The following is a 61,684-nucleotide window of genomic DNA, read 5'->3' as shown; positions in this document are numbered from 1 at the left end:
GTTTATTTCACATATTTAGATTTTGTTTACCCCTAGATGTAGAATTAAAAAAAATGGCCTGAATGTTGCAATTATTCAATTTTTGTTTATTGAGAGGTTCGTTGAGGTTTTGCAAGGTAAAATGACTGACCACTTCAATCGCATTAAATTTTTATTAGTCACTAAAGTAAATCATTTTTTTTAAAAAGAATGTTATGATAATCACAATATTTTATTCTTGTAAATTTAAACGGTTCAACAGCTTTAGATACTTGGTGAAGCAAGTGGACAGAACTCTCTGGTTTCATTTACTTTTTTATTTTTTTTTAAAAAAAGGATATTTAAAAATATTGCAATTTTTGTCACTTTAGCTAGATGATAGCATGAAGAAGTGATTTGTTCATCAACATTATTCTTTTACTTGTCGCTGAAGGTAGAATACCTTCTGAAAGAAAACTATTTGAATATTTCATTAGCTCATTTTGCCAATTTAAGACAGCAATGAAAGAGATCTAGAGCACTCATGAATGCAACAAAGCGCTCATCATTCTATGATCTGTGACACTATTCAGGTTGTATGTTTTTCAGTTTGTCTGGAGTTAGAGCAATTTTTCTTTTGTTTTTATATAATATTTGAATATCGAAAAGATACATTTTTTGTTAATTTAGGGATAAGGATTAGAGAGGCTGCAGAAATAGTTTCACCAGAGGTATAGGACTCCACCCATTTTTTTATTTCTTGCTGAAAATAGAAGATATTCTAATTTCTCACAATAGTAATTGTGGGGATTACCATAATCTGGACAATTGGATTTGTAATAAACTGTTTCAACAATTAGATTTTTTGTTTGTTTAATATTATTTTCATGAAAGAGGAACTTTGATACTCCTTCATGTTATTTAGCGCGCTGGTGATGGTGCGTAGTTGTTACATAGATTTGGTCACTTGTGAACAAGTACGATTTTTAAACAATGAAAGAATTTTTAGAGCTCCGAAAGTTACTTATGCTATCCTGGACAAACAAACTCTGTCTATATAAGCAGTAATATTGTAGGTAGATTATTTTAGTTACAAAACCGATAGTAATTCAACTTTTTTCATTTAAACAGTGTTGTCAGCAATTTGAACTAACCATGTCACTGAGTGTAATAGTATTTGTACAAATCGTTCACTTCTTAAATAAAAGATTCATAAGCGAGTTGTAAATTGCTGGCACATCATTCTGGGTCTGGCGCGTTAAAAGTGATGAACCCATTCCGATGTGAATTCCGTTGTTAAAGAAAATAAATAGAACCAAACATTGCGTCATTTGGTTATGTAATTATTATTTTTCGTTAGATCTATATCGATTTGTTATTTAATTGAAGTATTTGCCTACACATTGGCATTTGTATGGTAATCCTATTTCTAATTTTTCTTTTAACACTTGGTAGAACTTCATCGTCAGCTGCTGTTCCAGTCTTGCCTTTTATAAGTTATCAGAAATGTGAAAAATACAGGTTATGTGCTGTAGATGTTTTAATATAAATGTTAAAACATTTTGTTAATTCTAACCCAACGTTTTGTGTGATTATATAGACATGGCGGAGATTAATGAAGAAATTGAAAAGGTTTTTTTTGTCAAAATAGTTCGAGTTTTTAGACAGTACAGGTAAGTTAGTAACTCAAAAAATATCTTTCTGTACGTAAGGCTATTTGTTTGGCAAAATGATTTATTTTTATTGTGTTTATTAATCTCCTCTCTTTCTATAAGAGAAGATTCCATATTTTATTTAAAAAGGCCACAAACCAGTTTCGTTATCAAAGTTTTCTAAATTTGAAAACATTTTTCAGTTTACTGACTCTGGTGTTTCCCATTTTATATAAAGTATTTTAAATTGCATGAATGAAAAAATCCCTTTATTTTAATCCATTATTTTGACTTAAGTTTTGTATTTTTGAGCTAATGAAAATCCTAGTTATGGAATTGGCAGCTTTTAACTGATTAATGTCGCACTTTACCAACTGTAAATGGAGAGTTCAAATTTCATTTTTTGTAATAGAATGTATGAAAAAATGTAGATATATACTTTAAAATGTTGAATCTTTAATGCCCTATGGAAATTGTTTTGGTTCCTTACTATCTTTGTATCTACGAATAATCTTTCTCGATGTATCAGAATTAGTTATTCTTTTCACAGTTTGCATTTCAACCGCAAAAAGTTAAATTTCTAACAGGATTAAGAAATTCAGTGATACCAGTTCAGAAATCTTAGTTTGAATGTATTGTACTATCTAATTTTAATTATGGATCAAAACATAATGTACTTCTTATATTAAAGCTGCTAATTGTGAAATTGCTAATTAAATATTATTCCGGTTAATGATAATAGTGTTTCTGTTGCTCTTAGTATGTAATTTTTAGGAATCTTGTTGGCTAACAAATTTTTATGAACTGATGAAATTGATTTTCTTTCTTGCTGTAATTAATTGATCCTGCAGTAAGATCAAGTATTTCTGTATTTTAATCAATCACTAAGCTTGTTATCATTATTAAATATTTATTATGACTTTGCATACATCTATATAAAATAGAGATTGGTTTTTCCTTGGGACTGTTTACAAGTCAGAATGAATTTTTAGGAAACAAAAATAGAGTGTTGAATATTTAATTAGTACTAGTTCATGTGATTCATGTAGACTGATTTTTTTAACAAATTAAACAAATTTTAGTGTTAAAAAAATAGCCATTTATTCATAGAGGATATACATTTTCAAACAGGCAACTATTTTTGCATTACATATTGTTAAACTATGAGAAGGGACTTTATTATACTTTATTCTATTTTTTTAAATTAATCTAAAAGATCTTTTGATCAATTTAGAATTAAGTTAAAAAAATTATTTTAACATATATTCAAATACATTAATATGTGTATACACATTTAATTTAGGAATTTAACATTTATATGTATTCAAATATTTAACAATACCATTAAAAGATTATGTTTTTTTTTATTTTCATGTGGTTGTATCACTTATTTTATTAAATAACTATTTTTATGTATTAATATGGTGTTTATAATCATTATTTTTTTTAATTTGAAATTATGCACTTGATATTGCTGGTTTGATCAAGGTTTTTTCAATGGTTTCCCAGGTTCATCGCAGGATCATTGGTAGGAAAGTATGGTGGCAATTCCTTTTTGTTGTTTATGCTATAGCAAACCTACAGTACTAATACGATCTGCATGTGACCACATAGTTCCTCTCCATATAAAGAAATAAACATGAATTGTTTGTCAGTAGTTTTTTTAATAGTTTTACTCATGAAACTTACTTTACATTACTTCTGTGTGTGCTCCATTGTTGGTGCCCAGTTTTATCAATCACCTAGTGCATTAAGACATTCTCTTCCTTGTTGAAAGTTGTTGAAATTGTAAAAACAGTTTCTGATGGAGTTTTTAGCTTATCAACTTTTGTTAGATGCAAATAGGAAATGTGAAATTAAATGAATTTATTTTTCAAATGAAAATTAAAATTGTATTTCATTTTATAAAAACTAATTTCTCTTTTCAGTATGGAAAATAAGGAATATATGTGTATGTGTGCATGTATTTTATTTTTACAGTTTTTTTTTCTATTTTTAGCAAGTGAATTTTCAATTCTTGTTTTTCCAACTTTTGTGATCATCCCATTGTCAGATATTTATCACCTTTACAATTTCATTAAGATTTAAATTAACTTTTTTAAAACATGAAAAAAAATTGTTGAATATATGATGTTTATTTCATTATTCACCTTTAAAATTTATTAAAATATAAATGCAGAATAAAGGAGATATATAAAATGAAGGAGTATCTGAAATAAGATGGCCATCAATAAATATTATATTCTCTATTTTAAAACCTATTTTAAAACCACTGAAGTACACATCATGGATTTAAAAAATGCTATTATTTTATTAAGTTATATATTTTATTATTTTTTTATGAAATTCATTGAAGGTGAAGAGTATCTGACAACCCAGAACTGGTGATACCATAATAAATAAGTTAATAATGGAGCAAGATGTTTACGCCAATGCGTAAAGCAGTTTTAAGTTAATTCAACTGGTTTGGTATTTGACTAGTTTTCATCTAAAATTTAACAGTATTTCAATCTAATGAATATTTCAATTATAAATAAGAAATTTTTCATACATTGAAATTTATGCATTCCATTCAACGTACAATAAATATATGCTCAGTTGATTTTTATTTATGGCTTTTGTATTGATTATTTATTAAGATTTAACTCTGTATTATTTCATGTGTATAATGTTTAAAAAAAAAAAATAAAAAAAAACAACAAAACATAAACATGTTACATTCACTCGGCTCCTTTTGGATGCACTCGGCTCCTGACGATTTAGCGGCTCTTCACAGTTCACACAGCTCCTTTCGGATGCACTTGGCTTCTATCGACATCACTCGGCTCTTTACAGTTCACTCGGCTACACCTATACTATATAAGCCGGCTCCCCACTAGAGCAGGCCATTCTTTGGCAGCCTCTCGTGTGTTTTTCTCTCTCGCAATGTCATCTGGCAGTCTCTCTCAGTCTCTCTCTGATCACAGTCTCCGACCATCATTCGAAGAATCATTAGTGCGTCTTACAATTCTAATATTGTTTAGTCAAAGTTTACAGTTCGTGCAGTTAACAAGTAAATTATACATATTCTTCAACAATGAATCTTTTTATTGTATGTAAAGATCCTTTAAACATTATGTTTGTGCTCTTTCTTCTCTATAATTGTATGATAAAATATTAACTTAAAGGAACTTATGTAGACATATATAAAATCCACGATTGTGAGATTATATTTTGTGCAAGTGAATATCAAGATATTAGTGTTTTTCATCCGTTAAACTCTTTGCTATTATAATCCAGATTACATCCTGCGTAAGTGAATATCAATATATTAATGGTTTTTCATTCTACAGTAATCGTCTGTTGAACTTTCTATTATGATAATCCAGATTACATTCTGTGCCAGTCATCAAGATATTGTTTTTCATTAACAAAAAACAGTAATCGTCTACTAAATATTAAGGTAATCCTCTGTTAAACAATAAGATACTATTATTATACTCTGTATTGTTATTATACACTCTGTTTATGTAAAAGAAATATTTAAGGTAATAAGTTTACCTATACTTTACTTAGGATTGTTGTTTATAAATATAGCACAAGGAGATTTTGTGCAAAGCATTTGTCTTAACAAAACAATAATATGTAACAATGCATTTATGCATTTTTTTGTTTTGTTTTTATGAACATGGTTATATAATTCTGATTTTCATTCTGTTAAAAATAAAGTCCAATTTTCTTTTGGCAAAAACGAGCTATTTGTAATTTTATTTTTGTGACTTTCCCCAACACAAGAAGTATTGCAAGCATGCAAATTAATAATTTTAGGATGTTTACAGGACAAACAGCTAAACAGGAGATAACATTATTACTCTTATTTATTGAATTGTACATTTATTAAATTATACTATAGATACAGTGAAACAAAAGTTTACATTAATTCTAAGTTTTCTTCTAGTACATCACATTCAGCAACAGGTTAAAAAGAATGCAGATAATTTTATTTGTAGTAATAGTTATTTATTTATGTCTGTTTTGACCAAGACAGTTCTAATACTATTGTTTTATATTAAAATATATGCAGTTAACTAGGAAATCTATTTATATACAAATCTCCTTTTAGCTTGAACCATATATTTTTTTTAAACATTCAGTACAGGTACAGTAATACTAACAACATAGTGCATATTTTTATCTTGCTAATTTAAATATCATTAGTTGGAAACGCCTCCTCTATGAATCATGAGACCTTGCCGTTGGTGAGGGGGCTTGAGTGCTCAGGGATACAGAGTAGCTGGACCGAAGGTGCAACCATATCGGAGAGGTATCTGTTAAGAGCCAGACTAAGGAATGATTCCTGAAAGAGGGCAGCAGCTCTTTCAGTAGTTGTTAGGGGTGTGAGTCACAATGACTTAAACGGCCATATCAACATCACTCAGTCCTCTGAGTACTGCGCAGCTGAAAGCAATGGAAAACTACAGCTGTTTTTTTCCAAGAAAATGTGGCTCTCTGCATTTTCACATAGAAATAATGGAGGCGCCTTCCTTGGTAAAATATTCCGGAGGTAAAATAGTCCCCTGTTCGGATCTCCGGGTGGGGACTACTAAAGAAGGGGTCACCAGAAAACTAAAAAATAACATTCTACGAGTCGGAGTGTGGAATGTTAGAAGCTTAAATAAGGTTGGTAGGCTAGAAAATTTAAAAAGGGAAATGGATAGGGTGAATGTGGATATAGTAGGAATTAGTGAGGTTCGGTGGGAAGAGGAAGGCGACTTTTGGTCAGGTGATTTTAGAGTAATTAACTCAGCGTCAAATAATGGGCAGGCAGGAGTAGGTTTCGTGATGAACAAGAAGATAGGGAGGAGAGTGGAGTATTTCAAGATGCATAGCGATAGAATCATTGTAATAAGGATAAAATCAAAACCTAAACCGACAACGATTGTTAACGTCTATATGCCTACAAGCGCCCATGATGATGATGAGGTAGAGTGTGTATACGAAGAGATTGATGAAGCAATTAAACACGTAAAAGGAGATGAAAATTTAATAATAGTTGGAGATTGGAATGCAAGCATTTGAAAAGGCAAGGAAGGAAATATAGTGGGTGAATACGGGCTGGGCAAAAGGAATGAAAGAGGGGACCGACTTATAGAGTTTTGCACGAAGTATAATTTAGTAATTGCAAACACCCAATTTAAAAATCATAATAGAAGAATATACACTTGGAAAAAGCCAGGCGATACTGCAAGGTATCAGATCGATTATATCATGGTTAAGCAAAGATTTAGAAATCAACTCGTTGACTGTAAAACTTACCCTGGAGCAGACATTGATAGCGACCATAATTTGGTGATAATGAAATGTAGATTGGGGTTTAAAAACCTGAAGAAAAGGTGTTAGATGAATCGGTGGAATTTAGAGAAGCTTGAGGAAGAGGAGGTAAAGAAGATTTTTGAGGAGGACATCGCAAGAGGTCTGAGTAAAAAAGATAAGGTAGAAAATGTAGAAGAAGAATGGGAGAATGTTAAAAAGGAAATTCTTAAATCAGCAGAAGCAAACTTAGGCGGAATAAAGAGAACTGGTAGAAAACCTTGGGTTTCAGACGATATATTGCAGCTGATGGATGAACGTAGAAAATATAAGAATGATAGTGATGAAGAAAGTAAAAGGAACTATCGGCAATTAAGAAATGCTATAAACAGGAAGTGCAAACTGGTGAAAGAAGAGTGGATTAAAGAAAAGTGTTCAGAAGTGGAAAGAGAAATGAACATTGGTAAAATAGACGGAGCATACAGGAAAGTTAAGGAAAATTTTGGGGTACATAAATTAAAATCTAATAATGTGTTAAAGATGGTACACCAATATATAATATGAAAGGTAAAGTCGATAGATGGGTGGAATATATTGAAGAGTTATACAGAGGAAATGAATTAGAAAATGGTGTTATAGAGGAAGAAGAGGAAGTTGAGGAGGATGAAATGGGAGAAACAATACTGAGATCTGAATTTAAGAGAGCATTAAAAGATGGGCAGAAGGCAGAATGGCTCCTGGAATAGACGGAATACCTGTAGAATTACTGCGCAGTGCAGGTGAGGAAGCGATTGATAGATTATACAAACTGGTGTGTAATATTTATGAAAAAGGGGAATTTCCGTCAGACTTCAAAAAAAGTGTTATAGTAATGATACTAAAGAAAGCAGGGGCAGATAAATGTGAAGAATACAGAACAATTAGTTTAACTAGTCTTGCATCAAAAATCTTAACTAGAATTCTATACAGAAGAATTGAGAGGAGAGTGGAGGAAGTGTTAGGAGAAGACCAATTTGGTTTCAGGAAAAGTATAGGGACAAGGGAAGCAATTTTAGGCTTCAGATTAATAGTAGAAGGAAGATTAAAGAAAAACAAACCAACATACTTGGCATTTATAGACCTAGAAAAGGCATTCGATAACGTAGACTGGAATAAAATGTTCAGCATTTTAAAAAAATTAGGGTTCAAATACAGAGATAGAAGAACAATTGCTAACATGTACAGGAACCAAACAGCAACAGTAACAATTGAAGAACATAAGAAAGAAGCCGTAATAAGAAAGGGAGTCCGACAAGGATGTTCCCTATCTCCGTTACTTTTTAATCTTTACATGGAACTAGCAGTTAATGATGTTAAAGAACAATTTAGATTCGGAGTAACAGTACAAGGTGAAAAGATAAAGATGCTACGATTTGCTGATGATATAGTAATTCTAGCCGAGAGTAAAAAGGATTTAGAAGAAACAATGAACGGCATAGATGAAGTCCTACGCAAGAACTATCGCATGAAAATAAACAAGAACAAAACAAAAGTAAATGTAGTAGAAATAACAAAGATGGACCACTGAATGTGAAAATAGGAGGAGAAAAGATTATGGAGGTAGAAGAATTTTGTTATTTGGGAAGTAGAATTACTAAAGATGGACGAAGCAGGAGCGATATAAAATGCCGAATAGCACAAGCTAAACGAGCCTTCAGTAAGAAATATAATTTGTTTACATCAAAAATTAATTTAAATGTCAGGAAAGATTTTTGAAAGTGTATCTGAGAAGAAAAGATTAGAAGCTTTTGAAATGCGGTGCTATAAGAGAATGTTAAAAATCAGATGGGTGGATAAAGTGACAAATGAAGAGGTATTGCGGCAAATAGATGAAGAAAGAAGCATTTGGAAAAATATAGTTAAAAGAAGAGACAGACTTATAGGCCACATACTAAGGCATCCTGGAATAGTCGCTTTAATATTGGAAGGACAGGTAGAAGGGAAAAATTTTGTAGGCAGGCCACGTTTGGAATATGTAAAACAAATTGTTAGGGATGTAGGATGTAGAGGGTATACTGAAATGAAACGACTAGCACTAGATAGGGAATCTTGGAGAGCTGCATCAAACCAGTCAAATGACTGAAGACAAAAAAAAAAATAGTTGGAAAGTGCGGGAAATGTAGTGGAGAATAACATGTCACCTTTTAATTTTTTTCTGAAGACACTTCTCTAGTGTTCCATAGTTTTGTACAGCAGCTAGTGAAAGAACTGATAGGCCATCTTTCCATTTGAGTTTATGACCATAAATACATTTAAAATCAAAATGTAAATAATTTTTAATTTTGTACTGTATTTAAGAAGGAAATGTAAAAAAGAATTAAAATTACAAAACAAAAAAAAACTTTTTATTTTAATACAAAGTATGCTGTAAAACTAGGGATAAAGAATTTAATATTTTTTAAAATCAGTTAATTTTTTTAAAGTTGTTTAATAATATTTATATTGAATGTACCTAAGACTGAAAACTATCTGATCTTATTTTAGGATGGAAAGATTTCTTTCATTAAAAATAATGGTCATGTGTTATTTAAATGTTACTAAATGACTAACATATAAATACGATAACACTACATAAATTTTATGATAAATTGTGATGATAATAATTTAATTTTCTAATATTATTTTTAAAGCAATGTTTAATTCCTTAAAAATATTAACATTATTATGTAATTATCTTTGACTGAGTTATGAATTTTAAATAAATATGAAAGACATAGAAAAACCAACAGAGAATAATAACCTTTGAAAAAAAGAACATCATTAGTCATGTTAAATAAAATTATTGTATTATATAACAGCTGCTGCATCTGACATTATATTCATCGTGTCACCAGCATCTCTTAATAGGCTTGACAAATGAATATGAAAGAAAAGGTTATACAGGTGTCTCATGAAGAAACAGAAAATTATTTAAGGACATGTTCTGCAAGTAAAAATAAAGAAAAGATTTCATTTAAACACAGGGTTTGGAAGGGTAAAATTTGTTTACTAACAGTATGATAAAGTTATTGTATATCAGTCCTAAAAAAATTGTGTTTTTGACACTAATTTTATTTTTTTTTACAACAATATTCTAAAAAATTATTAGACAGATTGTGCTGAGACCTGTTTTATTCAGTTTTCAGGTCAAAAACAATATGAAACTATCAAATTTACCCTTTAATTTAAGTTTCAAGAATTTCAGTTTGGCTTCATTTTATCCTTGAAGCAGAGATTGGGTGAAATTTTTCACAAGTTATAACTTAAAATTTAAGTGTTTCTGGACCCATGTTTATGTGAAATTTTCTCCTTATTTTCAAATTTTAGGACATGTCCTGAAATGTATTCCATTTCTTTGTGAGGCATCCTTATAATATCAGATTGATTAGCTGTAAAATTTTCAGTGATCTTTATTTGGTACACCAAACTCCAGAATTAAAACAACAAACACACACACCTTTACCTTCAATAGTGAGGAGCTTCTAATAAATTCTCACAAAGACTAAAGAATGATATGTTAACATCCATTTTTCTATACCTTACGAAGAATGGTTCAATGCACAATTATGGAATTTTATATAGTGACTTGTTTAGAGAGGGGAATGAATTGATTCTGTTAAATTTGACAAAAAATAAGCTTAAAAGGGTAGGAAGATAATAAGGAATTCTATGTCATGAAGGGGGTTAATGAGGTCTGTTCAAGAAATACGTAGACTGTTTGAATTGCTCGGGCCCAGTTGGTTCCAGTTTGATTGCAGATATCATTATTGGTTGCTTAGTTACAAGGTTGTTTGTGAAGTGTGTTTTCTTTGTTTGGCGGATTTTAGAATGAGTGACTTGAACGAGCAAAGAGTTGCAGTGAAATTTTGTGTTAAACTCTGAAAATCTGTGAGTGAAACTTTCGATATGCTCAAGACGGTTTACGGCGATGTTGCTGTGAAGTGTGTGACATGTTTTAAGTGGCATGGATGTTTTAAAGATGGTTGTCAGTTGATTGAAGATGATGAGCGTCCTGGACGTTCTTCCACGTCAACTGATGACTCAGACGTAGACAAAATCAACATCCTGGTTCGGGCAAATTGACGTCTGACCATCAGAGAGCTTACTGAAGAGTGTGGGATATCAGTTGGATCATGTTACTAGATTTTGACTGAAAAATTGAAGATGCACTGTGTTGCTGCGAAATTTGTTCCACGCCTGATGACAGACAACCAAAAAGCCCATCGCATCCTGGCTTGTCAAGAATTGCTTGAACGTTCAGAAGAAGATGAAAAGTTCTTGTCGAGGATCATAACAGGTGATGAATCTTGGGTGATTGAAACAAAGGTTCAATCGTCCCAGTGGGTGGGTGAAACTATCTCCCAGGCCAAAAAAAGCTCACCAATTTTGTTCCAATGTGAGGGTGATGTTGACAGTTTTTTGTGATGCTCAGGGCGTAGTCCACCACGAGTACTTCCCCCAAGGGTCCACAGTGAACCAGACTTACTGTGTCTTATGTTCTCAAATGTCTGTGGGATGCTATCTGATGGAAAAGGCCAGAAATATGGAAGAGTGGTGACTGGTTTTTTCATCACAACACTCTAGCGCACTCAGCCCTCAGAGTTTTTGGCCAAACATTCGATCACTTTTCTTCCCCACCCACCCTACTCATCTGACCTTGCTCCTTGTGACTTCTTGTTCCCCAAACTCAAAAGTTCTTTGAAAGGAAGAAGATTTGAGACAATTCCCGAGATTGAGGCAAATGCGATGAAGGAACTGAAGAACATCACAAAAGAAGCGTTCCAGGACTATTTCCAAAAGTGGAAACACCGTTGGGATAAGTGTGTATGTCGGGGAGGAGAGTACTTTGAAGGGGACCCAGACAAGTAACTTCTAAATAAAGTACATTTTGTTTTATGATGTTAGTCTATGTATTTTTTGAACAGACCTCGTATATTCACAAGAAGAGGGAAGTTCATTATAAGAAGTAAACATTGCTTCTTGTATATAATTTTTTTAACGTATAAAATCACAATATCATAAGAAAAAAATACCACTTGAATCTCTTAAAAGTTCAACATTTTTAATGTTTCTAATTTTTTATAGCTTAACTTGTGGAACTAAAATTTAACATGTCAAAAGAGGATTTAACATTTGATCCTAATTTCAAGAATAGAGGGGGTATTAAAATTTGTAAAATATTCTGACTCTTTGCTATTCTAAACTATTGAGAATTTTAAAATTATTTTATCTGAATAACATGTTACTAGGATGGTGATAGTTTTCAACCTAAATAATTTTTAATTACATTAATTAAAGTAAAAGTACAGTACCAGTTGTTTAATAAATATTTGATAGTACAGCCAGATGAGGATATAACCAGAATTTTGATACAAAGGATGTAATGATTGTAAAAACTGGTTTTACCAGTTAGTCAATTATCCTAACTAGGTCTGTTGTGATGTAGATGTCATATATGGCCATTGTGGAATACACACAAAATGTAATACCAATTTAGGTGTTTTTCATAATGAAACTTATAATTATTCTTATTTGTTCATAAAATGCTTTGTAATGTATTGCATTTCAAATTACAATAGTTCTGAAGTTGTATTTTGATATTTTATAATTTTTTTTTTAATTCAGATTAAATTCTTTAATTATTATTATTTTATTTTATTCTTATGTAACTTTGACAATTGTAATTATCATTGTGCCTGTGAATTTTATTATGTGTTTATGTATGTATATATATATATATTTTTTTTTTATTTTGAAAGGTGGGAAAAATATTGTTACAAGTTATATAGTGTGTGCTTTCATTGCATTTAAGGTTAAGAGAAAAATAATAGTTTATCTTATTTCTGGTAAAGTAATTTAAGGTGTATATTATACCAGAAAAGTTAAATAACATTGTTCCCAACCATTTCACAATCAATGATAGATGATTAATTACCTATTTACTATAGTTTTAACATTTTATTTAAGTTAGACTGTCTTAATTGAAATCTTATGTAATGTTTGTTGTTTTGTTTTAGGGCTTTTATATCTAGAAGATTACGAAAGACTGAAAGTTATATCATGTGTCTTCCAATTCAAAAACAAAATCTACTTAATGAGTACAAAAGTAATTTTAAGTATATTAAAGAGTGCTTGGATAAAAATCAAGTTGTGATTGATAACATTGTTCAAGGTGTTCCTTATATGTTTGAAAATGTCAATTCAGATTTTCTTGACGGTGTAGATGAAGTAAGTTGTTTAGGTTGTAAAGTTCTTAAAATTGTGTAATAAACAAAACTTATAAAATTTTATTACCCTTCCCACAATTAAATTAAGAATGTTTGACAGTTGAGAATCTGTGCACCTAGATCAGTGTCATTAGCTCGTTATAAATGGATCAAGGAAGTCTTTTTTATTAACGTGTTTCAAGGCTTTATGTGATTTTTACTGTATCTCTTTAATGTTTTCAAATTTTCGTAGACTTTAAGACTTCAGTTACGTCATCAGAAGTGCGAAGTAGTGATAGTGGTCCAAAATCAATGAATAGGCAAGAGTGGAGGATGAATTTCTTTTTTTGGTGGTCAAAACCTCCACAGTGACTGTATTATAAATCAAACCAGTGCATTGTCAGGGTACCATCCTTCTTACATCATTTGTATTTTTGTTTCACTTAAGCAAAAAAATGTTGACTACAGTACAGCTGTAGTCAACATTTTAATTAATATAACTAAAGTTGTGGAATGTTCTTTGACTGCAAGAATATTTCTTGAATTTTAGCAATATTTTTAGGCACCAAGCAGGTTGAGTGACAATACTAAGATATTATATTTAAATACATGCAACTTAAGATACCTGACTTTGCCTGGTCACTGTCAAATTAATTAATTACTCGAAATCTTTTGCATCATAAAATCTGTGTAAACAATACTCCTGGCTTGAAGTTTAAGGCAGTGAGTATAAAGGCTTGATGGATTTCTTTTCATGATGAAGCAAAAGACACAGTTGTCCATGAAAAAATATTTCTTTCCAAATCTACTTCGACCCTTAAACGGCTTGTCCCTGATATTTATTTATTGTTTTAGCAAATGCTAAAACAATAAATAAATATCAGGGACATGCTTTTCAGATGGAAAAGTTGAAAGGAAAGAGAGGAATTCTTGGCATAATTGATATTTTGCCTTCATTAACATCTGTAACAATATTTTCTTTGATTGTAAATTTTTTTTAAAGATGTGATTTGGAGTCTAGTATAATTATAGAGGTGTGGATGGTCCAGGTTTTTTAATATAATGGGTCATCCAAGTTTGAATTTTAGTATGTGTGGAGGTAACCTACCTGATTTCTGAGAAAATAAAAATTCAATAGAAAAATCATTAGAATTATCTTCATTTAAATTGGTATTAATGGATTTGTAGATAACTTCCTCCTTATAAGTAATTTCCTTCAAAAACCAGGTTATTAATAAAATTTACTGAGTCTTGTCAGTATTGTTTCACAAAACCACTTCTTATTTTAGATTTCATTTCTTGAATGTTTTCATAAATATTCTGAATTAAGTGAATTGCAGTGCTTTGAAATTTGTTTTTTGTTGGCCATATATCTACCAGTGAATGATTTCTTCCTTTTATTAAGTTTTTCATCACTACTTAAATTTTTAATGGATTAACTTATTTCAGTTGGCTTCCAATATTCAGTTTTCACATGAAGAGATGGAAAAAGTTGAAGCTGTGTTAAAGCAATTATTTCGTGAGTGGAGTAAATCTGGCCAAGAAGAAAGAAATGCTTCATTCCAGCCTATTCTTGATGAAATTGCACTTCATTTCCCTAAAGATAAATGGTAATAAGTAGCTTAGAAAAATAGCAGTAGGTTATAATTATTTTGTTAAAATCTATTAATTAGTGTTTTTTGTTTTCATTATCCTTGTTCAATATTTTGTCAGAGATATCTGATTTGTTAGAATGGATCTTTTTTGTATAAAAATAATTAAGAAATGTAGGGATAAATGTTTATTATCTATCTTAGAGAAATGTGTGCTATTCTACTATTACAGTCTGTTGGTGGATAATGAATTTAATATTTTGAAAATGTCTTTGGGTGTATTTTAAAATAATAATTACAGATTCTAGAATGATTTAAACTAATAATTGTTCTTCCCTAAGCCAATCAATAAGTCCAAATTTCACTTTTGCTGTAATTATATTTTAATTGCTTTATTTGTATTCTTTTTTTTTTTTTTAATAAAAACTTGTATCTCTATAGTTTTTAATTTTTTAATTACTTTTATGTATAAAAAAAACATTCTGAACCAGAGGTGTTATGTAACAGCACTAAACAGAGGCAAGAAAAAAATAAGTATTTATAATTAATTTTAATTAAAAAAATGGTAATACGTTCAGTTCTATATTTTACTATTCCTTTACTGTTATCAAATTAATATTGTTTCTAAATATTTTTTATTAAATTAAATTCTTTAATATTATGTTTTATTACTATATGTATTATGCTATTAAAAAATTTTCATTGTTTTGTAAAGAAATGATCAACATTGTTAAATCAGTTTTTTACATTCTGAATTATACAAAATTCTGTGAAGTCTGTTTTAAAAAGTATGAGCCTTTTTATTGTTGTGAAGCAGTTCTGGAGTTAAAAAGACAAGCTGTAGTACAGTGTTGTTATGGTACAGCAGTGTTACACTTACATGATTTTTTCTAGCCTTCTTGTTAAAATAATTAACTGAAGTCTTCATTTATAATCATGTAAAACACTTAAAAGTGGTTGAACTTTGACGAAACATAAACACCATTTAAGTGGTCTGGTAAGAAGCCAGACCATGCAATGTTGATGTATGAAAAGTTCAGAATTAACTCATGTAAAATTGTTGATTGACCATTTGAGAACTTCTGATTTTAGTTTTAGTGAAGGTTCAGTATATGCAGTTTTAACATATGATATAAGCAATCACAGGGTTGCTTGAAAATTTGTATCCAAGGTGTTCTTATGTGACAAAAAGATTATCACACTGTTATTGCTCAGGATATTTTTGATTGCTCAATGAGTGATCCTCTTAAGACTGTTATCACTATAACTGGTGATAAAACTGGGCTTTGCCCAGAAACCAAAAACCAAGTTTCTGTTATCAAAATGGAAATCTTCAAAATTTTGTAGGCCAAAGAAGCAAGATAGGTGAAGAACAGAATGATGCTGCCATTTATTTTTTTTTGATAGCATGGAATTCTAATCTTGGATACGTCGTAGAAGGTCAGAGATAAAAAATTTTATTATCAAGAAGTTGTTTTTTTATGGTGCTGTTCAATGCAAAATACAGACTTGTGGAAATTGCATAACTGGAAACTTCATTATGGCAATGACCAACCAAAGAATAAATGGCTGTGTATGATGTTGATCCATTCCTTACACCTCCTTTCTGATTAAATATTATTCATGTTTGAGTTTGAGGATAATATATCTGTGATAAAATATCAGATTTTTGTGAAGTGTACATAAAATTTAGCCTGTGCAATTACTTATTTTTTAATTATTTATAAATGTAATCTCAAAAATATTATATTAGTTTTTCTGTATCAATTTATAGATTTTTGCTCACTGAATTTGTTTGAGTATTCAAAGATTAAGGCTCATGTTTCCAAATTAAATAAACGAGAGGTTATCTCTAAAATAAAGACCATTTCATTGCAAAAAGATTTTATTTTGAAAACTTTATAAATATTTTCTATTTCTCTTAAACTACATACCTTATACTACTTCTTTATATAATTGCCATATGAATCAAGACATTTATTGTAGCAATATACATTTGTTGTAGCTTCAATATACACTCGTATTCTTCTGCCGCCAGTACATTTAGCCACTGATTAACAGCATTTTTAAGTTTTCGTTACCTGCGAATTACTTACCACTCAAAAAGTCTTTCAATTTCTCAAACAAATGGTAATCAGAAGGAGCTAAGTCCAGACTATATGATGGTGATCGTAAATTTCCCATCCAAATGTTTTCAGTAAATCACATGTCGGACCCACAACATGTGGACGTGCATTATTGTGCAGCCACCCATGTTGCCAATTATGAATGACATGCTGTAACTTACTTAGAGTTTTGCAGTAGGCCTTTGTATTTATAGTTATTCCACATGGCATAAAATCAATCAGCAATATGCCAAATCGATCCCAAAAGACTGTGGCCATCAGTTTGTTTCCAAATGGCTTGACCTTTGTTGGTCTGGTTAGTGATTGAGGATGATGTCCTTCACTTGACTGCCATTTTCTCTCTGGCTTGTAATACAAAATCCATGTTTCATTGCCGGTAGCAGCTGAATTAAGGAACTCATCAGCTTTTTCTGTTTAGTGCAAAAAAATTCTGAAGCAGATCCCATTTGGATTTTTTTATGACGTTCCATTAAGACGTGCGGTGCACAAACCTTTCTGAAGCCTAAATGGTCACGAACAGTGCAACCAATAACAGCTCTTGAAACAACAAGAAAAAGAAGGCCAGGTCAGAAATTGTTGAGCGACAATTTTTTCTGATTTCATTATCGACACGTTTCAACAAGTCCTCAGTGATTATCGAAAACCTCCCCAAATGTTCTTCATCATGCACATTAATTCTGTTATTTCTAAACCTTTCACTCCATATTTAGACATTTCTTTCATTCATTACATTATCACTGTACACAGCAACCAACTGCCTATGAATTTCAGCCAGCTTAACGTTTTGATAGTTTAAAAAAACTATCTGTAAAAACTATGTAAACTGCACGTAGTTTACAGTTGGTGGCAACATCAATTTTCCTATTCATTTTATAACGTAATAACTCGCACATAATCAAAGATACTATTATGCAACAGCTTACAGACAACAATGCAGTGTGTACATTACTAGCGTGGCTATGAATGACACAGGTTTGCCAACCTTAAGGAGAGAAATTTCCCAGCGGTCTGTAATTTGGAGATGTATTTTGTAAATAAGACCTTGTGTAATAGTAATTTTTGAACCCTCAGCCCTCAAATCTCTTATACCTGTCTACTTGTATATAATTTCTAACATTATCATCTATGATATGTCAATATTAATCTTTTTTTAATACAAATTTTTGCAATTTTTTAAAATTAATGTATAACTGATGTTTTAAGTACTTTTTTAGGGTATGATAGTTTTCAAAACTCTCCCTAGGATGAAGTCACTACAGGTTCCTGTTGTGTGAAGGAAGAGATTTAGTAATTTTTAACTAAGGTTGTATCTTGATCAACAGAACACATGTTTAGGTTAAGAAGTGGACACACGTAGCCTAAGAAATAATAATTTTGTTGCCTTATTAACATGCAACAAGGTTTGTGAATTAGTTAAAAAGATAATCAAAAGAGAGCATTGCAGATTAGTGTTGCAGTAGTGTGTGTGTGTGTGTATGTGTATATATATATATGTGTGTGTGTGTGTGTGTGCATGCGTGCATGTGGGTGTGTGTGTGTGTGTGTGTGACTTGTGTATTATAATTGGTATGAGGATTACGGATTTATTTATTATTTACAAAAATAGCTTATCTTACTAGCAACATATCGATGTATTGAAACGCATAATAAATTATGATATATGGCACACAAAAAAAGAAGGAATTTGTGGTCATAAATACGTCACTTTTACTTGAGGTCTATAAATATCTTTTCTGACAAATGATATCGGTAAACATGTAGAAATGGTTTTTTGTCAATCTGAATAGCCTTTTGAGTGGTGGGAATTTTTATAAAACGTAGTTTACTGAATCTACTTTCAATTATACTAACATATGTTACCAATCTGTGATTTATGACACGGGTTTTTCATCATATTTTGCCCAATTTTCAACCGATTTGCTCGAAAGTATTATTTTTAAAATCAGTAAACTATGTTTCAAAACTCAAAAAAAAAAAAAAAATTCGCTAATAAAAAACTAATAAAAAATTTTCACAAGAGGGTAGCATAAGACTATGAATGGAGGCAATCAGATACAAACATATTTTCGCGGAGCGCTAATCAACCGCGGATCATTGTGATGGGAAAACGTTAAAGTTCAAATATTCATGCAGATGTCAATCGACATTCGAGTAAAACTGGATTGTGAAAGTGCAGGGCTCACGCGACAGTTGAGGACTAAGGGTTAATGGTTATGCCAAATTATTTTTCTTTTATTTATTTGAGAATACTTTTAAGTATATTGATTATTTCTATTATTTTTTTTAAGAGAGTAAAATAATTTAATTTAATTTTTTTCAGTGTTCCTCATCAAATAAATGTTTTAGTGCCTGGAGCAGGTCTTGGTCGGCTGGCATTTGAGGTCGCAAGACTTGGCTATTCTTGTCAGGGAAATGAATTTTCTCTCTATATGTTGTTTGCATCAAATTTTTTGCTCAATAGGTATGTAATAATCAATTTTTTTTTTTCTTTAATATGACCAGTGTAAAAAAAATAACTTTGACATAATATAAATTCATCCCTCACCATCCTTAGTGTCATTTTGGGGGACAATAGGAGCTAAAGAATTTTAAATGTGAATCCCTATCAAGTAGTATCTCATTTTAAACATCTCTTATAGTGAAGGAAAGCTACTGAAGGCAGAGGCTGTCATTTCCTTGTGTAGATTTTCTATATAGCATTTTTGTGCTTAATTAAACTGTTATCATTACTAATGATACTAGACTGATAGAAACTCTCAGTTAGTGATGAAAAACTATATTTAGTTTCTGGTGAAAGTAAATATCAGGTAAGTATTATAAAACTTTACATAAAAGTAAATATTGTTTTACTTTTTTGAAGATAATCAATTAACAAAATTCTGTGATTATCCCAAAAAACAGTTGCCATCACCTTCCCGGCTGATGGAATCATCTTTGCTTTTTTGGAGCAGGTTCACCCTTTGCAGTCCACTGTTTTGACTCTTGTTTCATCTCAGGAGTGTAGAGGTGGATCCACGTTTCTTTTACAGTTGTGAATCGACGCAAAAAATCTGACTCGTGCTTAAACTGCTCCAGCAGGGCCTTGGAAATGTTCATTCAAGTGCGTTTTTGGTCCAAAGTGAGTAAACACGGCACCCAACATGCGGATAACTTATGCATATCCAATTCTTCAGTTAGTATATGACAAAAATGATCTTTTGATATGCTCATAGCCTCTGCTATCTCTCTAACTTAATTTGTCGGTCGTCCAGTACCATTTAGTGAACTTTTTTGATGATATCAGTGGTGGTTGCAGTTTTTGGCCATCTCGAACGCTCATCATCAACCAAGCTGGTATGACCATGTTTGCCACGGTGGCAAATGATTGAACAGAGTTCCTGTAAGCAGTCTCCAACTCCGTTTTAATTTTCATTTCAAATGCAAGTATTTAATAACTCCGTGATATTTGATATTTCCATTTTCACAGAAACACTCGCAATGACTTACTCAAACAACAGCTGAGCTCAAAAATGGCTGAAATTAGAGTGAGTACCTTTCAACGCATGTGCGAATACATTCCATAACTTCTGTTGACAAGTGCTGCCATCTTCACGTTGAGGCTCAAAACTTTCCAGACAACCCTCTTATATCAGTTTCAATTTTTTAATGTGTTTTTGTTATAACTTCTGTAAATTTGAATAGATCTTAAAAAAATTATATAAGCAATCATCTTCATTTAGTTTAGGCCATTGCTTGATTTTTTATTGCAGCAAATAATAAAGAAATCCATAAATTTATGTTCAAAAAATTAATTTGAATGATTTAATAATATTTTTTGTGTTAAGTTTGTTCTGGCTATACAAATTGTGTTTTTTTAACTTCATATCTGAAGTGAATGAATATATTATTGCTGTTTATTCAGCACTCAGACGTTTTATTTCCAATGAAATAAGCACTGTAGAAATTATTTTTGAATCTTCTATTTAAGAAAAAGAATTTTTGTATCTATAACTAAACTAATCCTTTTAGTGAGGTGTTTCAGAGTTTAGTGTACTCAAATTGCCAAGGAAAAAATAAAAATTATATTCTAATTAAAAACTGATATAAAATCTGAACTCTAATGTACTGCATTAATTTTATTGTTTTATTCAGAAGTAAGTGCTGTACATGCCTATAACAATGAGTCCTAAAAAAACAATTTTCTGAAATAAATTTTACATGTAATGTGTAGAGTAAAAGAAAAGAATATTTTTAGTTTAAACCAAAATAACTACCTCATAAAAGGACAATTCTAAATGATGGACTGAATTTAGTAACTGTATATTTCTTGAACTGTACATTGTATCTGATTGATCTACATAATAGTTGAGAGAGTAGGTCTAAAAGTTTCAAATAACATCACTAGAGGGCATGTAGTTGCATAAACGATCACTAGTGTTTTTTTTCCAACTTCCTGGAACCGCTCTACAGAGCATTGCGTTGTAAAGGGGAGAGTAATGCCGTCAGATGTCAATGTTGGCTTTGGCCAATGGCTTTGTGTGGCAGAGAATTTAAAAAGTGTTAGACGAATTGGAGAAAGTTTTGTATAAAGTCCAAGAAAGTCAACCTATAGAGTGAGCCAAGAATTTGGAATACCAACATCTTTTACAGGCTCTTCTTAGAAGTGACAAATCAAAGCATGTTGAACCTTGTAATCAAATGCTTGAAAACATGGAGGTTGACTCTTTTCTTCTGCATTTAATTTTTAGTGATGAAGGAACGTTCCATCTCAGTGGAAAAGTGAATAGACACAATGTTTGCATATGAGGGTCTAAAAAATCCCCATGACACACTACAAAATGAGAGAGAATTCCTCAAGGTTAATGTGTTTTGTGCCCTATTGTAAACAAAGGTTTATGGACCACTCTTTTTTGTGGAACACATGGTTACTGGGATAACATACCAGGACTTGCTGAAAAACTGGTTTTCCCTCAACTAAATGAAGATTCACAAGACTTCATTTTTAAACAGTACGTTGCTCCATCCCATTGGCACCTCTGTTCAACACTAACTGAATGAATCTCTACCTCAACGATGGATAGGATGCATTGGTAATGAGGACCTGGCTCTTCAGTCCTGGCCTCCAAGATGACCTGATCTCACACCATGTGAATTTTTTTTTGTGGAAGTTTTGGTGAAAGATGCAGTTTACGTATCTACTCTACCAACAAATCTAGCCAACCTGTGGAACCTCTTTTTTTTCCTGTTTAGCCTCCGGTAACTATCGTTTAGATAATTCTTCCGAGGATGAATGAGGATGATATGTATGAGTATAAATGAAGTGTAGTCTTGTACATTCTCAGTTCGACCATTCCTGAGATGTGTGGTTAATTGAAACCCAACCACTAAAGAACACCGGTATCCACGATCTAGTATTCAAATTCGTGTAAAAATAACTGGTTTTACTAGGACTTGAATGCTGCAACTCTCGACTTCCAAATCAGCTGATTTGGGAAGACGCGTTAGCCACTAGACCAACCCGGTTGGTTTAACCTGTGGAACCTACTACTACTTAGATGTGTGCCGTGCAGCTGGAGGGGGGCTACATTGAACATTTATGAATTGTATCTGTGAACTTTATTGTGAGTATTATCAGATGTAATTTACTTCACATTTTTCATTAGTTCTTAATTTGGAATACAGTTACAAAATTGAGTCTATCATTTTGAAATACCTTATTTATTTCGCCATAGCCATGTGAAAAATTAACTAGCTTTCAATCTTTATTTTATATAAAAGTTTAGTGATACTATTCTACCATCAGAAAATTAATTTAAAACGTAGCATCTGATTGTGATGCTTTTTTGTGATAGTTTATGAAACATAATGACAGGAAAAAGTTATTGGTCACACTATTAAAGATTTTATACCTAAATGATTAAATTAAAATTGAAAATCTAATATTACACTTACTGTGAACTTATATGCTCAGTATATGTTATATAAAACCAATATCAAAAAAACATGTTATAATGGACCCACGGAACATGCATATAACCTTTAAACAATAATTAACAACTCAGCTATCTTTTATGAAAAACTAGTAGGCTTTGTTTATAAAAGTATAACCTAGTAAAGTGAAGGTTTTGGACTTTTTTAATAGTTCATGTGGTGGTAACACATATTGTTTGCCAAAAATGTTAAAATCTGTGTCACCTACTACAGAGTGTCCCATATAAATGCAACCCAACCTTATATTGGTAGGTATTGAAATAATAAAAAGGCGTGTGTAAATGTAAATGTAATTTTTATTATTACCATCCATTACCTTACATTTAGAGTAAATGTTGGAAGTGGCTGTCATCTTCTTGAATACAAGCTTCAATTCTTTTTACAGCGTTTCTTGCAACTTTTTCCAAAGTTTGTGGGTGGATATTTAATACAGCTTGTTCAATATTGACTTTCAAGTGTTCGTGGTTGTTGCTGTAGGCTTTTTCTTTGAGGTAACCCCATAGAAAAAAATCTGCCGCAGTCAAATCTGGAGATCTTAGTGGCCACAAGCCTCGACCGATAACACGATTACCAAAGAATTCCTCAACGAAATCAGAAGTTGAACCTGCGTAGTGCGATGTTGCACCGTCATGTTGTAGCCAGCAGTGTCTGTCTTCCTCTTCCAAGAGTGCAATGAACTGAAATAAAATATCCTTATGTCGTTCTGCATTAATGGTGTACTCGAAAAAAATAGGACTGATTATTTTCTTCTGCGTTATCACGCACCACACGCCCAACTTCTGTGGGTGTAATTGTTTTTCGTGATAAATGTGGGGGATTTTCAGCACTCCAAATTGTACTGTTTTGGCTGTTTACGTAGCCATCCAAATGAAACTGTGCTTCATCTGTGAAAAATAACGAATCCATAACATTAATTCCCTCACGCAGAAATCGACGGAACCATTGAGAATATTGTAACCGTTTTTCTTTGTCGGGCTCAAGAAGTTGATGAACTGTTTGAATGCGATAAGTTCGTAATTGTAATTGTTTGGTCGCCCGATGAACAGTTGATTTAGACAAATTAATTTCAGCAGTCAAACGTCTGAATAATTTATTTGGCGAGGCGAGTAATCGGTCTTTGATTTCAGTGACTGTATCTGTATTCAACACTGACGCAGATCTTTTGTGTTCCTTGTTATAAACAGAACCAGTCTCTCTAAATTTTGCAACTAACCTTAATACTGATGTTTTGTTAGGAGCTGGGTTATCTGGGTACTTATGGTGAAACCACTGATTTCGTACTGAAGTACGACTCAACAATGAAAACACGCTCATCTAGCGAAAACACCATCTTATCTGTAGCAATACACTGAACGTTATGATCGCATTGTTGTTACTATCGGTAGTGTTCTACTGCGTCGCCGCGATGTTCAGATGTTGGACGAGTCCATTTCAGTAACGAGTAGGGGAGTAAGCTTGACTTTTGAAATTTCATGGATGAGTGATTAATGGGTTGCGTTTTATATGGGACACCCTGTAGGTAGACTGGCACTTCATGCTTATACTTGGTAGATGCCTAAAATGTTTAAGTTCTGTTTCTTAAAGTCTTTCTTAAATGAGCTAAATCAGTTTATTCTTTAATTTTCTCTTGTAATTTATTATTCTGTATTTATATTTAATAATTTTAAATTACATGTTTACTTGTACTTCTGAAAACGGTTGAACATTTTAGATTCCTATAATGTTTTTTTAAGTTTTATTTATGCTTAATTTGATAAATTTATTTATGATTTGATAAACTATTTTAATTGCTAACATATCTCTTTAATATGAATTCTGCATCAATTAATATATCCACAATGCTGATAAAGCAAAATTTAGTAAAGACTGTGGTGTCCTGGGTAAGATGATAAACTGCATACTTTATAACCTGATGGCAGGAACTTCTTTGGGAGTACCTCAAAAAATAAATATATTGGTGGATAAGGTAAAATGTCAATGACCAAAGGCATGTTCAATGAACTGGTTCCATAGATCGTAGGAAAAAAGTGAAGATGGGTCAATAGCCATTTTAAGCACTACTTTTTTCTTTCTTTTAGTAATTTGATGGGAGAGGTGGTGAAATTAGTTATTCTTGTTGTATTTATAATACAGCTCACAGCTCCTCTTTTTTTCTCCCAACCAAATAGCGGGTTGTTCTACCACTGGCACTGGTACTTAAATGTTTTATTGCTTCACTTTTTAAAAAGAATACAAGGAAGTTTATTTTTTATAATATTTTATTAATATTTCATTATAGCTTTTTGTAGGGATTTATTCTGTAAAATTAAAATTCTCCAAAAGAATTTTTTCTCAAGATATTCATGACAGAGTTTGTAAAACATCTTGAGTGTGGAGAGTATATATGTGTCTTGAGAGTATATATACTGAATTTTCATGAAGTTAAAAAATTGATTTTTTTTCAAATAAATTTTTATAATATTTAATCTAGTCAGAACAAGAATATATGGTGGGTGATCTTTATAAAAAAAATTGTGATTTTTTTTTTCATGAAATGACTTGTTATTAGTGTATTTTATTTTTAGATAATCATGTACTTGAGTAAGTAAATTATGATGTATTTTTTATTCTTTAAAGATGTTCTGGTACCAGTGTATTCACTATTCACCCATGGGTTCACCACTTTTGTAATAATTTAAACATTGAAGCTCAGTCTTACAGTATTGATTTCCCTGATGTTGATCCTTTGGAGCTTAGAGGTAAAAAGCAGTCTTTTTCAATGACTGCAGGTGATTTTGTTGAGGTAAGTTTTTAAGTACGATTGGTTTACTATTGTTTCACATTAGATTAATGTGTTATTTACCTGTTTTCTTGCTATATGAGTTTCTTTTCCTTTATTGTGTTGTTTTAGTACTGTCAATGGTAAAGTTTAATATTATTTTAAATCTGGATGGTCATTTCATTATGGTGTTACAAAATATGATTGTTGGGTAAAACATTTATGACCACTTTGTTAATTAAATTTTTTTTAATTAGTCATGATGGGAGGAAATCAGAACCATGAAAATATGAATATATTAATTGTTCTCAGATCATGCGTGATCTTCTCATTATGAATTTATTTTCAAGGTTTTTTCTAATGCTTTGAATTTTTTTTTTAAATATTTAAAATGTGCATGTTTTGGTTGTTAAGACTGTCATACATTTTGATTGGGAAAATTGACTCATGTTGATCTATGAACAAAATGTTTCCATACCTGTTTCTCAGTGATTTCTTCATTTCTGCCTTATCTCATGTTATATATAGTCAATGTTTCTGTCATCCTTTTCTGCTATTCCACTTTATTTTGACCTTCCCATTTCTTTAGACCCTTTCTTTTAGTTCTACCACTATCTTATCTTTCTACTTTAATTTGTGCCTTCTGCTCTTTCTTTTCTCTACCATTTGCAGTCTGAATCTTGTTTCTAACATACTTCTTACTCCTTTACTCAACATGTTCAAACCATCTAGGACTATAGTCTTGCAGCTTTCTGCCTATAGGATACACCTTAGTTATCCCTACATTGTATTAATCTCTTATCTTGCTGTTTCTTAGTAATTATTTAATCAATATTCATGAATGATAACTGATAGGAGACTCCTTCAGTTACTTCTAAGTTAAGTGTGCTTGAAATGACTTAACGGTTTTTATCTTTTAGTGTTTAAATTATTTCTAAGCTTCTTGGTGATATAATGATTAAAGGAGAATCAAAAATGTACATTCTGCTTAAAAGAATTTCTTTATTTAAACTAAATACTCGAAGAAATATTTAAAGACTTGTAAAAAAACGTTTTTTTAAATTTAACATATACTTTTGCGATTTTATAACGATATGTTCTTTATTTTTCATTTTATTTTAATTAATATTGTAAAAAAATCTTTTCCGTTGCTAATTATTCATAAAATTTGTTTTCTAGTGTATCTTGTTAGCAGTTTACATTAAACAAATTTTCTTTTGATGGGGAGTTAGAAGGTCTAGCTTTAGCTGATTGATATTAACCTAGTGGACCTATTGTGGATGGAAAACAGTCATTCAGACTTGGTAACTTATTATTGACAAACAGGTCTACTGGGGGCTGTTCTCTACCATATCACTTCATTTATGTATAAGTTACGTTAGTCCTCACATCCTCTTAATTGACCAACTGAGTCCTTTATCTCTATCCATTAAACCTGAAGTGGTAAAGAAGGGATAAAGGATAAGGAAAATAGGTGGATAACAAGAAAGGACAACCTGTTTACAGAGGAACTGCAGAACATGACAAACAATGTCATTCAGAAGATAGCTTCAAAGATTCCCTTAAGCTGACAAGTGTATATTTCACACACAAGCGCATAGGATTCTTACAAAGAGTAGTTCTTTATCAATGTATGATTTTTATTTTGATCAGCTTAAATGTATAATGGAACAAAATTATTATTCTTACAAAAACTATGTAGCCATCTGGAAACAAATTCAGACTGTATAAAGAATTCATCTTCTTGTTAAAGTTCACATATTTATGTGAACTAAGGCATTCACAAATGCATTGATGAAAAAAATGCATGGTGAAATAATCATTAAAAAAACAACTTACACTGACTGGCACATTGCCTAGCAATGTACAGAGTGACAGAATCAATGTTTGCAAATTACCTCAGAAACAGTGCATGCACATACACACATGTAAACACACCCGCAAATGTCAACCATAACATGGACATTTTATTCAATGTTCATAAAAACCAAGATTTCAAGAAGAATGAAAAATGTGCAAGATGAATGTAATCACACTTAACTGTTAACAATATGTCAGATGACCAAACAAAATAATTCGAATGCATTATTGATTACATACTTAAGAAATTTTCTATTTTTTTTAAAGAATACTGCCACTAACAACAGTGCTACTGGAAACTATACTGAAGAAGGTGTTGATTAATTTTAAAGTGAGTTGAATATAATTATTAATGTACAATATTCATGTATAATTTGAATATTAATGTATGTTTAATTTTTTATGCATTTGTGTGAATGTATATGCATATTTTGACATTGTTTAATTTGTATTGATTACAAAATAGTCAAAAACAATAAACGAAAATGAAATTAAATAATTAGTAGAATCTTATTAATCATAAAATTTATATTCACTTTACTGTAGTAATAATTTGTGTGCTGTTTTTAACAGATATACAACACTGCCAATGAGTGGGACTGTGTGGCATCCTGTTTCTTTATTGATTGTGTTTCAAATATAGTCGATGTAATCGAAACTATTTATAAAATTCTTAAACCAGGTATTTATTAAGTTACAAACTAAAATATTGCTTATCATCTCATTTACTGAAAATATATTTAATTTTACTTTACTGAATACATTTGTTTCTTACTGCATATAGTTATATTATTGTTGTTTTTTTGTCCTTTTTTTATGGTAGGTGCCCAAATGTTCAAAAAAGTACGGGCAATTTTGTCTCTTTTGGTTCAACATTACTAGGCCATTTATACTGTTTTTTTTTTTTCTTAATGCAGGTAATGGTGTACTGTAACAGCATATTTACAATTTTCTTCATGAACTATTCAATTTTCCAGAATTATTTTGAATTTTGACATTTTAGGATATGAATTGGAAAAAAATATTTATGTTATTCCATGTGCAACATTTATTAACAGCTATTTCATATAAGTTATTCAAGTGATATTTTTGAATGTGGTGTTTTGGTGCTTTTCACTAGAATCTGTTTACCTGAAGTAAAATTAAGTGAAAGGTTCTCTTGTTGCCAATTTTCTTTCTGATTTCTAATCTACAGTGTCAGCATTCTGTCAAGAGAAAAGTAAAAGTAATTGGTGGATAGCTTTTTGAAAAAAAAATGACTGATTATGTTTCTAAAAAAAATCCAATTTTAGCAATAAGAAGATGCAGGATATGAGTGGAAAATACTGTTGTAGATATTATTAAATTTTTATTGAAAGTACACTAATTTAACTATCTTTGTTTGAAAGACTATATATATTTTCTGTAATTTTTTCGAGACTATAAGCAGAACATGCATTCACAACACATCTGAAGTCATGAAAAACTGTTACGTATTTTACTAAACCTACATTTTTCATGCTGCGCAAAATATCCACATTATCCAGAAGCTTCTTACATGAGTTACTCTTGAAGGTTGGAGTACCATGGCCATAACTGGCTTCATGCTGAATGTAACAAGCTTCTGTTGTCCAAGCGAGAGATTTTTTCATAATCTTTGGACATGTATGCAAAAAGCGTATTGACTGCATCAAGTATTAGGTGTAATTATGGCGTTGGAATAATGTCAAAGTATATCTTGTTTTTATCAGTCGTAAATAAAGGCGAATGAATACAGTTGAAATAATTTTTTGCTTGCCTTTTCTTAGCTCCAGTCATACACCACTTCTCATAATTCTCCAATGCATTTTTTGGAGATCTGAGAGGGCTGCAAATTTTTGAGTTCACTTTTTCTTGCAAAAAACAAAGTGCATGGGTATAGACTATTACTATGCAATATGATACCAGCTAAGATATTTGCCAATTTGAGATCAGTTGCGATTGTACCTTTGAAAGTCTTTATTATACCTAACTTGGAGAAGAGTTGATCTACATTTTTGTAGTTTTCTTGATAATCTGAAGTAACTGCTATTATCAATAAGTTTTTTAGTCTTGAATCCTTAAACTTCTTCACAGCGATACCTTTATTATACTTAGAAAGTTTGTATTCACTAACTGTGTTGAGCACTGACTGTACCGAGTGGCAAATTTTCAAAAATCCACCTCCTCCATTTATTCCTAATTTTAGATGAGGGTTTGACACTTGTCTCTGTTCTTTAATATTTTTAACAAAAGCCTGAAGATCGGTATAATAAACGTCTTTATCATTATTGAGAATTTCTTTGCCTTTACGTTTACAAACACGAATTCTTCACGTGCAAAAAAGTCATCAACAGAGTGAGATTCAACTAGCAAGCTTTGTTTTCAGACTGGACTCAACCACTTTCCTGTCACAAGTTGCCACTAATATTTAAATATAAGCCTATGGCCTATGGCCCTTACTTTATGTATATGCCTTGTATTATTATTTTAGTTTTAACTGTACAATAGATAAATAAAATGTTACACTGCTAAATAAATAAAATTTACTTACTAAAATAATAATCTGTACATATATTAATTGTACATTGGCTTCGTCAGTACTGTTGCTGACTTCACTGAAAATCTAAAAACTTAGTTTTCACTGTTAATCCAAATATCCTGGGATTTTTTTATTCAAGTTAGGATGTAGGTTTTTATGAAAAAGAAATAAAACACTTTTTAATAAAATAGAATGTTCATTATTTTTGCTGTTTATTATGATACACAAGATGTTGTGCAAACCTTAGTCACTGCATGGATCTCAGGTGGTGTGAAATGAACAGCCTCAAAATGTGGGTGCTAGGTGGGAACAAGACATTGCCAGATAAGCAGTACTACACTAAGGCATCCCAAAATTCTTTCTAGAACCAGAATCGTTAATCTTCTTTGCCTTAATAATGGCTTATCAACTTTGTTTTTTTTTTTTACTCGACTTTTGCCACAAAAATATTCTTCAGTTTATCATATAATCTCTTCAATTCACCCCATTTTCATTTTACCCTAAGGCGCCTTCTTTTAATAAAGTTTGTGGCTTTTATAATAGTTTTTTTTACAGTCGCTTTCTGTTCTTTGTTTTTTGGGCACATTTTGTCAACCAAATGTGCTACATCCATTTACAGTATTTATAAATATTTCTTTCTAGTTAATAAATCTATATTTAATATTGCCTACGTTTTCTTCGTAAAAGCTTTCCTAGCTTGTACAAATTTGCTTTTAAGATCTTCTTTACTGTATGCATTGTAATTTTACTGTCTAAATAAAAGAATTCTGCGTATTCTGATTAAATGTGCTCTCTCATAATATTTAATTCTTGAATGTTTTCCTTTCTGTTGGATTCCATTACATTTGTTCATTGCACTTGTTTACTCTCAAATTTAATTTCTCTTGTAACATTGAATTTATACTATTTAATGTATTTCTAACTCATTCCTACTGTCAGTCAAAATCGCAGTATCATCAATAATTCATAACGTTTCTAATTTTTGGCCCTGGATTGCTATTCTGATCTCAAATTTTTTTTTTAGTTACTGTATTTTTCCTTTTTCAAATAAGAAAAACAATGGGGATAGGATACATCCTTGTTGCACTCCTTTCTTCAGTGCAGCTTGATTTCTTTTACTATTATGTAATTCTGATATTTTTAAATTTAAAAATAACTTCTTTCTTTATATTTCTGTTTTTTTTTTCTTAAAATTCCATTCCTTTCCATGCTATCAGATGTTTTCTCAATAATTACACACGCTATGTGGATGGTTTTGTTCTTCAACTTCACTTCCAAAATTATTTGAGGGTTAAAATTCCTTCTTGTGTTTCCATACAGTTTTGAAACAAACTTGATTTATATTTAATGCACTATCTGTTGTTTACTTTTCTGTAAATTATTTATTATTCAAGGTAGTTATATATAAAAATAAAACGTTATAGTATGGTAGTTCTTACATTTATGTGTTACTGCTTTCTTTCTTATGTAAAAAAATAATGTTTTTTATTGAATTGTGAGGTTACTTCTCTAGCCTCATAAATTTCAGTATTAGTTTACCCTAACAGCATAATAACTCAGATGTATTATTATTATTATTAATTTGTACAGCATTATTCTCATTTAAATCATTTAGAGATGTATTAAATTCAGATTCTGGTATAGTCTACTTGTGAAATCATCCCCAGTTTTTATTTTCATCTTTAGCCTTTAATTTTTCTCTTTATAAATTTCTTTTTGTATTCCTGCTATCTTTTAGCTGTATGTTTCTTCTAAATACTTTTCTTCTACCTAAACCTTTATGTTATTACTTTTGGCTTCATTTCCCCAAAACTTTCTTTTCATTACATCTCTGTTTCCTAAAATTATTTTATTTTATTTTCATTATATTTCAATCTATCATCCTATGTTACACTTACTTAATTTAATCTCTTATAATTTTATAGTTTTTTACTTTCTTTTTTAATCTTATTTAAAAGCTGTATTTCATTATGATAAGATGTTTCTATCCCCTCTTGTTATCTGTAGTTTTTGTTTTATCTAATTAACAGTTCAGTATGTTGTAATATATTGTTTGTGTTTGAATGATATGTATTCAGTCTTATATTGTAAAATATCATAAATAAATATTTTTTTCTAGTGACTTAATTATTAATTTATTAATATTTCTTAGTTATCATTTAGTAAGCATCTCAAGAATATATTTTTTCAGTTTTTTTTTCTAAACTGTTTAAGGTGGCATTTGGGTGAACCTTGGGCCATTAATGTACCACTTTTCTCTTATGGAAGATTCAAAAGTAGTTAATCCTTCATATCAAGATGTAAAAAGTATTATATTAGGACTCGGATTTCAATTTGAGGTAAGAAAATGTTTTGCTTTTATCTTCATGCGTTAATAATATGTTTTGCTGACAAAATCATACAGAAAGTGAGATTTTTCATTTTATATTCTAGTTGTCTGCCTATGGTAATTTTTTATTTGTTTTCATTTGCTCCTTTTCATATTTTTTTTTTTTTAGATTATTAATCTTGTCCTTTCTGTTATGTACAATTTATACTTTTTTTTGTTAAAACATTGTCTTTAAATATATTCTTTTATACTGGAATTTATTGTAGAATTTCTTTAACACCAAATCCATAGTTGCATTACACATTTTACAATTTGGAATGATGTTACACCATTCTGTAATTGTCTTCATATCTTTTTCATTACATTAATAAAATAAACAACTTTGTTGCATCATTATATTAACACCTTAAGTATTCCTTCAATTCCCTCAGTCATTGTGACAAGAAAATATTAATAAAAGCAAAAAGGTATAATGGAATATTTATGTACATGGACATGAATGCACTTAGTATTAAAAAAAACATAAAAATATATTAGTTATATGTGATTAAAGAAAATGATATTTAGTGTGATCGTTCGCTGATTTTAATGTTAAAATTGAAAAGGTGTTGGAAATGACATCTCAGTTACCAATTAGCCTTTCTGTAGTTAATATTTCTTTCTTCAGCTATCAGATGATCAAAACTAAAGTTTTGCATTTGTATAAATTACATTATTTACTTTTAAATTTTGAAAGGAATGAAACTAACTTCTAATCTAAGTCTTTTCAGAAACAGAACTTTGTATAAAATGATTAGACCAAGAAATTCCCCATTTCTGAGGAAGACAGCTGTTCCAATCTCTTATAGTAGTCTGTCTATGGAGTGATCATCTCCTTCTTATTGTAGATTAGAAGGCCACCTAGCTGTACCCGATGAGTACAGGTGTGGTTGAGTTTTTTATATTGCCATTAGTTAGAAATATGATCTCAAATTTCTATCCCTACCACCATGTTTTGGGAAGTCAATATATTTTTATTCAGGGTTGGAGCAAGACCTTATTAATTAAAGATTTTATATTGACCAATGCAAACACATACAGCACCAATTTTGTTTCTCCTTCATATATAAAATAACTGATTGAGAACAGACTCGGACTACTTTAAAGAAAACCGTTGTTGAATCATTTGGTATTGAAAGATCAAGATGTCTACTACACATATCCCTCTGTAGTCTTACTTCCTAATTTTACCCTTTATATCTTTTTTCTTTGACAGGGAAAAAGAGATCACACTGGCTTTAACACTGGTTTTAATACTATATGGTGTTACCTGGTAGTCACCTGAGCAGCTGCTTCCTTAGTGGAGTGATGAATCTATCTATGGATTTATACAGGAAATTGTTGTCTTTTCTGGACTAGTGATCGAGAAGTAAGGTATTATCAGATATAGCTGCACATCTTGCCCCCTTAAAACATTGTTCTTCAAACATTTCCTTTAAAAAGAATTATAACACATGTTATAGTATTGTGTTTTTCTGTAATGTACTATTTTAATGCTAGTTATAACTAGGCAGATAGCTACTTATAAAATTAGGAGTGCTTGTTTATTTTGTTTTGAAAGTCGGTTAAAATGTGAATTACTTTTGTTTATTTGTTGGAAAGAGTTCTTTTAGATATTTTTCTGCACTTCATGGTTTTTTGTTTCTTGGGTTTGGCTCCAGTTTTTAAGTATTTTATAATAATACAGTCAGTGAGTATGTGTGACTGCCATGTGCAACAGATAAGCATTTTAAATTAAAGATGGATTAGTGTGGTTCCTCCAGAAAGAATTTCAAATCAACAAATAACATACAAAGTGAATCATTTAGTGTTTCTCTTTAAATTTCTTGCCATCTTTTGTCATGAAAGTAATAATTATTTTTTTATTTTGATGTATATATATAATATATATATATATATATATATAATTGTGTGTGTGTGTAGTTAGTATAAAATGTTATCGTTTAATGTAAAGTTCGACTGTGGGCTAAATTGGTTTATATAACTACATTTTATTGATTAGTAGTTTTTAAATTATAGTGTAGAATTTTCAGATTCTTTATCCTTTTTGTCAGTTGTTTTGTATGTTTAATCATAAAAGAATTGATAATTAAAAATGATGAGTTTTATACCATGTAGGCCTTCCATTTTTTCCTGATTCTTTAATGTAAGTAATCTGTTTTCAGAATATGGTTTTATTTCATGAGTATTAGGCTCTCTATGAGTTTTAATATGTTTCACTAATAAAAGAGTAGAATTTTTTGTCCTTTAAAATTATTCAGTAGCAAACAGATATATATACCTAGTCAGTGGTTTAATATTAAAAGAATAGTAGTCCATTTTCATTAAAATAAGTGCTTCTGATCCTTTAAATAATTCAAAGAACAAATAATTGTGATTGATAACTAAGAATTACCAGTAATTAATTTATTTCAAGAGAAATTTATTCTTAAACTGGCAAAAAATTTTAAACAATATTCATAACTTACTGTTAATATAAAAATAAATAAGTAAATTTAAAAAATAAAAAAATAAAAAGTGATATTTTAAATAATGATTTAAAACTGTTATTCATGATTAAAAATTATTAGCAAATAAGTTAATTTAAGAGTAATTACTCTTAAAGTATATACAATTGTATATACTTAAAATTCCCACAATATTGATTATATTTTATAAAAAAAGAAAAATAACTATTAGTACAGTGGAACTTTGTTTTTCATAGCTGAAGTGACTAAAATAAAATTTGAATTATTGGCAGATTTCCATTATTATATTCTGGTTCGTGCAAACACCAGATTTAAAGTAAATTTTATTTATTTTCTTTAGAAACAAAAGACTGATGCCCAGTTAGTTACTGTTTCATAATGATTGATAAATTTCCTAGTGTATGAAAAGTGAAATAAAGAGTGGAAATAATTGGATTAACTGAAATGAGAAAAATATAACAACAGTTGGAAAGAAGATGGTAATGGTAAAACTAGCTTAAGTAGTGAAGGGAAGAAATACAAAAGACAGCAGTGGAAATGAATTTTGGGTATGCCATAAAAACAGGAACAGAACAAACACTTGGTTTTGTTAAGGGAAGAAAAATAAAGAATCCTTGGGTTATCAGAGAGATGACAAAAATAGGAGACAGAAAAAGATACAAGAATAGGAAAAAAAGAAGAAGGTTCTACAGAAAATTTAATTATGAATTGAGAAGAATAATGCAAAAAACAAAAAGATGGCTTTCAGACAATTGCTCACTTATAGAAAATTTAGAAAAAAAGGACAATGTGAACTTAGTAAAAAAAATAAAATCAATGATATGGGATAAGCAGAGGAGGAGTGCAGCCACTAAAAAATTGCCAGTAAAGATGTTTTATAATGAGGAAGACATCCACAAAAGGTGGAAGGAATACATGGAGGAACTATTCTTGTCCAACAAAAAGCAAAATAATTTCCATGTAGAAGTCATGATGTAATGGAAGATGCTCAATTGAGAACAACAACCTTAAAAAGCTGTGAGGATAGATGAGTTGCCAGTAGCAGTAATTTAGTCTAAATGAAAGAAGATTATAGGAAATTATGTAATGCGATGCACAACATCGGGTTATGACCAGAAAATGTTTTAAAAATAAACATGATTTTGAACCCCAAAAAGCTGGTGGAGTAAAGTGTCGAGTACAGGAAATTAATTTTTATGTTTAGCAAAACTAAAAGAAAAATGTAGCAAAATTTTAAAGAAGAACAGTATGAAACTAGGAAAAGAGGAAATTCAAGGAATATGAATGGGCTAATAAGAATTACTGATATTGGTGTACAGAAAGAGGTAAAGAAATAAGTTTATGTTGTGTAGATGAGGAAAAAAACATTTAACTATGCCAAGTAAACCCATAGAAAAATAGTAAAACAGTACAGGAATTTAGGGACAATGTTGACAGAAGATTGCAAAAGCAAAAAATTAGGAAAAACTAGAATAGCTGTTCTAGTTTTTACTTTTGAATGAAGCTTTTCATGAAATGTTATGTTTGTAGTGCATGTCTGCATGGGTATGAAACATAAACACTTGGGAAAAGAAAGGCTGGAGGCATTTGAGATGTGGGGATGTTTGAGATAAGAAAAAGTTAAATGTACAAAGTAAAGTTGAAGAAGAAATTAAGAGTGTGAATGAGATTAGAAGCTTAATCAGAAAGTTTCAGAATAGTAAAGTTAATAGGCCGAGACATATCAGAGCGAAAGGAATGATTAAAACAGTGCTTGAAGGACCAGTATAAAATACAAAGTAGAGAGATGGGAAAAAAATAATTATAGATGATCAAAATGGAAATGGGAGTTATCAGGATCAGGAGTTGTATTGTATTGTTGTAGTCCAAGGGTTCTGTCTCAATTCTCTTGGTTCAATCAGTTCAATCATCATATGATTAAATCAAGGGATCTGATTCAGGTATCATCAGTGTTTATACTTTTAATGACTAATATATATTTACATAGTATTTTGGGGCTATACCGAACAAATTCTGCAATGGAATAATCCATACCTTTGGAACAGATTCAAATAAATAAAACCTTTGATCCAAAGGCGCTTTTGTTTTATCAAAAGCAAATAACACAATCATGAAACCAATAGTATACAGATGCAATCTTAATTACACGGCCTATATCAATACTAATCAGTTGTTAAAACAAATTCCTCATTTGCCTACATATTTAAGAAGTGCATAAAATCACTCTATTTAAAGACTGCTACATCAAATACAGTGCGTGGATTTAAATAAAATAAATATTTAACCACATTCAGCCATTATGCCTAAACCTCAATGGCAAAAAGTACAGTTATATATTTCTTTACAAGATTGATTTATTTTTTGTTTTTAATTATTACTCAGAGAATATCATGCTATAAAATAACATTCATTCTCTGTTTATGTTATTCTGCATCCTAGATCAGAAATCTGAATAAGTTAACTGCTAAATGTTTAAGAAAGATTTTAGTGATAACTTTTGTAAAAGAATTAGTCATGTCGGTGAAGATTTAAGTGAGCATCTCTGCATCCACTTAAAGACGAACATACAAATGTCTATTTTATTTATATATTAATACAGACTAATTTTATTGTATTATTAACACATCTGAACATCTTTATAATGACAGAAAAGTTACCTCATAAATTCCTACTTAAAAACAACAAATCATGTTGCAAATGTTTCACAATAAGTTATATTTTATTTTTCGAATGCAAGAATATTTTGCCAGTAATCGTAAAAATACATGTGTAAAAAGTTAATAATTTGTGTAACTGAAATTTTATAATTGCAAAGGCTAATGTGAGAATAAGTAAAAAGATTAAGATACCACATTCAGTAGTTTTTAAAAACAGTTCAATTTTATTGAAAATTTATGTAACATTTGTCTGTTTATAACTGTCAACCTATATTCTTAAAAAAAATGAAATATAACCCAAACACTATAAATGATACTAATCCTCCCAAAATGAAGCTGATGAAAAATAAACCAATAACAATATACATTCATCCTATATCACAGATTTCATTTAAGTTTCATTGCCCCCAAATGATTACTCTATTAACTAACTAATCGGAATACCACATCTTCTTAACTAATCACAAGTACAGATATGATTGTCCAGTCAAAAACACAGCAGCTTATACCAATCACAGCAGTAAAAGGAACTGACCAATTATAAAGCATTAAATTTCAACCAATCACAGTTTCCTGTTTCTAACCAATTATAAGGTGTGAATAAATCTTACTACAACAACAGATTTTGACTGATAAAAGTATGTACCACCCCTGATTGCTGTTACCATTGTATCATATCCAATCACATAACTTTATATTTTATAGACACAAAGAATGACATCCATTCATACAGCATTAAGTTTTGACCAACCATACTAGAGGGAATTATTACCACTCTGCAATCCGATAATATGATATTAAGTTTCTGAAAATTGTGGGTTTAATATTATAAACTTATTGTTATTTTCTCATGTTTATTTTACGAGTTGCAAAACCTTAATGGCATAGAGCCATGTTTAATTTGTATCATTTACTAGAAAGGGAAGTTGGGTAGTTCACTAGTTCAATGACAGAATAACGTAAAAGTTGCAGATTTTACACATTGAAATGACGGGAGTATTTTATGTTAACCTGGAGCCCATATATTGGGAGTTACATTGAAGCGGTATGGTACATGAATGATTGAACGAGTCTTTCCAAATCAGCTGATTTGGAAGGTGAGAGTTCCAGCGTCCTAGTAAAGTCAGTTATTTTTACACGGATTTGAATACTAGATCGTGGATATCGGTGTTCTTTGGTGGTTGGGTTCCAATTAACCACACATCTCAGGAATGGTCAACCTGAGACTGTACAAGACTACACTTCATTTACGCTCATACATATCATCCTCATTTATCCTCTGAAGTGTTATCTGAAAGGTATAAGCATTAAATTTGATGTATAATAACAAAAACAGTTAAACATTATAAAGTACTGTGTTTCATTATTATTGAAAATTATTATTGCTTTTTAAATTCACCTTAAATGTAATAAATCACAATGTAATCAGTAATTTGTTTTATAATTTATCATGTTATTAAAAAAAATTGTATCTTTTTTGAAAATTTAATTTATTAAAACACTTAAAAGATGTGATTGTATGAGTGTAATAAATATGAGAAATAGATATTAAAAATTTCCAAACATCATTAGTATTTAAGTATAACCTACTCTCTAAACAGATAACAATGCTCAAATAACATTTGAGCATTGTTATTTAATGGTTTTTAGGTGTACATAAAAATATATTTCCTATTTGAAAAGTTGCGTATTTTATACGTGCAACCATGTTCACAATGTTTTAAACTTTTACTCTAAAATAATCTTTTCTTTGATTCACTGTGCATCTACAGCATTGTTTTCTTCTTTTGGAAAGTCTGTTTTACTTTTCTTCACAAATCGCAGTTCCAAGATAAAGAACATCTAGATGTTCACTTTATCAGTGACATTACTGGTATCGTGTTTGTTTCGCATTACATTTAAATTGTGAGCAAATATAAAATAATTTTTAATTGATAATTTGTTGTGTTAAATAATTAAAAAAGAGTTGTATTCATAAGGAATTGATTTGAAATTAATTTATTTTAGTGTTTGACTCGTACTAATCATAATTAAATAATTTAATATGTATAACTTTGTTTTCAGAAAGAAAAGTTGGGAATTAAAACATCCTATTGTCAAAATCCTGAATCAATGATGAAATCTTATTATGAAAGTGTATTCTTTGTTTGCTGCAAACCTTTGGATTGTGAAACCATTGAAACAGACAGTGTAGTTAGGGCTAAGGAAAAAAGTGGCCCTGTAACTAGTAATGAAAGTGTAAAAAATAGCAATATTGAAACCAAATGATATTATTCAAAAGTTACAAGTCATCAGACATAAAAACAAATAAATTTTTTGTATTACTTTTTATACTCTTTAATCAATCGTTTAACTGTGAATTACACTTGCTCATGTTTAGTCTCCGAGTAGATTAATTTAGTTGATGTTTATTTATCTATGAACATTTCAAAATTTGTTCAAATCATTGCTAGTCACATACAAAAATTAAGCATATTTCTTATTTATAAAGGAAGAGCTATGTTAAATTAAATTTAAAATTATCTGTAGTTATAAATTTAATTAAATTTGATGACTATTTCCTCAGTTTCTACTGATGATGATTAGTGAAACTTGATTAGTAAACTTTGTTTAGTTTTAGATTTTAAGTAAATCCTTGTAGATAGTTTTTGACAATTTTCCTGTTTTCCAATTCATATTTTTTATCTGCTTTTCAGTGCAATCATCAGTCCTGTTCGGATTATGTTTGAATTTGACTTGTTTCAAGATTTTTCATTATCAATATTTTTGTTTGTGTCTTAAATCAGTTCAATATTCTTTTTCTATTAGTGCAGATAAAAATTATTTTCATTCATTTTATTCCTTTAACCTCTTGAAGAGACAGAAGTAAGATTTCTGTCTGTTAGATAAGCTACATAAAAATTTAATCTACATAAATTTTACATAAATAAAACATAGATGAAATTTCATCTGAAAAAATGAATAGCAAAATCATGAATTGGTGAAAACTTTGGACAGAAATCCATATTATAATGTATTGGTGGATATTGGGTTCACTGATACATTGGAACAGATTTATGATTAGGATTGAAGATGATGTTGAAAAGTATGAATGAATTATATCTCATTTTTGTACTACATTGGCACTGATATGAAGAAAAATTTTGTTTTTTTTCGTAAGGTTATTTCACTTTTGAAACTTCCTTTGTATTTTGTTACTTAATATGCAAGTAATATTTTTGAACAAATTTTTTACTATAGTACAAGAATTACTGTGATTGTAAACCAAGTAAATCTTTTTGAATTATGGTATAACCTATTTGATTTTTTATGTATAGGATCAAATATACCATAAATTATTAAAAATAATCAATAAATATTTTGATTACAGTGAAAAAATTGAAAATTAATTTTTTTTTTATCAATGAAATTGTAAAAATAAATTATCATTAGGCAGCAATTGTTTTTTTTCACTTTCCAGTTTAATGATGAAATTTATAATTTTCTTGATTAAAATCCTATTCATTATTTCTGGTACATTATCTCAGTTTCCTCAGTTATTATAAAAAATGTCTTAATAAGCGAGACTAATATCAAAATCTTCATTAATGGATTAAAATCTTATGTCAAAATTTTTTTCAGTGAGATCAGAATTTCATCTAAGATTTCTTCATTATATATATATATACACAGGTTGTCTAAACAGCCTTTGGAGGCCAAAATTGAGAATACATTATTGTTTTTGGAAAATAACATTATGAGACTACATATGCATCATTTTTTTTTTTTATGACCTGCCATTTTTCTGGCAGCACCATAATCCTGTCGCTATTCAACTTTTGTGGTGAAAAATTGTGACTCATGGTTTTCAGAGGCCTTTTTTGAAACTACCTTAATACCGTTCAGTTAGTTTGCAAAGACCGAAACAAATGGTAGTGTGATGGTGCCAGGTCCAAGCTATATGGTGGATGCATTGAAACTTCCGAGTCAGGTTCTCAGTTTCTGACGGGTTATTAAGGATGTATGCAGCCTGATGTCAGCATGGTATACCATACCCTTTTTGTTGACCAGTTCATGCTGTTTCTTTTGAATTGCTAGCTGCAATCGTGCCAGTTGTTGACAGTACAGGTCTGAGTCTATAGTTCTGCCTGGCAGTGGCAGCTCATGATGCATGATGTCCTTCCAATCCTACCAAACGCAAAGCAGAACCTTCCTGGGCATCAGTGTGAGCTTTACCACAGAGTGCAGAGCTTCTCCTCCCTTCAGCCACAATCTTTTTCACACATTGTTGCGTAGGTTATTTACTCTTCATCACATGTGATCAACTGCTTCAAAAATGGCTCGATTTCATTACGTTTCAGTAGAGATTCGCAGATAGAAATTCAATTGAGTAAATCTTTCTGAGTCAGATCATGTGGCATCTAATGAGCTTCTTTCTGTAGCCAGCTTTTTCCAAATGGTTTAACACTGGTGATGGATGTTTAGATCATTGGCGTTGTCATGACTGCTTACTGGCAGTATGCCAGTCTTCCTTGACTTTTGTCAGACTATCATTCTATTTTTCTGTGATTGATCATCCACTGCAAGGAGCATCTTGGATATCACAATTTCCAGAATAAAAGCAACTGAACCACCTTTTGGCTGTTGCTTTTGATAGTTAGCTTTTGTTCAAAAACAGCGCAAATTTCTTCACGGACCTGCATAACATTTGTACCTTTATCAAAATAAAATTGTAAAATGTAGCGCAGTTTCGTGGAAAGTTCCATCTTCATGGTGCAAAACCTTATGTGTAAGTATAAGAATTCCAACACTTTTTGAACATCCACTAGCTTCAATTGCCAGCTGTCAAATGATGTTTATTTTGACCCATTGCAACTCATACATCAGGATGTATGAAATCTCAGGAGATTTGGGATGCTAACGCTATCTTATGCGCAAAAGGCTCACTAATTTTTAGACTATTATAAATATAATCTAATGGTATTTTATGTATATTTTATATGTATGCATATATATAAATATATATATATATATATATATATATATAATAATAATAATATGTATATAAATATATATATATATAATAATAATATATATATATATAAATATATATATAAATTAAAGTAAAATTTATGTTTAAATTTTGGACTTGAATCTAAATGTTATGTATTCTAAAACAAGCAAAAATAGACATTGTCTTTTTTAAATTACCCAAATGAAGAATATTCAAATAAAAGGTAAAAAATTTCATTAATAATTAAATAACTTAAATCCTTCAAAGCAACTCACCAATTTCCATCAAACACTAACATATAATCTAAGTAACTTTTATGGTTCCTCAAAAGTTCAATATTAAGGAATTTTTTTATGCAGCATATTCACTCTGACTTTACCATCATTGTCTAGTCCATGATTCTTTCTAGTATTTGGTGTGTAATAATTGGGTCTTATTTTATAATAAAAACTTCGATTTACAAAAACATTTAACTACTTCCAGAATTTTATAAAAACTCAAAATAATATAGCGAGATCATTTTATCATGCACATTCTGATGCTCTACACTCCAATTCTACTATGGACAGAATACAGATACACTCGCATTTGATTTGGTCCATGGAATGTAGTTATGCACAACTTTTAATTTTACAGCAAGTGTTAGAAATGTTCACAATTTTCCTGAAGGCAGGTCATACCCTTTGCACTATATTTTTTGACACCCTTCGTAGGGCATCAGTGCAATGGAATTCATCTCAAAAAATTTGGTGCAAAGGGTTCAGACCTGCCTTCAGGAAAATAGTGGATACTTCTAACATTTGCTGACAATTGTTAGAAATGAAAAAAAACATTACCAGTTGTGTATAAGTACATTCCATAAATCAAATCAAATATGAGTATCTGTATGTTATAATCCATAGTGGAATTATAGTGTACAGTATCATGTGTATGATAAAATGATCTCAGTGTAGTTGCTGATATGCAGAACATTTGGATATATTAGGCTCATCTTATTACCACACATCTCAGGAATGGTCGATCTGAGACTGTACAAGACTATACTTCATTACATTCATACATATCATCCTCTGAAGTAATACCTGACAGTGGCTGCAGGCTAAACAGAAAAAGAGAGGGCGGCTCATCTTATTAACTGGCTCATTAATCAAATTAATAGGTAGTTAATGATGTTGAATTTAGCTTTTGCTTGAGTTAATACTGTTGATGAGTTAATAAAATTCATGGTGATAAGATAATAATGATGATCAGATGAGCAAGATTTTGTTACCTATAGCTTAGAATAAATAATTATTTATTTTGTTATTGTAAATTCACTCATGCTTATTAGTAGAAATGCAGAACAGTTTTTTCTAATAACTAAAAAAAAAAATATTATTTAAAAAATTAAATTATTTTAAATTATTTTTTAATTTATTAATGAATTTTAAGTTCATGGCAATTTTCTGCCACTCTTAGAATGGGTTAGATACTAATGGTAATTCATTGAATGAGTGTTCAGGGGGGGGGGATTGTGTAATTGAAAATCATTCAATTGAGGATGATTTATTGTTTTTGAAGATTGTAATTCGTTTGAATGCTATTGCTTCTCATATAATGAATATGAATATTATAATTCTGTTATCTAATAGATCATGATCTATTAGAACTTTGTAGTTTTAAAAAAACTGGGCAGCATCCATATCAGTCAGTATTAGCAACATCAGTGTATGGAATAATGTTGATAAAAAATAAAACCAGCTTCAGATTGTTTTTTGTTTCTTGTGAGTGTTCCAGTATACTCTGTTGCTTTTATTTTTTTGCTTTTATTAAGATTTAATGGTTAATTTTTGTAACTTGGTAATTCTATTTTAATATTTAGCAGTTAATAGGGAACATGATGGTATTTAAAATAAAGTTAACCAGATTGGGTTACAATTTTTAAATTTTTCTCACAGCAGTAATTTGACTTAATAAAAAAAGAATGTCTCAAATGATTCTAGAGGACCACTCAGTCCCATTAAACTGTCAGGATGAAGGAATTATACTGCTATGTTAATACTGCAAAGGGAAGTAAGAGAACCTCTAGAGGGTTTTGCTCTAGTTGCAGAAAAGAATATTATGAAAAATGCTTTCCAAAGCACCAGTGTTAGTTAATTTAAAAAAACGTTATAAAAATTGTATATATAAACTTAAATTAGTAAAACTTTTTTAATTTTGTTAGGAATTTAGCTGTCAGCAAATTTATAAATTGGCAATTAAAACCTGTAAATTAATTAAATATTTTAATTCAAAAACATTTTTTTCACAATTTTTAAATTTTGTTAGAAATTTATTTATTCTTTGTCCACCAACATACCAAGAAGAATTAACTTTTTGTCATGCTTACCAGAATTCATAGGTTTAAATGCTATTTCTTAATTTTTCATGTAAAATAAGAAAATAACAAATGCTTAAATCATATATCTCCATTTATTGGAAAATGTACCACCCTGGTCTCAATGTAGATAGTGTAAATGATTTTGCCTGTCAAAGGGTAACTTGCTTTGTAGGGTTGTAGGTATAGGCTTTCAGAGCTTTTATTCAATTCCTTTGTTGCTGATGTTACCAGCAACAATTTAGATAGTGAGTCTATGTTGTAAGTGAAATAGTCACAATATTTCACTCTTATATTTTGAAAGTTTATAATATTTTTTAATAAAAAGTTTGTAATATGTTTTGTTACACACATCACTGAATTTTATCTAAGATTGTTAAAATATTGATTATCATAGTTATTTTAGGCTTAAAATATGTTCAGTTTCAGAATGAAAAATATTGTTGTAACAGTAGGCTGGTTTGTATTTAAGAAGCCTAGTTAAAAAATGATAACTGATAAATGTTTCAGTCGATTAATATATTATATACACGTCCTGATACTCTGATACTACTTGATCTGGTTACATACTAGACCTCTTCATCTTCTTTTATATTCTTACCATTTTTCCTGTTTCACCTGTGCCAGATATATCCTTTTCTCTTCATGTTTTCCTTAATTCCTTTTTTCCATCATAGCCTTGGATGTTGTGAGGGTCTCTGTCAGTCTTTGTATTGCCTTACCACTCATTGCTTCAACATGGCCATAACATTACAGTTTTTCCATCAGCTCTCCCTTCTTCTGCTTATTATCATCTGTACTTGTACACTGATTGTTTGTATTTCTCATTTAGTCTCTTCTCCATTTTCAAGTAATAGCTTTCAAGTATTTTATTTTTACATTCTGAAGCTGCTCCAGTTCCTTTCTGTCATCTCCATGTACCTGCTCCATTTATTATGGATTTAATACTCTGTAGAATTAATATCCTATGTGTTCTAAAAATATTCTTTAGTATAAGAAAATCTGAGCTTAATTTTTATTATTTTTTTTTTAATAAAATATGAATTAATGACTGCACTAGACCAATTAATTTTTTTAATTAGCCCATAGAATTTGTTTATGTAAATTAAATGTGTATATTGTTTTTGGTGTATATATTATTTTTTAGTGTATATTGTTTATACTTCAGTGACATAACAAAACCTTGACCAGGTTTTGTTATGTCACTGAAGTATAATTGAATTTAGTTTTAATATGACAAAATATATATTAAAGTCATTGCTTCTTCACTTTATACTGAGTTAAATCTATTTAAATCTGTTATATGTACTTTATTATTTATTGCTAATTTGTTACAAATAAAAGATCAGAATTATGCTGATCTATCACAAATAAAAATCAGTAATACAATTAAATACCAAAATGAAAAAGTGTAATCAAAATCCATATTAAAAATCAAAATATTTTTCTTTCAGAACTAAAAAAAAAAAAAACTCAAAATGATGAAACAAAGACACACCATTGACTACTTAAAGATTATTTAGCTGAAAAATGCTTTAAAGTAGAACTCTTATTAAATTTAAAAAAAAAGTAATAATATATTTATTGAGTTAGTTTTTAAATAATATCTAGTTAGATGTTACAATAATTAAGAATTCTGCTTCATAAAAGTAATTATTTGAAAAGGAGCTTTAGGAGGCTTCTTTTTAACTTTTTAAGTAAAACCTAATATAAGGAGTTTAAAGGTCTTGTATCTATATGTAAAACGAATTGTAAAAATGATGACAATAAATACTGCAATATTCCTACCAGGTTGACAGGACAATCTTTATCTGAAAATGTAATGATTGAAAGCATGGTTTTAGAAGTGTAGTTTATTGATTTGAAATTAGCTATTAAATTTCTTGAATGAATCGCTTAAAGAAACAGTTCTTTAAATGATGTATAAATGTAAAGTGTTCAGGATTTGCCGTATGATACAGTTAATGCCCTATCAGTTCAGAGAACCATGATTATACTACATTTATTTGTAAAGGATGATAACAGAACTGTATTACTTGTGAAAATACAGTATAAGTGATGTTTGTTAGGAAAAATTGGTGATTGTTCTATTATGTGCTCATTTAAGGTAAGTACATTCATTCTCTGCACATAATGAGCATTGACTTCTATATTATTTGAATTAATGTATTATATTTTACCAGTTTTCTAATCTGTTATTGTGTTACTGTAGTAATAATAATAATAATTGTATTATTATAATGTGTAGTGGAATTACTCCCGTTTTGTTGAGTGTTGGCAAGTGAAGTGAGGAACAAGTAAAAATTGTAGTATTTAATGTTGCATTTAATAATAATTTTATATATTATATAAGTAATATAGTACAAGGGTCAACCAGAAAGTGAAGCACATTTGGCTGTAACAGACTTAAAACAAGTTGTAATTAAAATATTCATTTAGTATTTTACACCAAAGGTTTTTTCATATTTATTATTTAAATTTATAATTATTACATCATGTCACTAGTTTGTGTATTCCATCATTATAGAAATCCATTGGCAGTTTTAGCAGCCACTCAATAGCTTTTTTGATCTTATCACTACTTCCAAAATATCTTCCCTCTAAAACTTTTTTAATTTAGTTTAAAAACAAATTAAATTAATGGCGAGGGGGGGGGCAGATAAGTGTAAAGCATTCGGTGGTTAAAAAATGTTTTTAAGCAGCATTTGAGGGGTTTTAAGCTCTGTGGGTGTGTTATTACAAAACAAAATAATGTTGCTTAAAATTAAGCCATTTCACTTTGTTTTTATTTTATAATTGAGCCAGTTAAGGGTTTTACAGTAAGCGTATGAGTTTCATATTGTTCCACTCAGCATCAGTTAGAGAGGCATTCTGGTTCCAGTGAATTCACATCATTATGTTTGTGTATTTAGTGTTTGCTTGACTGTTCCCTTTCGAAGGAGTTTCTAAATGTACGAGGTCATTCCCTTTGTGTTTAGTTTAAATAGTTTTATTCCAGATTTATCATTAAGAAATATTCTGTAAAATTAATGTTTGTGAAATAGATCATGAATTAAATTATAATATAAAATAACGTACATTTCTGCTTAACAAGTGAAGTGTAAGTTTTTTCTTAGATTATTGGTTCCGATCTCAAATTTGGCTGGATTTTCAATTCTTTTCCAAATGTTTTAACTATTAAGGAACAGCAATAATGCATGTAGTCATGAAAAGTTGGCCTAAACTGATGAATAAAATGGAAACAACATAGCTTGCATTTTTGTAAGAAGTAACCTGCATGAGTAGTATGTGCAATCGTTTTTTATTTTCCTGATGACCCCCTGTAATTATATTACAAGTACTACATAATATTATTTTAATAGGATTTTGTAGTGAAAAAAAATTATATATTTATTCTGGAATGTTTATTTATACATGTATGGTTACAAGGTAGAAGCAGATATTTTAATATATGTACCAGGAGACTTGTTTGAATAATTACTACATTGTTGTGAATATAAATTAATTAATAATTTATGAATGGTTTTATTGAGCTGTCATATGAATGAATGATCTTTATATAATTAATTTATATTGTCTATAGTTTAATATTACCTTTTATTACATTTGTGGAGCTTTTTTTTTATAGATACTTTGACATACCTTGTTTAGCCAAATTCTTTAGTTTGCTTCACAATAAATTCATGCTGACAATTTATACAAATAATAGAAATAATAACACACACTACAATAAGATAATAATAATAAATTAAACTACACAACATTATGTAAGTTAAAAATAAAAATTATAATTAAGATATTTTTCGTTAATATTCACTTTTTTTTATTAAAGTTTATTTTTAACTAAATTTTTTCTGTTATTTAATGATACTGTAGTAATATTGTAATAAACTAAAAACAGATGATAATTTAATGATTAATAATTTTATAAATAAATGAGAAATTATGAGAATGCTGAATAAAAAATATTATAATAAGATAAAAAAAGACTAAAATAACAGTAGTTAAAAATACAGGAAGTCATTGTTTAAACAACATACACATATTTTTAAGTTTATATTCAGTCATCTTTTGAAAAATCAGAATCACTAAAATCTCCATGGTAGCAACAGCAGCCTTGCAATGAATATGGTAAAACATGTGGTATACAAGTCTAACAAAGGTATAAGACTAAGTACATCATTTGTTTTTTTTGTAATAGGAAGAGAACTATTATAACAATGATCTGTCTAAAACTTATGAATATCTATTCTTTGACAGTGTCTGTGTTTTTTGTAAGATCTATTATCTCAAGTTGCTCATTTTCATCCAGAGTGAACTTAATTTTAATTATCAGCCCCAAATCTTCCTTATACCACAAATAATATTGTTCCATTGATGGTTTTGAATTACCTTATTTAGTGTTTATTAAGCAAGGTGAATAAGAAGAAACATTTTTCCTGCTTCTCTGAAGTAGCATTCAGCTCTGAATTTTATGGTCCAGGTTATCAGATTCTATAACAGGTAAAGGTAGTGCAGTAGTAACAATCAAGTTCTTATTTTGACCCAGACAATTGGCTAAATATAAAATCAAATGTTTCATGGAATTTGGTAGAGTTCTCAAACGTGTAATGTGACATGAATTTGTATTGTTTCCTCCTGTCTGACCAATGCCTTCATATCACTTGTAGCATGATGTATATTTTTTTGTAAAGTCTCTTAAAATTAAGTTAAACATCCATAATTGTCACTCCTAGTAAATGGTACTTGTATTTAGTAATGATATAGGAACACATTGATCAAGCTCAAAAATAATGTTCATTTATCAATGAAGTCTTTGTAAATTTTTTTGCATCGTACGCATTCTGGGCAGCTTTCTGATGCTTATCTTTATTGTCCTTTTCTTTTCCTTTTTCTTTGTCTGATTTAGTACTTTTGATTTTTATCTAATAAATCATATTTCTTACAAGTGTCTTTGCTAGACTTTTTAAATTTAAAACAAAGTTCTTTTAATGTTCTTCTTGTTTTGGCAAAGAATGCTTTGGCATTATCATCGCCCAGAATAAAATTTTATAAAAAAAAAAAAAAAAAAAATTAATATTGTTGTATAATTGCTGTATGAGGATGGTGTAGCTCCTTCAGGATGTATGTTTTCATTATACATTTCATATAATTTTTTGAGTATTCTGTTTTGGAGATAAGTATAGTTTTGAAGGTGTGATTTCTTGTGTAATGGCATGCATACTTGCATAACTATTAATATGTTCTTCAATCTTTTCTCTTTTGTTGCTGTGTTTGTTTATTGGTCCATGTCATTCTTGACTATCTTTCGTTACCAGTTATCTGAAAGGCACTTCTTTATAACGATACTGTCAGCTTTATTTTTTGATACAGAACAAGCATGTTGAATATTATTACAGGCCCTACATTCATTGTACATTTGTATGATATTATAATTTGCCTTGACCTATTATCACATTGTTTATCAGAAATTTCTGTCATGTTTACTAATATTTGGCCATTCTTATAAGCTACTTTATTAAAGCTCAAAACATTTTTGTAAAAACTTATTGTACCATTATATGCATTATGAAATAGTGTTTTCATTATAAATTATGTGTTTCATTATTTATAATAATATACTCGGTGTGCGATACTTCAGAAAAACTCAGTTGATAACAATTTCAACCATCAATAATTATCTCATTAACTGCAGGTAAAATAAAGTCATTGTGATTGTTCTGAAAATAAGAAAATGCCTATTAATTGCCAGCATTGAAAAGTATAGTCATGAATTAAAGGAATGGATAGAGGCAGTATTGCTTCAGGAATTGTTGGATTATAGGTGTATTCTATACTACGATATTCTCTGTACATCTCTTCAGGTCACAATTTTTATACTTCATAGGTGCATAACACCGTATCAAATGTTCATGTATTTTTTGGGGAATCCTTCCATTCAACAGCTGTACCCTAGTATAATCATAACATTCACATAATTTAAATACTATAAACAAGATCCAAATTGGTTTAAGTCTTCATTATATTGTCATTGTATCTGTTTGAAAAAATGTATTCTTTAAGTACACATTATAAAGCGATTTCTGCTTTATAATAATACATTTTTTTTATTATCATTAAAAAATTCTCTCTTATAATTTTTCTTCAAATTGGCAATCAAATATAATATTCGTAACAGAGCCTGGTTTGTGTAGATTGTTAACCTGCTCTAAAAACCTGAAAAAATAAATTAATGAAGAAATTTTATCCTTACAGGAAAGCAGTCAATATTTTCTAACGTAGAAAAAAGGTGAAATTTCGTAATCAGATAATTATTGACAGTTTCTCTCTCATTGAATTTGGTTGCTAAATGACAATAATTTAGAAAAGGCAAAGGTGCAGAAAAAGTACGCCAAGACAAATTTGATCTAATGTCTTGTTATCTCATTGTTTGGCCAAGCTGTTATTGCCAAGCCTCAATGCTGTACACTGTCAATTTTTTGATTAGCAAATTGTTTTTAATTCAAACAAAACTGTAATTTATAAAGAAAATCCCTGATTTATATTAGTATGATATATGTTTGTAGGGAAAGAAGGTAGTCTATTAAGAATCCGAATAACACCTTTAACAAGAAGTTGTAAGTGCATGTTACAGTATTTAATTCTACACTGTGAAAATTGTAGAAAGACAGTTAGATGTGTTCTTTTTATAAAATATACCTGCGTTTTACAATTCATCTCCCATAGTATCGTTACATTATTAAGATTGAAAATTACATATTTACTAGCCGAGCTTAGAGAACAGTAGATATACCTAACCTGAAATACTTTCTGTTTTTTTTGTGGTTGGTTTAAAAAATAAACTATTTTCAGTTGAAAAAAAAAACAAAGTTTAAAATTATAAAATCAAAAATAATATAGCAATAACAGCTGAATAAAGTCTTTTTTAATTACATTAGTCTTAGCAACTGAGAAACATCAGGCTGTGTTTTTGTTTTGCAAATTTTTAATGAAACCAGTATAAAGATTGCTCATCAGTAAGTGATGAGAATTCTATTGTACAGTAGCCGTCATGTAACGGCAAGCTTGGATGATCAGTCTGCATGTCACTGCTGTACTGTTCTATGAAACATTAACACACCATGATTAGTCATCTCTTAGTAGCATAAATGTGATGCAACTTATGTTGCATAGTAATCGTCACCACTCCAAGTTCACCATTACTTGGCAGTAACTGTACATGTAATTAAGGTCTTGCAGAAATATTTAAAAGTTATTTGTTGGTAGCTGTTCCAGAAACTGTGCTGATAAACCAAAATTATGTCAGCAGCTATTAGTCAATATTTGTTAGAAGTATAACATCTAATGAATTGTGTTTAGGCTGCTTTTCATGAAGAATATAGTGGTACTGCATTATAACAATCTTGACTAGATAATGTTAAGAATTTATTTCATACTCTACATTTCTGTTATAATGGATTCATGATCTAAAGTGTGGTTTTTTTTAAAGAAAAAGTAGAGTTTTAAATGTTTTGGTGAGATAAAAAAATTTAATTTTTGTTTAAAACAAAACTGTTAAGAGAAGTGTAATATAATTATTCATGTGTGCTCAACTAACATCACCTGTTTTATTTACAATAATTATTTTATTGCCTAAATATTATACTCCAATTGTAATTTTTATGAAAATGAAGACTGGATTACTTCTTATTTGTGTATATATGTCAGGTGATATAACCAGATGATTGTATGTGACCGGTTTTCACTAAAATGACATCTGTCCCCAAAAATAATAAGCATTCTATGCCTTAAAAAAAGGGGATGAATTATTTTCCAGTTGTCTTTTTCATTAAACAAAATGTGTAGTTGTATACCACTATGCCAAACCCTCAAAATGCAGGTAATATCCTACCCTATAAGTGACATCCTCAATGTCTTTTCTGTATGGGGTTTTATTATTTTAGTGTGTTGATAAATAAACAGCTGTTGTCATTGTTAGAAATCTATAGCGATAAAACTGTCTTAAACATTACTGTAATTGCCTGCTGAACCTAAGGAATTGCTTGACCAATTGCTTGAATCTATGCTTGACCATTTGGATTAGATGTGATGAATAGGTGTGCGTGTGCACGGGCGCACGCTTGTGTGTCATGATGCCACTGCCATTATCATGATTCTCACAGATCTGGTCGCTCGTGTCTGATTACATCACAAAGGTGATATAGAATATTCAGATAGTACTGTTTGTTGATAGTTTTGTCTTCTGGTGTGTGTTCACAACTCTAGTAATAATAAAAACAGTCGATGTACTTTCATTTTTCTTCTCACTTGTCTTGCGTGCTTCAATTTTGGGGATGATTATTCGTTTTTCAATTTTCTTAAATACAATCTGATTGGATTTATTCACAGAAATACGATTAATTATTACAAATATTAATTATTTATGACCTAAGAAGGCATCTTATCTTAATTAGAACTAATAAACTACGTGATTTGTTATTTTTGAAGCTAATGTATAACTAACCTCCACAATCAATTGTTGGTAACTTTTATAGTAATAAAAAAAATCACCTGTTCCTTGTTTAGTCCTGTAGATAGATGTTCTTTTTGAAGATATATTATCAAAGACAAGATGTAAATCTTCAGTTTTTATTTTTATTATGTTATATTTTCATTTTACCATACTCTGAGATTTAACTTTCACTATACTAGTTTTGTGGTTTGATGGAAATTTAAGAAAAAAAGGAAGAGTTTAAATAGAAAAATTGCACCCTTTTTTTTAGGATGATAATATTATGGTATTACCTTTCTCAAATTTAGAATTGACTATCATTATGTTCTAGATGTCATTTCGATTCCATCCTTTTTATCATACTAAATCTCCTTTGTTTTCATTATTTTGACTTTCTAAAACCTTTGTTCCTAATTTCAAATTTGTGTTCTTTTTTTAGTTAGTTGTAATATTTTTTCTTCTATACTGTAGATTAAGTTTTTCAATTTTTGAGTAATATTATATAAAAAGAGTTTTATAAATAGTGATGTAACTATACTTTATACTTTCAGCTTTGTTAATTAAGTTTATTAATTAATACACTTTACTCCAGTACATCTGGTTAGCAATAATATTTATAGAATTATTAATCTTAATAAATTTTGTAATTTTTTATATAAAGTAGATTGTATATTTTTTATAATGTAATAAAAATTATTATTTTTACTAGAAGCTTATTGACTTTTTTTTATAAAGTAAATGTTACCGGTTGAAGATTACTTAGTTTTGTAGGTTTAGGTTTAAAAAAATATATTTTTAATCTTTTTAAATTTATTATCTTCCTTTAAATATGTATTGTTGTGCTATTGTGATTAATGATGTCAACTGTGAAAAACTTTTATTACAAAGTTGACATATTGTATGAGTTGTAGATAATGTATTAATGTACTTGATAATGTTAAAAATCAAGTACGGTAAGCTTGCAGTAATCTGGACAAACTGAAACAGAGATAATTTTGTAGAATGGTTTAGATGACAGAAATGTTCATATTAATAATGTGGTACACTATTTGTTTTTGAATATAATTATGTGAATAGTAATAATGCGACTTATTCAGTGAATTTGTAACTAAGATAGGTTTTATGAAGAATTAAGACTCCTGTCTTATCTTGATTGGCACTTCAATTGTAAGGCTTATTATACAGGATAGAAGAGTCCTTGGTTCAGTCAATTTATAGATTAGTTTTCACCAAATTAGATCTCTGATGCATAAGTCTTTGAATTTGCAGCATGGATGTAGCAGGTTTAGACCTACACCTGCAACACTCAGAATGGGTGAAGAAGAGATAGGATAAATAAGTAAATTGTTAGAAATGATAATCTATTCTCTGAAGAACCACAGCAAAAGTTAAATGACTTCATCAAGGTTGCTTCTGTGGGTTGGGCACCCATCCTGTGTAAAATCCCTTTAGAGACTTGGGCATTTTTACCTACATGGGAGTATTTCTGGTTAATGATTTTGTATTGACCATTCTTGGTGTTTTGGCTTTTTTTAAAACTATTTCTACAAGTGTGACTGGTGAATAAACATTCTTATTTTTGGATGATATAGTGAGGAGAGATATTTTTTCTGCTTCCTGGATCTTCCAATACGAAGGACTGACTGAAGTTTTTGAGATTAGAGGATCTTGTTATCTCTGGATTTTTTGAAGTGTCTCAGTAATAAATGAATGTGGTAGAATAATTTTTTTCTTTTATACAAAAGTTCAAGTTGTTTTTAGATCTTCAACAGTTTCCATATTTTTTCCTGTGATTGGAGATCCAAGTCAGAGACATAGTGTTAAATTCACCCATGATAATTGTTAAATTATAGGATGACAATTCATCCTGTAATTGTTTAAGTTTGAGATAGTTGAGATGTAATTATTATTTGTTTATTTTTTTTTTTTAATAATGTAGATATTGAATTTTGTGTTATTTGCCAAATTTAATTCAGTCATTTTTGATGTTGAATCTTTGTTCATTTCTCTGACTGCAGAGTTTTACATGATTATTCTTAACTGCTGCAAAGATACCTCTGGTGATTTGCTATGGTTTAACAATAAGTAAATAATAAATCCCTCATTACTAAAATATTCAACATTATCTTGAAATCTATTTGGTTCATTTATTAGTAAAATTTAAACATCATATATGAAATTATTCTTGAATTTACGTAATTTCCTGGATGACAGCTCCTTTGCTCTGCAGGTTAGTTGTCTATGATTTTATTACTGCTAAAAGAAGAGTTGATTGGCCAAGCTTTTTCATATTTTCTTTTGATTGCATTTGCCGATAGTGTTGCTTAGCAACAATCACAAGACGGATATCCTATGGCTATTACAGATGCAAATAACATTGTTTCTCAACCATATATTAAATGGGTTTCCTAACCTTTTCAAGATGAATACCGCTAATGACAACACCATCTGCAATATCAGTGATGGACAGATATTTTTATATGGAATATGAATAGTTTTAAAATTTATTTCTCTTTTGTAAGATTGTAAACTGTCTTATGTCTTGTTCTTGCTGTTTTGTAATCTTACAATTATTTCCATACTAACTATCTTGTCAAATTTATTTTCAATTTGTTATTTTATAGATATTATACTGTCAGTTCTTCCTTAAACTTTGTGCTAACAATATTTTACTGATGGACAAGCATCCTTGTTCATTTGTCATCATGAAAAGTTTTTAGTGTACCTGTTAGCTATCTAGTAACTACAATTTGATAGCTTTATACATCCTGAGAAAATGGTTCACAAAACTGAGAGATTTAAAATAGATAGAACTTTTATCTCCAGTGGATCTTATAGTTATTTGTGCTATATTTGAATATAAAGCAATTGTTTGTATTGAATAATTGTTGAATGTAAGATTTTGTTTTGATTACTGCAATGTTTAAATAAGATGGTTGAGTTATTGTTAGTGTTTATACATGCATTTGTATAAAATTATTAGCATTAGATTAAAGTACCATTATAATAAAAAACAGACAATCACTCATGATGATTGCATTTCTGTTTTAGCTTAAAATTCTTAGCCTGAATAAAAATTTAAAGTTGTTCGGTAACTACATCAGAAGTGTGAAGTAGTTTTAATCATGGAATCAAATATTCCATAGATTTTTATTTTAAATTTTGATGTAGTTATGATAGAATAATTTTTTACTTTCGTATGTTTTCATTTAGCCAATGAAGCATTGGCAAGTGGCGATCTCTTGTTTGGTTGTTAAGTATACTTAGTATTCCATATTAATAAATACATTTTAGTGTTTATAATTTTATTGTTATAATTTTATTATAATTCTATAATAAATATTTTATATTCAATACTTTTTATATGTATTTATACATACAATTATAAAAGGATGGGAAAAAATTGTTTCTAAACCATGTTTTTTAACCCCTTAGTGATTCATTTTTTTATAACCAAAATTGGATAATATTACTTAACTTTCTCTTAAGTAAAATTATTTTTACTAGTTGTTAAATATTTTATTATAAATTAAGTTAAAATAAATCATTAAAATTAATTTTAATTCTTATTTTATTATTTTTTGATGGTAATAAATACATGAGGTGTCTGTCATAATCAGATGGTTACAGGTAACCTGTTGTAAGGTATAAATTATCTTTAAAAATGGCCTAGTTATTTTTTTAAAAAATGATAAGCTTATTACAGGCTTACTTTGGAAATGAGGTAAATGATATCACATCAAGTTGAATAATCTGTTAAACATCAGACTGCCAAGCTCATCTAAATGTAGCTAATGATTAATTCTAAAAGCAACTCTTTTACTCTTTTCACCATAATGGCTGGTTTTAGATTGAAGATTATTACCTTCAGACAAAGCAACTCTGACTCCCTCTCTTGGACTTGCAGAATCTTATCTTTGGTGGAGGTTGACGGGTAACCTGCTCCTTCTTCGTGCATCACACTTGTCTAGCTTTTAACTTTTAAACTTGTTCATCCACAAGACACTCTTACGTGATAAAGCACTGTATTGTGATAAAAGTCTACAATGAATTTTACCCCCCTTTCCATTCTCCGGCCAGAGAAATCAAATCGCTTTTTATTGATCCTCCTTGTTGCAAACTGCTAGTGGAGCGAACATGTTTACGCTGTAATAACCATAAGGCAAACGATGCGATTGGATCAAATTTTGCACATGTCACTGCAGTCATACCGACTCTAAGCACATATGCGCATAAGGTGTATGACAACCTTGAAGATGTGTTACGGTAAAAGTGTAGATAATTTTTGACTTGCCCTTAATCATTACAGTTTGTATCTACTATTATAATAAATTTATATATAATGTGTTGTGTTTTTTTTATAAGTAGTTACATGTACCTATACAGATGAAATAAGAACTTTATTGAAACATATAATAACAACGGATTTTAGATTTATTAATTAATGTAATCTTACTGCTTTTTCACTAATTCTTTGCCACTCATACCGGGTAAATATAGTAGATAGGTTGATTTAAAAAAAAACTCTTTTAATCACTTTACAAGTTATATTCACCTGATAATACAGATTGGAATGTGAAAGCGCTAGTAAAAAAAAGTGATTGATTCATCTATGACTCATTGATTAATAATTTCCTAAAATTTCTTGCTGTGATAAATTCTGATACCTAGATTTTTATAAAACGATTTAAAATTTAATAATATATTTAACAAATAGCATAAAAGCAGCTAAAAAACAAATGAAATAAATGATATGATATACTTCTTTTTTATGATATTATAAATATATATGAAAATTATACTCATATTTATAATAATTCTAACAAAAGGTATTAAATATAATAATAATAAAATTCTTAAACCGAAGTAACAAACGAATCCATTATTGAATAAATAATAACTTCTATTTATAAAATTAAGGTTTAATTAACAGTCTCCATTAAGGACTGTTAGACGAGAATAGGAAGGAATGTGTTAAGTCTTTACAATAGTGGCCGAGTGGATTTGTTTAATAGTGTTTTATTACATCTATCTTTGCAACTATAACTGCTACAAACTGTACCAAATTTATTAACTAGGCAGCTGGCTGAAATGCAGTAGTGTATATACCCCACTAATCAAAATTTGATTAATTTTTGAATCATGAACAATACTGGTAGTACATTATACATTTGTTCATTTCCCTCATATCACAACTACCCAGAGATTGGATTTAAGCAATAGATTTACTGTCAGAGCTACTTAATATACAGAAATAATTGTAGTTCATAATATAAAAAATTTACTTAAAATAAACTTAGGGATCGGATATGTTGATGACCACTAAATTAACAGATGAATTTTGAATGTGATGTATTACCTAAAAAAATAAATCATTACTATAAAAATACACTATTTGCATTGGAAATAGAAAATAATTATACTTTTTTTTAAGACATTAGCATAAAGAAAAATAAGCTAAAATTGGAAGGTTGTAGAAAACGTCTATTATTGATAATCACAGTCAGTAACAGATCAGTACATCCATATCGTCAAAGAAATACAGTCTACATTAGCATGGTTAACAAAACATTAAAATGCTAAACAATATGTATAACCAAATAAGGAACGTAATATAATAAAATTTATTATCATTAATAATGGGTAAAATAAAAGAATTATATATAAATTAATTAATAAAACTCAATATAAACATTTAACAGAAGGGACATGACATAAAAATAATAAAAAAAATAATTTACTGTATACCTTCATGTTTAATAAAAGCACCTAAACACTTATTTAGATATAAAATTCCACTCAAAATAGATAATAGAGAACTAAGTATAACTGTTAAAAATTAATCTGATTCAAACAATATTTATAATAAAGCAGGCAAATAAAATATAAAGTAAAATAAAATATGATGAAAACAATTGCTATAAATTTTATATAGGAAGGATAAACATGTTTTAAAAGTGATTTCAAGATGACATACTAAGATCAAAGTATGCAGAACATATTAAAATGATAAACATTTTTCAAATATGGATTACTTAGCAGTATTAGAAATTGATAACAAATGCTGAACCAAAACCCTTGAAAAATGACATATAATAAAAAAAAGAAATGCGTTAAATGAATGAATAAAATCTGAAAATTATGGTTGGATAAAAGAAATAGTGCATTTAGTATAATCTAAATTTATAAATTAATTAGCTCTTAATTCCATCATCTGATTATAATAATAGCAGTAATTTTGGTTTTAATTTCTACCGAAGAAAAAATGTTATAATCTTATTTTGTTTATTTTTTTGAAAGTTTAATAAATTTATACATTATATTCACTTCATGTGGAATTTTGCACTACAAAAACACTAATAGAAGAAAAAACGGTGATGAATAATTTACTCTAAATAAACGCGTGCAAAAACAGGAATTGATGGTTGTTTTTTTTCAGTTTACAATCAGTGTTTTCGTGAAAATAGAACCATAAAGAAATGCAACTGACCTTTATCAGCATTATTGTTTTGTATTAAATTATTCTTTTATCTCAAAACAAAATAAATCTGTCTTCAAAAATTTTATTAATTCCATTTACCACATTTTATTAGATACCTACAGATTTTACTACAATGTTTTAAATACAAACAGGAATTTGCTTCAAAAGTTTTATTTTATTCAAAATTAGATCATATTACTTATTTTAATTAAGGAAGTCCTGTTGTCTGCAACACATTTGTTCCAAAATTGTGGAAGTTTCTTAATTCTAGTCTCGAATAAGTTTTTTGGTCACTTGAAAAAGCAATTCAATGGAAGTTTCGTTGAATTTGTTGCTAAATGTTTGTCCTGTAAAAATTTCTTATGCAGATTAAATAACTGATAACACTAAAAATTTGTTTAAATATTTCTCTAAGTGTGATACCATTTCTTGAATTGCTTTATTGTGTACATTACAGATCTGTAAATACAATTTTATTATAAGGACTTTTATACGTTTTTTATTCAAAGAAATTATAACCAAAGTAAAAAGAAATCATAATCAGTCTAACATAATTTATAACCAATAGGTAAAGAAATTTTACCATTAAAATTAAATATTGTTGATATGAGAATTAAAACTTAGAAGAGATTTAATTGTTGAAAGAGCTAAATTAGATAATCACTGATAAACAAAAAAAAAATGTTTAATGTTTCTCATAGTATATCATTTCTTGAATTGCTTTTTTCCGTACATTACAGATCTGTAAATACAATTTTTCTCTCACCCTTAGTTTTAAATAAATGACACTTCAAAGTAATTAAGATAAAATATAGTTAAAATCTGTAAAATTTATAATGTTGCATGGCCATACCCGTGTTAGAATGATTTCGCTGATGCTTTTCTTTTATAAATAGCCTCAGGCACATCCCGAATTAACGTCTAACAGTAATCGGCTAGCATGTTAGTATTCCATTTCCCTTTATAGCGACTTTCCATCATCGAAATGTCTTGGTGGAAACGTTCACCGTGTTCGTCACTTACGTCTCCGAGGTTGTCCGGCAAAAAATCCAGATGTGAGTGGAGGAAACATATTTTCAAGGACATATTACATCCCACAGCTCTGTATGAAGAGGTTGATTAACAATATCGTGGTAATTGTCGGATGTTTGTTTGCCGAGAAAATGTTTGCGAACGTCTTTAAATGAAGCCCAAGCTGTAGTTTCTACCTTATTTAACATTGAGTTAAATACATCATTTTTGAACAACTCTCTTATTTGTGGACCAACAAATATTCCTTCTTTAATTTTTCCTTCACTTAGATTCAGAAATTTCTGCTTGATGTACAAAAATCTAGGACTATCCTTCTTCATTGCTTTTACAAAATTTTTCATTAGTCTTAGCTTGATATGGCGAGGGGGTAAAAATATTTTTTTTTGATTCTACTAAGGGCTTATGAATAATATTTTTCCCATTTGGAGTTAAGTTGTCTCGTTTCTTCCACTCTTTGGTAACATAATGTTTATCCCTAGCTTGGGTGTTCCATTCACAAAGAAGACACATGTACTTAGAATAGCTTAACTGCAAGCCAAACAAAATAGCTACAACTTTCAAATCACCACATATGTTCCAGCTATGTTTTTTATAATTTATTTTTTCAAGAACGTCTTTCATCACATCGTATGTCTCTTTCAAATTAATACCATAAGCGATTGGTATCAAAGGATATTTGTTACCATTGTGTAGTAGAACCACTTTTAAACTATACTTGGATGAATGTATGAAAAGGCGTCTCAGGTTTATGAACTTGTCCTAAGTGCAACATAAGCTCATCAATATTTGTGCAATAAACCAAATTATTCTCATCAACAAAGTACTGAGTAAGTTTTTTATGTCGGCTTTGAAAGCCCAAAATTTTTGTAT

The 61,684-nt window shown here is 29.6% G+C and overlaps 1 protein-coding gene across 3 annotated transcripts; it reads left to right on the top strand.

The window, feature by feature from the left end:
* Positions 1-1,209: 1,209 nt before the first annotated feature.
* Positions 1,210-40,900, top strand: LOC142323554 (carnosine N-methyltransferase). 3 transcript variants are annotated; one of them, XM_075363342.1, is made up of 9 exons: positions 1,210-1,631; positions 3,120-3,260; positions 12,935-13,145; positions 14,573-14,733; positions 19,162-19,302; positions 25,428-25,593; positions 28,003-28,111; positions 32,183-32,307; positions 39,526-40,900. In XM_075363342.1, exons 2-9 carry the CDS (start codon positions 3,250-3,252, stop codon positions 39,727-39,729), a joined length of 1,128 nt encoding a protein of 375 aa, XP_075219457.1. In that variant the 5' UTR covers positions 1,210-1,631; positions 3,120-3,249; the 3' UTR covers positions 39,730-40,900. The 3 variants fall into 3 exon arrangements, with proteins under 3 accessions (XP_075219457.1, XP_075219456.1, XP_075219458.1); XM_075363341.1 differs by lacking the exon at positions 3,120-3,260; XM_075363343.1 differs by lacking the exons at positions 1,210-1,631; positions 3,120-3,260 and adding an exon at positions 4,922-5,052.
* Positions 40,901-61,684: the final 20,784 nt, after the last annotated feature.

This window comes from Lycorma delicatula, chromosome 4, assembly GCF_047948215.1.
Source record: "Lycorma delicatula isolate Av1 chromosome 4, ASM4794821v1, whole genome shotgun sequence".
In the NCBI taxonomy this organism is placed as follows: domain Eukaryota; kingdom Metazoa; phylum Arthropoda; class Insecta; order Hemiptera; family Fulgoridae; genus Lycorma; species Lycorma delicatula.
This window is presented reverse-complemented; position numbering and strand designations above follow the sequence as displayed.

Bases quoted from the DNA above. Each gene is read 5' to 3' on its own strand.
- LOC142323554 (XM_075363341.1), top strand. From the start codon at position 1,561: ATGGCGGAGATTAATGAAGAAATTGAAAAGGTTTTTTTTGTCAAAATA. The intron at 14,734-19,161 runs GTAATAAGTAGC...AATTTTTTTCAG, and splicing joins CATTTCCCTAAAGATAAATG to TGTTCCTCATCAAATAAATG. The intron at 32,308-39,525 runs GTAAGAAAATGT...CTTTGTTTTCAG, and splicing joins GACTCGGATTTCAATTTGAG to AAAGAAAAGTTGGGAATTAA.